We start from the raw sequence: 72,089 nt of genomic DNA, 5'->3' as shown, positions 1-72,089 counted from the left end.
CTTTGCCGCTGCATTCCTTCATTTCTCTGAATTCTTGTTTCATGGTCAATTTAAGAGAAATTTAAATAATGACAAACAACTGGTCTGTGCAGTCCCAGAGAGAGAACCAACAGACACTATTGATCTAGGAAACTGAACACAGCACAAAACCAGAAAACAAACACAATCACTAACTACACCAGCTGCAATCAAAAGGGTAAGCATGAGGTGCAGGTGCTCTAACTGCCTTAGCAGTGACACTTCCATCATTACCTTGGTTGGTTGGAGAGCTCATTTTAAAAATACTGCTTACCTCTTCAGATAAGTTTGGGATTTGAGTTAGTGACTATCCTCTTTTGAAGTACTTCCATAAGTTCAGGTTTCCTGCTTTGTGTTGCAAACCGCTGTTCAGTGAGTGTTGTTTCTGGTTATGGATTAAGACAGGCTGAATTCATGTAATCTACGCTGAAAATATTTTAAACCTACTTCAGGTGGTGACTTATGTTTTTTTTTGCCTAGCATGCAGTTGAAGTTACCATGTTCATATTCTATAGAAGGGCATAGTTCAATTTCCTTAAGCAAGACATTTCAAAGTTTATTGTAAACAAACAAATACACCAAGCTTCCAAAAATATTTTGGTATATTTTGCTCCAATATTAATAAAGCTTAGTTTTACAAAACTCTGCTGTTCTGCAGGCAGAATGCTTTACTATCAAGGCTTATGAGATGTTGAAATGTAAGAGAGGGATAACAAAGAACAAAACATGTTAAGGCATCACAAACTAAAACCTTAATGATATCTTGGTAACCTAATCTCCCTGCTTTTGGAAGCTCATAGCAGGTTGTGGCTGTGGTTTTGCATAAGATGCTTTTCAGAAGTGGAACATCAATTTTTTAGCTTCTCAAAAACAATTTCTTAATAGTCTTAAACAATTTATTTGAAGGGGTCAGATGAAGGATGCTGTTTAAAAAATTATTCTTCTAAAAGTATAATGATTTCAGATATTGTTAAAAAACATGAATAGGCTCTTGTGGAAATGAAGCTATGAACAAAGTAATCACAGATAGCTGGCAATCTGCTCTAGGTACAGTGCTTCCTTAAGAGCATATTCATATTTACCAGTTCCTTAGGGGGATACACCAGAAACAGCAAAAATAAATAATTTGTTATTTAGAGAGAAGTTATTTCCACAACTCTTTTTTTTTTTTTTTTTTTTTTTTACATCACTAAGAACTAGTCTGAGTAGGATCGTTAAATTTACATGTCCTAAACAGCAGCTGGCTTCAAGTTTGCAGTTACTGTTTTAAAACACTTTAATTACAAAATATATATATACAGTCTATATAAATTTTAAAAATTAGTAACTTATGTACATGAGAAGAAATCAGTTTTTCTTGCGTCTACTTCTTGTCAGCTCATACCTGCAAAACAGATAAAATAAACAAACAGTTTAAGGCTTTGACTTTTTTAAGTGGCAATGAGAGAATGTGGCTGCTTTATTGCTTGCACTTCAGGCAGCATGGTGAAGGAGGCTTCAGAGATGGCCTCAAACTTCAGCTCTTTACTGGGAATGTTGAATGAGTCAGTTTTCTCTTATTACCATATGCTTCTGTAAGATGCACACGAGCTGGGCATGGGGAACTTGGTTTTCCTATTCTGCTGCCCACACTAGTGGCAGGCTACTAGACTACACACACCACATTCCTTGGTCTCCTTCACTGATGGATAAAGGAGGAAATGTGACTGGTACTAACTAGAGACTTAGAAGGACGAAGCACTGGTTCTCAATCTTTGCCTCAGACCAATACTTAAGGTTGACGTCTGAACTACAATGACCATATAAGCAGAACTGCAAGTGGCTTATTAAAACAGCTTATATAAGTGCTTTGTAATTAACGTTTTATCATACATACATATTGCTGATCAGAGTGTTAATTTAGTTAAGATCTTTATCCAAGTTATTTGTTGCAGGTTTACTTTAATAAACATAATTCTTACGTGTCCCAGTGGCTTTTATGTAATTTAAAATATGCTGAAGACTGAGAATAATTGACATACAGACCTCTTATTAAAACCGTTTCACAGGGTAGGGATCACACTGCTAACCAGATTAACATAAACTTTAGATAAAACTATCAGATTAGTTCAAGTTAGTCCTGCGTTTGCAGGTAAGCTATAATTGTTGCTCACCAAAACACGCAGCCCTTCCACCACCACACCAACTCTGAGCAAAGCCATTAGCAAGGGTGTAAAGTGTGAAGTTGAACAAACTTACCATTGTGCAAACCCTTTGATTAAGTCCTCCTGTGACAAGTCAATCCGCACCTTTAAAAAACATTAAATTTTTAAAAATTTTATATATATATATATATATATATATATATATAATACAAGTTGGTTAGCTAATCTAGCACTCCAACTCAGTTCCACTTCGAAGGCCTAGGGCTGCAGCCCGGGCTCAAGGGAGACAAGCTTCCTGCATTCCCAAGACAGGCATCAGCCAGCCTCACCTCTAAAGCTCAGTTTCCTAATAGCATTTTTTGGAAACGTATCTATCACTGAAGAAAGGATTCATGTTTACTGTTCACAGAAGCAAAGCTGTTCACAGAGAACTTCAAGTGCTGTTGGCAACTTCTCTGTTTTAATCTCATCTTTCTCAGCTTCATGTTTGAACTCCTGGAGCTATTCCCCCAGCAGGCAGCAGGGGATCCCAGGAAACATGTATTTCAGGAACACTCCCAAAGGAAGCAGGGTGGCAGATCAATCACATGAAACCACGTCAGCTTCCAAAGGGATATGGCCTGATATCAGAGAAAAAATTGGCAGGAAGTTGTTTCCAGGTTGCTAGCTCTGTTATTCATAGTAAGTCACCAGAACTGCAGTTCAAGATTACACGAATGTCTCAAACTCTTGATCTCGTAAACAAGTCATGCCACTGGTTTAATCTTACCTTCCCCAGCTCCTTTTTTTCTTGTGAAATGAATGGCCTGCTGTTTTTCACTGCAACGTCTAGTGTCCTTTTCTTGACATCTTCCAAAGATTCAAAAAATTCAAACCTAAAAGAAAAAAATTGGAAAGGAATGTTTTAGTCAAAACTTGAAATCCTGTAAGCATCAGTGGCCAAAATACAATTCCAATGGAGAAGGACTGTAGCTTCAGACAATGACCTTTACAGGAAGCGAATCACACCTGAAGTTTAAGAAGTCATTACGGCCCAATTGTAAGCCTTGAGAACATTGTTGTCCAGCCACAGCATATTTTAGCACAATTTTGGAGGGCTGATTACAATCTACATGTGAACACAGGTTACTTTCCATGGAACAGAAAAGGTAATTCTATAGTTAGTTTTATCAATATTTAAAAAAAAAAATATATATATATATATATACACACAGATTTATATATATTTCTTCCAAGCCTTACAAAAGACTACGACACTCTGCTGGTCAGACTGTTCACCGTGCCAGTGGGATGAAGGAAAACGTGCATCCATAATGAAATGCCATGTCCAATCGGTTTTCCCCTTCATGGAAGATCAGCATATTTTCCATGCAACCTTTATTACTCAGAGGAAATAGCAGAGCCACCCCCCCCAAGTTTACAAAGTAGGTTTATACCACATTAAGAGAAGACAAAGAAAGAAACCTGTGGCAATTAAATTCTTAATGGGGCTGACTCACGGCTCTGGCACACACCATCAAATGCCAGGTCAGTTTTGTCCATGCTAAATCGTTTAGGTTCTGCCCACCCGAATAGTTTTTCCTCAAGTCAGAGTTGTAAAACAGGTAATGTGTTTTGGAGCTAAGTATTGCTCAACCTGTTATAAGTAATAGAGGATGTGCAGGACATGCCAACGGGGATGAGAAGGATGCTGCTCCCAACAGCTGCGCTGGCACTAAGTGGAGTACCTGCCAGGGGAGCTCATGAGGATAGGCTGAAGCAGACCCCACAACTGGAGAGACTGGTGTTTGGAGTGCTAATAGGAAATATTTAAAAGGTTTTTTTCTCCATTTCTGACCTACAGACATGCATAGAAAGGACCTAACAATGAAACAAGAAGTTAATTATCCAGGATCACCCAATATTTATGTATTTGCATGAATTATTTGTACCTTTAAATACTGGACTAGCACCGCTTCTCAGACCAGGTCTACTGTGCCTGGCTTTGTACAAAACACATTCCTTTACCAGGGCAGAGCTGCGGATGTGGCAACTGGCAAAGAGGTGGCAACGTTTTAAGTTGCTTCCACCAGCACTCAGAACTGTCTCTGCAGTGAGAGGGCATGGTTAGGGGAATGTCTGTGAGCAAAGAAGCAAGAGCAGCCTGCACCCGCTAGGATCAGGGAAGGGGGTGGGAGGATGTGACAATACTGTATGTGGAGCAAAGCCAGCCCTAAGGACTTGCAAATCACAGTTAAAATGCCATTTTTTTCGAGAAGACCTGAAAATATTCATGAGAAAATCATTCACGTGCAGCAGGTGCGTACGGTATGTGAGCCCTTCCTTTTTATACAGAGATAGTAACTATTTCAGCCACAATCACAATTAACATTTTCTTACTTTTCATCGTATTGGGGGTTCAGAGTTTTTTTCTTAACGGAAGTCTTCTTCCTGCTCGTCCATCTTCTATCTGGAAGCAGGTATATTCGGACATAGGGATCTACCCCACGATTGGAATTGGGTACTAAGTTTCTGTTAAAAGAAATACAGTGTTCAGCTTTGCTGAATGCCTGATGCAAGCTCAAGGAGCCCTTCCCCTTCCCTTTACAGATAGAGGCGAGCAATTGCTGGCATTACCTGCAGCCATTCACCAGCACAACGAGACTCTGCCGTATTGAAGCATAACGCACCGTGAGCTGAATCTCTCCCAGAGGCATTTCAGTCCCGCTGTAAGACAGTTGCACAGGAAAAGCTTTTAAACACAGCTATTTAACAGGCCACATGCACAGACCTAGCAGCACGAAACAGCACATGAGCTCCAGAAGCTGCTGATGCATTTTCCACTAGAAGCAGCTTTCAGGGCACTGTTCCTTTCTGACAACTTATGCTTTACTCTCTAGAAAGCAGCTGGACCCCAGAAACAACACTCGTTAGTGCCAGCACTGCCCAGCCCTACTTCTGCACAGGTACCTGCCCTAAGACCCAAAAGTGTAGACAGCCAAAAACCCACCTATTTGGCCTGTTGTAGATGGAGCAATAAAGTACAGATCAGCATGCGTTTTGTACGTTTTTGTACACAACTCCTTCAAGGATGCTTGTTTATGTAAAATGGGACCCTTTTTATATCTCAATCTGCATGTTACCAAAGTGGTTTCAAATCCAAGTCATTGTTTAAAAATGTTTTAACAATGGCTTATTCTCTAGCTCTGAACAGGACCTCACTTACATGCCAGTATATAAGTATTAAATTGAACAGCTGTAGCTGGGTTTGATGTTCAAGCTGATAACTGATGTTCTCCTAAATGAGACAGACCTTCCTTGCTGCTTCCATTCATTAAGAATTCTACTAGCTCCAGTCTGCACCCTCGGAGGGACAGACCCAGCTCTCCAACCCCCTTTGCAGAGCAGAATACCTGCAGCCTGATACCTAACGCTACAGGAAGGGTGCACACAAGCAAATCTATCTAGGAAAAGTTTGTTCACAGCATTGTGAGCCTCAAAACTTTAAGCATCCAAAACTTGAAGCAGCCAGATATGCTTATCATAAGTTTGTGTTTGTGCAGCAGTGGGACAATGCAGACTTCCAATCTCCTGTTGAAAGGCACCTTCGGTACTAAACTCATGAGTGTTATAGGACCTAGGATATTCGGTATGACAGCCTCTTAAACAAAACAAAACCAACACGTGCAGCACCCCTTAGGACAGCCAGAGGAGGACACACATTCACTTTACACTGAATCTGACAGCACCCCTGTAATTGTTTGCTGTTGACTTAGGCCAGTTCTTTGTAAAGTGATGTGAGACTCAAGACTCCAAATGACTTGAACTCAACTTATGCAACAGCAACCTATAAAAACGAAACCTTCTCAAGAGAAGAACAGTTCAGCTGGGAGAACCACCTACTTATGAAGGTCCAGATTGCTGCTACTTAGTTCAAAGCAAGAAGAAGGCAGAGAACCCAGGGAAGTAACGCTGGGTGCAAGCCTCAGTTCCTCTACAATCGGCAAGGTAGGCACTACCACAGCTCTGGTATGCAGTGCTGATGACAGGTGATGCTCAGGCTTTTTCTCGCTCTCCGTCTCATTAAGGCCAGCAATAGTTTCACTTGCTACAGGCACTGCTGAACTGTCATTTGTGTCCAGGTCTTCACTGCTGTCTTTTTTTGGCAGGGATTCAAGCACAGCAGTGTCTTTGCTCACAGGAGGTACTTTTGAGACTTCTGGTTTCGGTGGGGAGACAAACTTCTGCTGGTTTCCACCCTTCTCCGTGACATGCACCGGACCTTGCTTCGAGGCATTGCCACCAGCCTTGATGCTCTGTGGATCGGGTTCCTCAACATTCAAGGCCTAAAAATCATGAGGGAGAGAAATGAGCACTGCTCTCAAAACACTGGTGTTCACATCAGCATTACCAGCTAGGATGAAATTTCACCACAACATTACTGGTGTTAGAAAGCAGGAAATGCCAGTAGAGATGAAGGAGGCCTACAGGACTGGCTATGACACTGTGTTCCTTTTTCCTCCTGTGTATATATTTAAGTGTCTGAACACTGAACCAGAACACCGTGAGAAAACAATTCCTAAGCATTAGTGCTTCTCACTACCTTGCTGGTTTGATTTCCCAGCTTAGATTTTCTCAGTTCCACTCCTTAACATCATGAAAAGGCTTGTGGCAATGCCACTGCACTAAGTTTTAGGAAGCCTCAGGGGAGAGCTCTCAGCTCCAACCTGCACTTTTAACTGCAGTTAAGGATCTTGTCACACTTCTACCCATCTGTGAAGCAAGGCTGCATTTCTCCTCTCCCACGTTTTATCTCTTTTGCCTGGTTAGAATTGGAGACTTCCGCTGGGGAAGTCAGGTGAATACAGGAAAGAACAACTTACCCGCAACACAAGTTTCATCTTAATGAAGCTGTCTGAGCTGGAATGATCCAGCTGAAATCTCTGATCCAGAGTCATGTTTGGGTCCTTAAGCAAGTGGGAGAGACATACCACTGAAGTTCCCAGGGCACTATCCCGATCTTTGTCTTTTATCTAGGGAAAAAAAAAGAAAAGTTGTTTTTATTAGAAGACAAGCTGGAAAGCTGGGAACAGCAAAGAAGGTATTTCAGACAGACCAAAATAAGCTCATTTACTTCAGGACGTATTATCAAGAGTAGTTACTTCTGAATAGGTGACGCCAATATTTCAGAAGTATAACAAATTACTATGTTTGAAGTAAAAATTCCACCTCTAACTACACAGAGAAGAAACTCCCCTAGCAGAAAACATAGGCCCTAGAATTTACTTGACTTTCCTTACTTGCCCTGCAGAAAATGTTCTAGGCAGCTAGGATGACAACTGATCTACACCCTCACAAGTTGTTTTTCTGACAGTAATAGTTCAGCCTTTCTAGCCTCAATAAGCCTTCTAAGTTTAAATCCACTTCTGCAGCCCAGAGAACAGCCACAGAACTGGCTGTGACTTTAATGTAAGGCAGTGAGATACAGGACTTCATAAGGAGCCTAAATGCCTAGGTGCAGAGATACACTCTGGCTGAGAATTATGAGCACTCTGATTTCTGACAGCAAAATATTCAAGGCCTTACTGCATGCAGATCTGTCTAAAACCTCCTTTGCAATTTTCAGCCACAAATGTCCCATATTTTGTACCAAGATATTAAATATTATCTGATCCTAGAGTAAAGGTAGATAACAGCATCACCCAACGGAATTGCCTGTGCAAAACCAGCTGCTCCTTCCAATTTTTAAGTAGGAGGACGCCGGTATATGCAGACAGAAACAACCTGCAGTGAGATCACATCCACTCTGAAGGAGGTGTCTCCCTGTGAATGTACACTGGGTTTCCAAAGGAAAGGCTTTTCTCTTACCTCAACATGCAGTGACTGGGAATCAGCACTGTGGACAAAGAAGGTGAAAGCCTGGCCCCACGTGGGATCTTTGCTGAAATTGCAGGTCTGCAACAAGAAGATTGTGGCATTTGTATTAGCTTATTCTGTAAGCAGCAAAGAATACTGTCACACTGATCACACAGAGAGGGGCACAGTGACCTCCTTGTTTTATTCAGTGATGCTATACCCGAGCTGTAAAAAGAGAGTGAAATTTCCAGGTCAGAAGTGTGCAGAAGCCAAGTCTCTGGCAAAACCAGAACAAGCTCTGTGAGATGTGGAAACGCTGATGAACGAGTCAGGCGAGCTGCAGTTGGCCCCAACCGGTGTTGCCTGGACCAGCAGCCTGCCCCACCTGCAGCAAGGCACTGCTCCCTTCCTCCCACCTCTCCGCCCAGAGAGTCAGCTTCCAGCCCGCAGACACCCAGAGCCAGCTCCCAAAACTGCAGCAAGCTGGCAGGGAAGGGTAAGAAAGCTAGAGGGGCAGTTTGAGGGGTGCAGAGCTTGTGGGAAGAGTGGGAGGGGACAGCTTCAGTGCCATCCACTTAAAGGATGAAAGAGCACAGAAACCACCCAGGGGGCTCTGGCTGAGGCTGCTCCATGAAACAGTTCCTTCTTCTGCCAGGTGACAGGTACTGGCAGCAAGGGAAAAGGAAAGCTGAAGCGTGTGCTTCCACATGTGGGTTGTTTCCTGCCTCCTGGCCTCTGCAGTTATCACCACAACCTCGGCTGTTCACAGAGCTACAGTGGTCCTGTCCCCTTCTAGGGGCTACTTGGAGGTGGTCACCCATGAAATAGGTGGTATTTAAAGCAAGCAGAAGAGCCAAACAACCTCACCTTGCTTTTATGAGTCTTGCTTCCTACTGTGAGCAGGACAAAGGAGGAAGGTTCCCTTTCTGTCTTCTGTCGTATAATATAAGGGGAAAAAAAAAAAAAGAGGATTTATAGTTCACAGAAAGCAAAATCAAACTACTATTCTTACTTTAAATACATTGCTGGAAAGCTGGCAGTAGTTTTCAGATGAGAGACATCTGAAGAGTGCAGCATGCAGGGCAGACTCCAGCCGTAACACAACACAGCCTTACCCTCTAGCATCGAGAGTTCACACTTAAGCTAAAGCTCTACATGTTTAGGTCTCAATAAGTAAATATTTGTCAGAAGCTGTGAGAAAACGGATAGAGAAAAGTGTTGAAGACACTGTGGGGGACTCTTCATCATTCCCTGGTGAAATAGGACTCTCAGAATTGGTTTCCTAGGCTCAGAACATGCTGTAAAGCAGCTACAAGTGAACCTTTGGTACCAAGTAACAACTCCTTTTCAGAAGTAGTAATACGGAAGCCCTCGTACTGTGCTGCTTTGCACTAACGTTACAGATGTTAACACTGAGGAGTTGGTCTTGAGAAAACAAGTGCTTACAATGAAGTCCAGAATTAAGGATTATTGAATGCCATGTGTGTGGCGTAACAGTGCCGGTAACTCATCTGAATTGTAAAGATCACATTTAGGAGGGGAGCTACTCATTGAAGACAGGCAAGCTTTACCCACAGCTCAGAGCCATGACAGTGCGTAGCCTGTTCAAGAGAACAGGGTGAAAGACGTTCTTTCCTACATTCACAATTTGCATCATGGCAGTAAAATCCAGTATTTGAGGTGTAAAACGTAACCGTAAGCAAAGGGAGAGGAAGCATGAATGACAGAGTTGCTTCTGAATTAAAAATCAGGGGGAAAGAATCTGGTGGGTCAGGTCTCCAACGGACGGGAAGGGTACCACGAACAAGCACAGCCCTCTGCTCCCTCCTCTCCCATCTGGAAGAGCCCTGCAGCAGCAGGAAGGACACCATGACTTGCTCTGATGTTTGGAGCCTCTTACTCTCCAAAGCATAAAAAAAACACAACCCACACACACAATCAAATATTCCTGTGCTGCATCCCTCCTTGGTCCTCCTAGCCTTGCACTGGGGGCGGGGGCTTTCAATAACTATCTTGAACCAGCGGTCACAGATTTTTGACAGCGGAGAAAATATTTCTTTTTAACAACAGCTATTTTCAGTTGCTATGATACAGCATAAACCAGAAGGTGTTTTTGGAGGCATGGGGGAAGAATATGAAATTTTACCTTGAGGTACTTGTTATTTTTGATCTTCTTTGCTCCACATTCACCATTCGAATACTCAAAGTGGTTTTTCTGAATTAGTAAAAAAGAGTTTAAAACCAATTAATTTGTGGGCTTCAGAAAAAAAAGGGTTAAGAGTGAAGGCTGTCTGCGTGTTGTTCGTACTTACTGGAAGGTTGAAAGCACTGTCCAAGTAGACTATCAAAATTGCTGTAGACAGACCCTTCTTATCCTGTGAAGGCCAGGAAAATAAAACAAAACAAAAACAAGGTAGGCATGATCACTCATCAAGGACAACATACAGCACAAGACAAATTCAAAGTTTCCCTAAGCTAAGCAGCTCTTCACCTTTCTCCTTAAACTTGCAATTTAGAGGAGCCAATACCCTACAGCATGATGGTTTCAAGCAGACCAATAAGAAAAGGCACAAGTCTCTGCTATTTGCTCACTTTAATGCCCTTCAATTTATTTAGTGCAGAACTGGTCAAATTCCCAGGTGCTGGCAATTTGCCTAGACTAGTACAGGTATACAGATGCTTGGGGTCCTGCACAGATCCTAGATGAAGAGGAAAGAGAAAAAGGATCAAAGAAGGGAATGAGAGGCTACTTTGCAGTTGGCCAAACAAAGTTTTGCTGGTTTAAGTAAAAAGATCTGCCAGATTTTAGTGGCTCCTGTGTTACCAAGGCATGTGGGGCAAACAAACACCCTTCTTCTCTAGGAGAAACAGGAAAAAAAATACATCAAAACTTTGTCAAACAAAAATAAACTCCTGTGAGTTTGCCTGGGGATCCTAATTTTACATGCTCCTTTATTGATCACTGGCCAGGGATCAAAGCATCTGAATCCTTTAGGCAAATATACTCACCTCATGTAGCTTTTCTTGGTCATTTACTAGTGAAAGCCACTCCAGCTTTAAATGCAAGTGCCCACTTGTTGTCTTGCTCAAGGGAAACCACTAAATGGAGACAACAAAGCGTAACTTCAGAACTGTGAGGCAGAATAATTTGTACATGTTGCAGACTCTGGGACTTAAGTACAGTAGACAATACAAATTGTACCTTGAGCTTCTTAACTTCAATTTTTGAGACTTAGATTGCAGCATGGCCATCTACTTGGGAACACAACCCAGAAACACTGAAAGTAAGATACCCACACACACGCAGTGCAAATAGATATCTGCAACCAGCAGCAGCATCAGACAGGCACTCTGGCATAGTTTGCAGTGTTGGGTTGCAGGATGAACCATGATACAATCTGATTATTTCTTCCCTCAGCAATCAGACCGCTTCACCAAACTTTATCTGTACCCTCACAGAAATATTTGGTACACACAGGATACATGATATCAACCCACTGCTGGCTCAGCATAACCTCAGGGCTATCTGAGGTTGCCAGCCTGATTGTTAAAATTATTGTGATGGCTACTTCAAGTTTTCTGAGCAAAGAAAGCTTCACAAAAAGAAAATACCACAGTGCGAGTGTGCAAGGAAGCTTCAAGCACACAGAAACAATGTAGTAGCATATGGAGAACATGAATGAGTACACATAAGCATACACCACAACCACATTTAAAAATAAACTGCGATCTTTACCTCATCAACAGTTCTGTCATTCATTATATCCACAAGGCTTATAAGCAAGCTGGAAGACACAAAGCAAACATTTCAGCATATGTTTACACAGACGGTGTGTTGCTGATTAGTGGACAAAGGGAAGAGGAAAAAAAAAAAAAAAAAAACAGAAACCATGGCTACTGAGAAAAAAAGCCCACATGATGTTCCAAATAGCAACTTCTAGATATTACCTGTGTGCATGTGTGGTGGCGCACATAATTCCACACACAGTACCTTCTCCCTCTTGAAATGCTTCCAAAACTGAAATATATTCTAAATAAATCTTAAGTCATGTAGTGACCACCACCTCTAATGGTGGTTAAGATTCCCTGCAAGAGTCAGGGCCCATTCTCTAACTCATTCAAAGCTAGTTGCACTAGGAACTAATAACTTGATGACAATATTTGGACAAAGGGAATAGCTTCCTTCAACTTCAAACTTCCTGTATAAACAATCTGGGTGTTCCGTTTCAGAGATCACTGGATCTGAGCAAGGACTGGATTGTTTTGTTTCTTTCTTTGGGTTTTCATTTATTTTAAATCAAACAAGTATGAAGATAACTCGTCCTAAGAAGCAAGACCTGACATACTCTCTCTGGAGGTGATCATGACCATCTCTGCCTTTCCCTAAGTGCTGTTATTGAGAACATCAGAAATGTCCCACTTGAGAAATCCACAGCTTATTCATAAATGCCCCTCTCTTATCTGTCATCTGATATGAAGAGTGCTGTTTTCTGGCCACCAGTCATTTCAGGTCGTTTGCATTTTCTGCATTAAAAATGGATGCCAAATGTCACTATAAGGATATTTCTCCATGACAAAACAACAGCAAGACCTTATTCCAATTAGACTGCACTTGATTACGGCTAAAGATATGAAAGAGAAAGGACATAACCTCCAGAATTGTTTTCTCAAATCTATTGAGCAGACTTTTCAGAACACTAGATCCTTTTGAAGAGCAACAAAAAGGAAGTTTCATTGATTTACCTGCCCATGAAGTCATCTTTATCTGGATCTTCATCATATAATTCGACTTCTAAGTCCTGACCAGGCAATTCATGAACAACAAACTGGAGGAGAAAGATGTATTTATTAAAAATAAAAAGCACTCACACGGGTTCACTACTCAGGCTGTTGACAAGAACATGACGCTTTACAGCTGTATAATACATTAAGAACATTCCCTGCTGTTTTGTGGCTGATCTTGTTACAAGTACAACTGGTTATAGACAAAAATATTTTAAAAACAGTTTTCTTGGCTTTGAATTAAAACTTAAACCGGTCAAACTGATATCCCTAATAAGCACTGTTGACAAAAACAAAAAGAGCTCAATATACCCTATACAAAAAGAATACCAATGCTAGGGCAGAATACAGTTGCACAATCAGACTGCTGCACTGATTGATATTTAAAGAAATGCTTTGCATGTCCTCCAAAAACCCACATACGTAAATCAGATCAACCTGAATTCCATTTCAGGTTTGCAATTTAGATTTGATTTGTTTAAGAGACAGAAATGCCTCATCAATCAAGTAACAAGGAATTCCACTTGCTCCAGTGCAGTCAGCTAAGAGTAGGTCCCCCAAACACAAGGATGTAAACAGCTGTGCATCCTATAGATGGAAAGAACAAAAGATTCAGTACCTCAAATGTCTCATTCCAAACGGGATTAAGATCTCGGGAAACTGTCTTGCTTCGATATTGCACCACGCCAACTCGAAGAAGAGCATACGGGTCAGATTTCCCCCGGATGGCACCAAGAAAATTGTCCTTCTGGACAAGGTTTTCAGCTTCTAGCAGATGAACCCTTATTACTCCCTGGAAAAAAAAAAAGAAAGAAAAAAAAAAGAAAGAAAAAAAAAAGAGATGAAATTGGTTGTGAAAATGTGATCTTTGGATAATTATAATATGTTACCTCCTAAAACTAGTTATTTCAGGCAACAAGGGTAGTCAGCATGACAGGTTTTCAAAGACATGTATTTTGAGACATTTCAAATGACAGCTGTGATAAAACAATCACTTTTCTCATCATTTACCTAGAAAAAACCTTAAACAGATACACAATTCAATCTAGACAGTTGGGTAGGAAATAGCCTTCAACTTATTTTGAAACCAGAAACATACATATACACTCAGGATCATACACTGCAGTTAAATTGAGTGTAAAGTCAAGAGCAATTCATACTGACTGAAGATGGAACCAAGTATTCATTGGCAGATTCATATTTTATTGCAGAGAGGCCATTCAATTTCAATTCGGTGATGGAAGTCTTCAGTAGGAAGCAGCCCTTCGTCATTCATTTATCATTACTCTCATTCATGAATACATTAGGTATTTGACAGAAGGAGACCAGAGATCTGGATGCATCAAACATTTAGGAGGTTGGGGCTTGTTTGGGTTTGTTTGTCATTCAGAACTTTTTTTTCTTTCATGAAGAGATGTCATACTCTGAGCTTCCCATTTACACCCCTTCACTGCATTAGTAAAGACATTAAGTAGCCGGACGTTTAGTGCTCATGCATTTACTTTCTCTAATTGAAGACCTGTGGTATTCTCAAATGAGACTAACAGCTTAACCTGGTAAATATCTGTGTCTTAACGGACTTCTTATGCCATATACAGGGAGCTAAGTGCCTCCCTGCGCCCCCACCAAATTAAGAACTACCCAATATTTGCTTTTGTATTCCTGAAATATTGCCTACAGAAAGCCTACAGTCCAGGCTGAAACAGCTGATGAGAAATGGATGTGCAGGAACCCAACACTTTAAGTTTGCATGCGTCTGCATTGCAGCAAATGCACACTCAGGTAGATTAACATCCTCACTGAAGAAGAAACAAAACCAAAAAACCCTCACACGTGGGATAGGGAACCTCAGTTGGGCAATGTTCATGTTCTTCTTCAGAGGCACCGTGATCCTGTTTGGTAGAACCAGCCGTGAAGCAATGTAATCTTGAATCAGCGTGTCTGACATTACACTGCAGGTGAGGAAAACAAACAAACAACCTAAATCTCTACAATCAAATCACCATTTCAGTTAGAATGAAAGAACATGGCACAGCACAAGAAACAGGAGGCACTGCAAAATGAGCAATACAGACCAACTTCCCCCAAAGAGTAGGGGAAGAAACTCAGGTTTGTGACATTTAGCTTAGACCAAAAGGATGGGAGACAGCAGTTTAACACCAGAATTGATCACCAAGGATCGATACACATCACTGTGGAAAGCTCGGCCATCTCCTAACAATAATTCCAGTCCAACTGAGCTGCTGCAGAGCAGAAGATGAGCATGGACTTTCCAGTCCGATCTAACACTTACTCATTTTTAGCTTTCTAGTTTTAAATCTTTTATTTGGAATTGCCATGTTTGTTTGGCAGGGAAAACTAATTTGATCTGTTCTTCCTGTGCAAGAAGTGTATGGCTACCACAGACCTCCAACATTCTCTGGGTGATTAATGAGAGGAATTCAACATGCTACTACAACTCAGAATGAGCAGCAGATAATATTAAGAGGGAGACCTGAGCACACCAAACATCAGATTTTTTTTCATCCTCTTGGTAGATCTAGTGCTCATAAGGCATTTCTCAGGGAAGGCCATGCAATGAAATTGTCCCAGTTCATGGATGAAGACTGATTCACAAAGAAGGAATTTTTGTGAATCTCCTACTTCCACTGTCAAGCCAGGAGTCTGAAAACCCTTGTTCAAACTATTGGCTTTCCTGACAAATTCCTCTGCAGGAATATCACAAACTGTCCCTTCTCTTCAGTCTTATGATATACTCAGCTACACACAGCTTGCACATGAGGACAGATATCTGCATCCAGTATCTTTACTCTTAAGTAGGTGAATAAAGAAAAGGAGAGCTCTTACTCAACCTGTATTTCAGCCTGTTCACAGCACACATGATTTGCTCATGGCTTTCATGTGCTGTGTTGATGAGCAAGCAAAGGTTTCTATGTTCAAATCCCTGTGAGAGAACCAGAGAGTGAACATTTAGGACACCAAATTTGCACTTAATTATATGAGAGGCTGTAGGCTGGAACACCTACATACCTTCTCCCTGCGCGGATTAAGGAAAGCTGCATCAGAAAAGAACAGATTAATTTGCCTGATAAAAACTGGAGCTCTGAGGGCAAACTTCAGGTCTTGAATTAAGTAAAAAACAAAACAAAAAAAAAAGAAAGCTTCCTCTCACTTGACATCAAAGGTCTTCAGAGGCCCTTTGCTGCATAAACTGACACCTAAAGTAGCCAGCCATTTCCTATGTATCTGCAAAGCAAGAGCTGCAGTGGAAGGGAGGGAAGCATTGGTGTCTGTGTTCACTTCTAAAGGGAGAAAGGCAGTGGCTGAGTAACCAATGTATATTTTGTTCTTGTGTGACAGAATTTTCTCATTATACCGAGAAAAAAAGGAAAATGTCAATCTCCAGCCTGGAGGAGCAGATTGAAACTTACAGCAGTGAAAACCCATGAGATTTTCATCCTTGCTGTGCAAGTTTATGTACAAGATCAACCTAAGAGGCCCTGGGGAGCAGCTAGGTTTTCTGAAGAACCTAATGGATGAGCAGATTACTTAGAACGGGAGGAACATTTCTCCTTTTGAATATGTTGCAGTTTTCTTTATCACGGATTGGATTTCAGTTCATCAGAGGACTGCAACCCTGTGATACTTAAACTTTCTTTTCACTTCAAGGTAAGTAAACATAAGCACAGACTGCCAATTACCTAGATCTGCTCAACTACCTTTATAAGTAACCAGCACATGAGAAACAGAAGGGCTTGTTTTTCAGTTTATAGTAAATCCCCAAAACTACAATGGTCTAATTCCACCCTAAATCCCAAATGCAGTGAAGTGAAAAAGGAATTTTGACATAGTGTATGAGCACCCTACTCAAGTGTTTGTGAACTCCACAGCCAGATGTAATGGCACGAGTATCAGCATAACTCCTTCCACACATCACTCTTGAGAATAACTTTGAAGATTACTGGAGAAAGCCTTCCCAGTTCCCAAAGGTTTTTTAAAAAGGAATAAAGTGAAACACAACAGACACTTACTTAATTCCTGGGACATCCAGGAGGTTGCTCATGCCTGCCCAGTTGATTTCCAAGTGCTACAACAAGGACAGGGAGAGAAATGATACAGGACCATTAAAATTTATCTCAGGACAAATGAATTTAAAGAGGAAGCAAATGCTTCTGAAACAAAGCTGGCTGTTTAAAGAAAGCCAAACCTGCGCCAGCAAATGACTATATTTATATATTAAAATCAACAGCTGATAGCAATTCCCTTATCTATTTTACCTGCCATACCTGAAATTAAGGTATCACTGGGACTTATCCTGCAAGCACGGGAAAATACAGCACTCAGCCCCTAGCAATGCCTGTTGGCAGATGCCCCAGGGTCATGCGCAGTAAATCCGGCAGCTTTACCTAGACTGTGAAGTTGTTTCCTCACCTTTCACTTAGAGGTTGGCCTGTGCCCTGAGGCAGGGAAATTTACAAACACCACTGGAATCTGTATTTCTGTTCGCATAATAAACAAAGGAGTTTTTCATCTGTTTACATAATGCTGCTACATACAAACTCAAAACTACCTCATTCAATATCAAAAGCAGATGACAGCCAGGAACTCAAGCAGAGCATAACCCAGAATCAAGCAGAGTTGTGTGCTATAACTGTTTAATATTTTTTTTTATTATTATTTTTTAAGCAAGGCTAGGAGGTTTATCATATTTTATTTAACCACAATTCAACTACAAAGCACTTGTGACCTTAAACAGGCAAGCTTTCAAAGCATGGCCATGACCAAATGGTTCCCAAGATGGCTTCATTTAAAATCCATGTCTGGGAAGACTTTAATTTCATCTGCCAGGATCCTTCCAGCAAAGGCCTATGAAATGGCTGCTGTGCTGTCAACATCAGAAATTCCTCCCCTTCTTAGACCAAAGAATAGAAATAATTCTATAGGCACTACTACAAGAGAGTAGGGCAAATTCATTCCCATCCTCTAGGGGTTTAAGACGAGCATTTAGCAACCAGGAATCTGCTGTTCAAGTACCCACACTGCTGGGTATTCACAGGTATGCAGTTTGGCTTGCTAGCAATGGACAATTTGTGTCGCTCACTGAAGACCAAACCATGCACTAAGACAGCCCTCGAATCAAGAAGGCTGCAGAGTACAGTTCACTAGTGACTCACCGGTTTCTGCATAAAAAACAAGGTCACTGCTCCAATAAAAGGGGCATCGGTTAGAAGAGGTTCCAGTATCACTCGCAGTGTCCCGTACAGCTGCAAATGCAATAGACCAAGGAGAATCAAGTCTGAAGATACTCTCAGAATACAGTTTCAAAACTGAGCTTTTCAGTGATGGAAATAATTTTAAAAACCCTGCTTGAAATCATTTTACTTGGAATTTACTAACAATAACCTCCTTCTCTCTCAAATCATTGCTACTAATTGATACTGATAAATAGCTTTCAGTATTGCAAGGCCAGGTTGTTGGTCTAATCTAAAACAGGTTATGAACACCCTAACAGAATTGTTTCGTTTGAAGTTCTCTACCAACGTGCAATTTCCTTGAACTCCAATGGCAGAAGCTGGCCCTTGTGAGTTCAATGCTCTAGCAATGAACCTGTTTAAGAGTCACACTAAGAACCTATTTTTAAGAATTATTTTTAAGGCGTTTTCCAAGACACCATTTCCCCAGCCAAAACAGATAAAGCCTTTCATCCCATGTCTACTAGTCTTTGGTTTTCCAGTCAAGAGTCCTGCCCACTGGGACACGCCACCTCCTGCTGCACGTGGCCTTGAAAAGAGCATCAGCACGGCACGCACCTGTACGCCTTTCACTCCAAGATTAAATTTCGATATGTCCATGTGAATCTCACAGTCTCCTGCATAACTGAAAGAAAGTTCTCACGTTACTCCACAGTTTGCAATAGTTCGATGAGCAAATTTGGGCTGTACAGAGTGTAAAGGAAATGAGTTACATGATTGGCAACTTGACATCACAGGCAGGGATTAATTTTTAAGCATCTGAAAAGGGAAAGTTGAGCACGTTGAACAAGAGTAAGATCTTCACAACAGAAACCCTGCAGTCAGCTGGGACATTGATTATCTGCAAAATGTCAAAGCAACATTTTTCTAGGTTACCTTCCCATTCTTAAAACTGGCAGTTGGCTGGGGCAAGCTTGCTCTTGCTCCCTAGGAGGGGAACAACTGGTTCATTGGAAATTCAAAGTCAGGGCAATTGCCCTCTTGCTCCCCTCTCTGCCAAAGGCCTGATCCCAGCTGGGTTACAACCCGGTGACCCAACTCCTGAGCTGATGCAGAGCCACACTGTCATCACAGACGGGGCCCTGTACATTATAGCTCACCCCTGCCACAGCCAAAAAGCCCATTTGAAGGACAAACGCATCGCTAAAAATAACCTGGTTTCCTTGAAGCTGAATTAAAAGACAATGGTTTAAGATGAGATCTTGGTCAGTTGCCATGGAGAACATCAGACCTTAAATAAAATGAATGCCAAGTGTGGCACTGTAGCAATTTGGAAACCACCTTAGACTTTAATAAAAGTGCAAACATCACCTTATGCAAGAAAAAAAAACAAAACAATAGCCACTCCCCTAGGAGCAGAACCCAGCAGATTTGTTGACGCCTCTGGCAGAAAACAACTGAAGGGAGCTACCAAGTTCCTTTCCAGTCCTCTGAGAAATAGCTCTTTTTGGGTGCAAACACAAACACCCTGCAGGTAAAGAGGGGTGAAAAGTACCACAGCACAATGAATGTGCTGTGCTTGCTGCCTGGGTGAACACTTTCACCCCACAATCAAAGGAAAAGGCCTTTTTTTTTTTTTTTTTCTGCTCTGACCACAGGTATATGGGCAAATAGTGCAGTAGTTGCTGCTAATTCACACTGTAATTTGCACAGACAGATTCCCCCACCACCAAAAAAAAACCCTTGCCAAGAACATGCAGCTCTGTGAATTTGTCTCCATTTCTGCAAGCAAAGTTCCTGAATTTCTGTTTAGAGAGCCACTTAGCAGAACCTAAGAAGTTCAAAATGCTCAAATTAAAGCCTTTAATGTTGGAGCATTCTCATTTTTTTTCCCAGTAGCCAACCTCACAGGCTATGCCAACTTTAACACAATCTTCCTTATAAGCTAGTCAGATAATTAAACACACTTATTTTAACATTTACACAATTTTGATATTATCTTACAGTTCATTACACTGAGCGCTAATAGAGCTTTGTCACAATAAAACATCTAAATGAGAAGCCAAAACGAGTCCCTCAATTTGCATTAATTAAGCGAAGAGGATTAATTGCCAGTGTCCAACGCAACAAATAATGCGTGTGGTGTTTCAATTTACAATTTTTATGCTTCTCCACAGCCAAAAACTCTTCCCACCCAGCCCTAGACATCTTCCTTCCCTAGTAACACATCAATGCGTGCAATCAGGTTTGCAATCCTGGATGTCAGAGCAGCCTTCACCCCTTTTATCAGAGCCTGAGCCTTTAATCACCCTTAAGTCTGCTTCATACCAGCACCACTCCCACAACGGGGTGCCTGGAAGGATGCCTTCTGCTCTTCACTTTTACTCCTTATTTCCAGTCCACGTTGTTCCTGCTTTCCTTTGTCCCCTCTGCTTGGCATAACCTCGCTGGGCTCCCCCAGACAGAGCAGCCTGAGCTGTCCTGCTGGGCTTCAAGCCTTGGCACTCAGGCATGTAGGGCTGAGCCCTTGTGCTGGTATCCCCAGGAGCACGCTTTGCCTGCCTGTTGGGGGTTGGAAGATGAACCTGTTTCTCTCCTAAGTCCTGCATTGCGCACGGAGATGTAGATAAGCACACCTACGCCATGGATGAGGAGCGGGGAAGCTTGCAGAAGTGCCCTTATCTGCATTTCTTCTGCGCCCAGCTGGAAAAGCTGGGCCCATGGTGTTTGTGATACAAGGACAGCCCGCTGGCTGAAGGCACGGATGCTACAGGAGCGCATACTGACGAGTTTGTGGACCTAGGACAATGATGAAGCAGTAATGGGCAAATAAGAGACAAGAAAGTGTGACCAAGTACCACAAGATATGAGAAACAACAGCCCGTGTCTGCCTTTCCCCTTCTGTCTTTGAAGTCAGGCTCCTGGCAGCAAGCATTCCTTTTCTGCTCAAAACTGAGAGGTTTCCAAAATGCTTTGTTTCTCGAAAAATCCCACAAGCTCAGTTAGCCCAAACCCCACCAAAGCTCCAAGCGTTGTTGCGTGCTTCTTTTGACTACTTTATCCAGTCCTGCACCAGATGACAGAGACCATCTGGATAGAGTTGCAAACTTGCCAGTTACGAAATTCAGATACTCTTTTTGAAGAGTAAGCTTCAAGGCATATTTGTATTTATTTTATAAATAAATAGTCATTTTTCTATTACATCTCATGCACTGTAAAAGCCATGGAAGAGCAAGGAAGTGAACGTTCAAAACATCTGCAATAGAAGTTATGGTAAGAGTAGTAAATCAGATTAACAAAACACGTAGCAGTTGGATTGCAAGACACTCTTCTAATGGTGCCTTCAGATACTTCAAATCTCTGATGACTAGAGCCAAATGATTACATGGCTTCACAGTAGCTCGGGGAATTGCAGGATTAGTGGGAAGAATAACGATTGCAGGAGGTCAAGTGGCTGCACTTGAGAAGTCCCTATTTTGAACAAGGCACTTCTGGAGAACATTTCTGGAAAGCTTTGACACTGATTCATCTGGAGAACACAACTGTCAGCTCCCCATGCTCAGGAGAAAGATTCATGACTTCAATCTAGGGCAAATTATTTGGAGAACCAAGAGCACAGGAAAGTTTTTTTTCTACCTGGGATTTCAGATCCCAGTTTGTCTGGATCTTATATTGCATTTAACCACTGCAAGATCCCTGACATGCCATGTGAGAGCTGTAGATCAGCTCTGTTTGTGCAGCGAGTGGATACACAGACAGAACAGACAGACACCAGGACTTTCAGACAGATAAATGACAAATTTTATCCGTACAGAAGATCCCAGAGTAAGCAGCAATTATCTCAACATTTCTGCTCGGTCCCATGAGCCATGACAAAACGCAAACCACCTAATTTACACCAATTGGGATCATTACTTCAGAGAGCAAGCGAAAGATTTTGCAAGACAGCTTAAGTGCTCCTTCTGTGCTGCTCACAAGCACTCACCACTGAGCCTTGGTTTGCCTGTCAAAAACTCAGGTGCAGTCTTCTCATCTGGGGCAGCCAAGACTGTAATGACAAAACCATCCCCGGTGCTCTGATGCCAGAGATACGTAAGCTGTTATTAACAGATTTAATTAAAGCAGCTTCTTGAGTTCCTTTTGGTAACTCCATGTGATGTACTGCATCACTGGCTCTGCTGACGGGTCTTGCCCATACAAATCAGGGACCTCCTCCTGTTCTGCTGCGTTTACTGAGTGTGATGAGATCTCTGGAGGCAGGATGCTGCCTAACGCAGAGGGTTACTCAGTGCTGGAGCGGGGCAGAGCAGGAGCTTGGATAACAACATCCATGTGACACAGCAGCTCAGCCTTTCCCACTGCAGCAACAGCACAGGAGGAGTTTTTGAGCGGGGCTGCACACAGCGATGAGCCAGCCAACAGGCCAAGCTCACGTGGGCTCAGCAGAGGGGAAACTCCCACCAAATTATGCCTGCAAGCACCACGGAGTCACGTTAATAACATGCAGACGTGTCAGCTCTTTAATGTCCACTGCGCCACAGCTCCATTTCTCCAAAACCTAACCCAAGAGGGAAGTCAGTCCACGTGCCCTCAGCATCGCCAAGAGTGCTACACTGGCACCCACAGCACGTTACTCCAGCCTCCAGAGCTGGTACACTGGGGCTCAGCTCTCTGGATGAGCCCAGCCATTTAAATCTCACCTTTGTCCTTAGAGGGAACACGAGAAAGGATGAGGGGCCAGGTGAGAGTAGAAAGCTCTGCCATTAGTACTGCTCAGAAGGACTCTATACATAAAAATGAGGCAGCTGATGTGCAACAAATCCAGTGAGTTGGTCAGGCAGAGAGTCACATCCTGCACTCAGGCAGCAGAACAAGCTCGAGCTTGGCCAAGATTCTGGCTGCAGAAGAGCCAGATGGAGCCAGTCCCTCTCAGCATCATCAGCACAGGTCTGACTGAAAGGATCATCTTCCCTCTCTGCTAAGTGGGAAAAAAACAGAGGACTCACACTGGTGAGCAGACACCTAAACCTGACTCACTGGCACGTGATGGCAGAGGTTGTGCAAAGGGCTGCAGCCTCCCATTGGGGCAGCTCAAGTCCATCTCCCCTAACCAGCTCTTCCCCCAACACCAGCTGCGTTAACACAAACACTCACAACCATTCATGTAGCTAAGGGCGACTGCTTTGTGATAGGAGATTGCCTGGCTCCAGAAAAGTAGATGTTGCCAATTTCTTTGATTAAAGAAATAGGGGGAAATAGTTCCTTTGGCAACCTGGAAAAAAGCAGGTCAATAACCACCACTGCTCACAGATTTGCTTCTCACCATTCCTGCAAGTAGTACACGACCTTCTGCAGCAACTGTACAATGCACACTTGCAGAAACTGATGTTAATTTGTTAATGCAAGAGAAGCTGAGCCTTTAACACAGCCCAGAAGCTTTCCCTATCAGAGAGACAAGGTAGGCTGAAGACTCCTATGTGAATACAGAAAACACTTGGGTTATCTGATAATAAATCAGGTTAAGTTATTGTCAGGAGGAGGAAAAGAAGTGAGTGGCCAGTTTGGAGATGCTGCTGGGTCTGCCAAAAGGACAGGGATGAGGAGGTGGGGGAATCCCTCTGCAGATTACCGTTGTTAAAAGACAGTGAAAATGAGTATGTGGGAGAAGCAGCCTGCAGAAGTAGTTTAACAGAGAACAGCAGCAACCTCCCACAGAGCCTTAAAGGTATCGAAACCCTCGATCTCAATGTGGAAAACACAAATGATTTGCCACAGGCCCTAAAACTGGTCTGGCTATTACAAAGAGCACTTCACTGACTGTGCTGAAGCACAACATTGTTGAAAACCGAGCACATTGTCTTGCAGGGAGCACCAGTGCCCTGCCAGGGCCGGGGATGCTGCCACATGAAGCGGCAGGCACGGTCCTGAGCAGCTCTGTGCTGTTGCCAAGACAGCCCGTAGTTTCACGCTGCTTTTTCCTGGCACTACCATGAAGCAAAACCATTTCAACTAGGTGGCCCAAAAACCCACTGCAGAACTACAGCAGCACGCAAGTGGTAAATCCCCCAGTAATTCCATTCTCCAGGCAAAACCAGAAGAAAGTTTAGCTCTCTGGTGGCTTCAGTGTTAACAAAACACAAAAGTTCATTCAAAACAGACTGGAATGTATCAAATGTTTTATCTGGTTTTGTTGTTGTTATTGTTAATAGAGCTAGAGGCAGTTTTCTGCTAAAAGAACAGCTGTAATAAAAAATAAAATAAAATGCTGGGTGGCACAAGGAACACATAGCGAGTAAAATAAGAGGATTAATCTTAAGGAATTTAAAAAAAATAGTGCAAGTAGTTCCAGAAGAACTATAGATGTTGGACTGAAGAGGAACCACATGGGGACATCCAGCTGGGGGACAGATTATCTCATATCACTCTGGGCTGATACAAGATAAGCAGCTCCATCTCATGCTGACCTTAGTGGACCATGTGTCCAGTCCAGCATGACAACTCACGCGCAGGTAGGCAGTGAATTAAGAACCACTGACATAGGCAAGGACGGAATGTTACCATATCTGCAGGTCTAGGACAATCTGTCTTCTATCAATTTCTTTGGTGTAGGCTTTTATTCCATTGATTCTAGGGCACTGAAATAAAGACAGACAAGACAGGGCGTGGTTAATACCTCTTAAGTCTAAGAGAAGAGTCCTACAGTGTTGCAAAGCAGTCACACTACCTTCTCGCCGAAGTGGATCTTGGTAAAGGTGCATGTTTTCAGATGCACGCTCTTTGCTCTGATTTTGGGTTCAAGAACTTCTTTAAACGTTTTTTCCATGATTGTCCCAAAGTACGGCCAGGCCTGTATGAGGACCTAAAGTACAGCAAAAGCAAAAACACACTGAAGATTCTTTGTGTAAGATACTCTTAGTTGAGAAACAGGCAAAGAAAGAACACCTGGCTACCAATGTCTGCCCTTTTAAAATACCAAGTAACATCTGTGCTTCTTAAGTCATGGTTACGGAAAGATTCATCTCAGTTCCACAGAAAAGGAATATGTTTTAGGAACCGAAGGGTGAGTTTTCAACAGCACGGCGCTTGTTGACTGCTTCTAACCACAGTGGCTGAGCCAGCAAAGCCCAGGGTTAAAGTTTCTGAAGCGCAGTAGTCTCTAATTACTCGGAAGTGTCACAGAGTTCCCTGCAGATAGGTTTATTTAGAGAGGAAAGAGGTGAGCTTTCACATCCACAAGAAAGTTTGCTAAAGAAAAACAGGTGAGTTACTAGATACTGAGTTGCATGTTCAGCTGTCTTGCTTTTAAGTCCAGAGTCAGTTCCAGTGAGCTTGATTACTCCTGATAGGAGCACCTGGCACAGAGCCTTCTGGGAACCTCTCTAGCAAGAGGAAATACCACTACGTTTGCTAAAGTAATAATATATTCACATAGATATGCATATGTACACACATGCAATTTTGTTTTGTTTTTAAATCTCACAAGCGCTGTGGTTAAATTTATCAAACCTACATCAGCCAGGCACACGCTTGGCTTTCACCAAAGCCTGTGACAACTCTGTATGCTCCAAGACTTGAACACAGACACTGATATGGTTGTGATGTGTTGTGGTGATGTGATAATTTTGTCAGGCTTGGCCAGTGGAGTTTGTGCTGGGATTCAGCTCAGAGCAGAGGGCCTCAGAAACTGGAGTTCAGAGCTCCTCACCTTGTTCAGCCACTCCACTCGCTCAACATCAGGGAAATGGACCTGGAGGCGGAGAAAAATAAAGTGAGTGCCACATGCAATCCGTTTCAGTATACTGCATCGTATGCAAAGGATACCACAGAGCACAGAACAGGATTTAGAGTAAGCTGAGATCTCTCTGCCCTCATACACACATCGTTTATAATTTATTACGGCCTTGAAAAACTGCGAAAATAATAAAAGGTAAAAGAAGAGAGGTGTGCTGATGCAGCAGCCTGCCTCTGGGCGCATTTATGTGATTAAAGCAGGAGTCACATCCTGCTCCTGCTGAACAGCAGCGTTAGATTCCTAATCCCTCTTGGTCATGCAGTGGGAAGAACCTGCTTCCCTTCAAGACCACGAGGTGTACAGGACCTGTTTCCTGTGCTGGCTCACCCCATGTGCTGGCTCACCCCAACCAAGGGGCTGCTGAGCAAAGAGCCACGGTCTCCTGACTACAATCCCCCATTAAAATCTTCTGGGCATGGTATTTTCAGCCGGTGCTCCAGGCTGGCAGCAGGATATTGCACAAGGGAAGGACTTGTCGAGCTTCTCAGCTGCTCAGCTCTCCGAAAGCACTCGGATGCACAGGGACTCCTTATCCCAGCATCTAGCCTGATGCAGGAACAGGGTAGGACAATGCACTACCTCTGTACGTGAGAGCTGTGAATTGCACCCTTCAGGCAGAGGTTTGCTGCTTTATTTAGCAGCATTCGGAGAGGTGCTCAGAGACATTCGGATAATCCGACAGTAGCTTGCTTTTTTCCTCTAGCCTGATGTATGATTTCAGAGCCCATTCCCCTTGCTCAAACAATGCTTCAGATGATCTCCAATTACTACATTATAAACCAAAGGGATGTTACCACATTCTTTACAAGCAATTTCTTTTGATACTTTAGCTAGCAGCTTTTCCATTGAACGGGAAGATGCAGGTTCCCTGAAATGCCTTTCTACCTGGCTCTATCCACATGATAGAGCGGGAACACAGCACCAGAAGGGACGATCAACACCGCCACAATGCAGCTGATGTTTCACATGAAGGAGGGTTATGTGAATCGGGGGACCTCCAATTCACCTGCCAGCCTTTCATCTTTCCCCAAAGGGCCCTGGGTGCCCTGAAGGCAGCTGCTCCCCAGCTCCAATGTGACTGGCGAGCCCTGCAGCGCTCCACAGCACCCGCAGGATGGCTCTGCATCAGTCCCAGGCAGGGCAGAGCAGGGATGGAAGTGGTTCAGTGAAGGAGAGGTGCAGAGGTACAGGATATGGCCCAAGAGGACAGACCGGGACCCAGGGCACCACTCAAGCCACTGGATCCCAAAAACAAACTCACAGCCCACTTGTGAGACCCATCAACATTAAAAGGAGAAGTGTAGCACCATATAAACCCCTGAACTTTGCCAGGACTGTTCACTAGGGCCACAGCTGCTGGAGATGTAGCCACAAGAAGTATCCAAGAAGCAAAATCAGTGGATAGCAGCTGGAACATGAGGAAACAGGCAAAAACCGTGAGATGGAGGTGACAGCCAGACCCACCACAACAAAAAGAGAAATAAAACCCACTGCTTGAGCCACAGATGCCCAACTGGGCTGCCGAGGGCAACCCCCAAAGCAACCACAGTGAATCACAGATCGCTGTGGCACACCTCAGGTCACCCAGACACGAGCTCTGAGCACAGCCTGTCCACAGGGCGTTATAACAATGTGCACGTCCTGCTAGGGTCTACCAGAAGACGAGTTCTGCTCTAGGTCAGCTCGGTGGCACCACCAAGCTCTCCTCCTGACCCAGTTGCTTACTCAAGCAACTTAAATGTACTAATATTTTTTTTTGGAAAAAGCACAAAAGACAAAAACATAACCCAAACCATCTCCAGTTCCATTGGGAGTTCAGACTCAATGCCCACCCTTGTTACTAGCAGGAGCCCTGGCATCAGGGTTTTGCTCCCAAGCTTGCAATCGGTACAGCACAGACAGGAGAAGCACAAAATATTTCCTACTAAGCCCAGAACCAGCCACCAAGAGCTGCCAAAGTTTGCACTGTCCCAAAATAAGGCATACTCCGTGCCCTTGGGCAAATCTCACTATCAAAAATCATCTACAGAAGCAGGCATACGTCTTGCCAATATTTCAGGAATGCTGCAGAAATTACTTAGCATCTGAAAAGAGCTTTGAAGATCAAAAACCCCAGGTAAGGGGCAATTACTAACGAGTAAAGGAGAAGTGTAAGTTTCTGCAAGGCTCCACCCTGCCCCGGAGGAGGCCACACCAATGATCCCAGCAACAGCAAAAACCATGCGAGACATGACAGCGCCAATCCATTCAAATACAACATAGGAATGTATCCTTCAGCATCACTGTTTGTTTTTTTTTTGTTTTTTTTTTTTTTTTTTAAAAAAAAAGGAGATGGGTTTCTTAGCTCCCTGTGCAGGGACAAAAAAGTGTGTCTGAAGTCTAAAGAAGCCTGAGCAAGAAACTGGCAGCCCAAGTTTTAAAAGGACCGCTCTGTACCTCCAATACCAAATTCTCCTGGCATGAGGCGTTTGGCACCAGGAGGAAACCCAGCACACCGCGATGTTCTCACCTGCAAGCTGCTGCAGCTGCAGAAGCAGCACAGAGAAGCCACCGCCACCACCACCACCACCACGGAGCCAGAACGGAGGTGGAAGCAGCGCTGCCTCTGCTCCGGGCACCGAGTGGTTGTTACAAAACCCAAGGTAAATGCGGCCTGGGCTGAAGTCAGACAGCCTCACCTCTCCAAGACATAGATCTGACTCTGCCTGACCCCAGCGGATTTCCAGCCACCTAAGATGGCACAGGAATGCCTCTCCCCCAAACTCACTGGCAGGTTTTGGCCAAGAGGCTGCTGCTGGAGCACTGCCCTGCAGATTCCCTAAAGCAGCTGGGTGGGTAGACAAGGGAAACCCTCCTGGTGTCCCCACTGAAGGAAAGGCAGCGACACAAACGCATCTCCTTAGATCTGGTACCAGGACTGTGCAGAGCCTGAGCCACAGCTGAAGGAGCCCCTGTGCTGCTGCTCCTACGGGCACAGCGCTTAACCAAGCGGTGCAATCAGCCACTGGCCTTAACTCCTCGCTGAAGGGATCCTCCTCATTTCACTTCAGGGCACCTGAGGAGACAACAATTTACTGAGCCCCTAAGACAAAGCCATCGCTCCACACCTCCAGTGCCTTTCCTAGCGTTGCACTGCAGCTCCAACCCATGCTCCCACCTGAATTTTAATCCTACTCCCACCCCTGCATGTCAGGAGAGAAGAACAGAAGGGACTTTTTTAGAGATATTTCAATTGAAGGCTTGTGAACACTGAAGTCAAAAAAGAAAGATAAAAAATGATGACACCAAAGACAATAAACCGAACAGGCAGCAGGTGAGAAGCAGCCTCCAGGACTGGCACAGAGGGAAAAGAAACAGAAGATCAAGCTGATGAAGGGAATAAAAAGAAAATTAGAAAGGAAGTTAAAAAAAAAAAAAAAAGTCAAGTATACTGTGTAAGCAAATGCCAGCTGATGCTGAACAGAAGTTATCAGCATAGGAGAGGAGATGCAGCAGTACTGATAAAGGTCAGAACTAAAAGCACACGCACTGGTACGGGCATTTCCAACCACAACTAAAGGCTTGAGATTGTGTTTGTGTGTTGGGGCTGACCCCGGTTTTTTGGTGACAAGTAAGGGATCCAGTTTCTTGCTCCCAACACCCAGGGTGCTGGAGGATGTCACAGCACGGCTCCCACAGCACCTGCCCGAGAGCCGATAGCACCACGCTGCTCCTTGCTGCTCCGAGGGGTGTCAAACACGCTGTGAAAACAAACAAGCAGAAAAACTTCTGCGTTTGGCAGGGGGAAGAGGAGTGGGGAGCTGTGTGAGCTCTGCCGGGAGCTGCTGGGAGCGCTGCCTGCCTTTCACACCGTACCAAGGAGCACCAAGGGCTGCAGAGAACAACGCTGACTGTCCTTCGCTGCCTCACAAACAGAGCTCTTTGATGGTCTCTCCCTGCCAGGAAAAGCACTTCCCAACCAGTTCCTGGCACGTTTTTTAATGCTAAGCATACGGTGGTTAGAAACAAACCCAAGCCACTAATCCTTCCCCATTAGCCAACCGAGGGCACGGAGCAAATAGCCCCGGACCCAGAAGCAGCAGCACAGCTGGATTTACAAGTTTCCTCGCTTTAAAGCCGGGGATGGCTAGGAATAAACGCAAACAAGTGGAGGGTGGCTGTCCGCACCACCAAGAGATGTCTCTTCGAAGGTAAGCGCCTGTGGCTTTCAGCAAGAAGAGTATGTTATGTTATAGATTTATTACTATTATCGCTTTAGCAAGCAGAGTGCATCATGCTATAGATGCGTTTATTATTATTTATTTTGAATGACAGCAGGGAGAGGAGGAGGAAACTTTTCGGATGAGGTCTCAAATAAGCATCTCCCCAGACGGGAACAGCCACAAAGCAGCAGCACGCATTCAGAAGGTTTCTCTGAGGCACAGCAGCCCATTTTACAGACGCTCTCAGAACCACACACAGCTTTCCTGACCAAAACTAACTTTGATTTTGGTCCCTGCTCTGCCAGCCAAGACCCGAAAAGACAGGAGGATGCTGCAGGGTCCCAGGCACTCCCCTCAGCTACTCCCCACACGAGGCACCCCTGGCAGCCCCCGGCACCCACCACCACCCCCAAAACCACCACAAGAACCCCCACAACCCCCACAAGAACCCCCAGAAGCACCCCCAGGACCCCCACTCACCCATGCCGGCAGGTGCCTGGCCGCCAGCCCCCTGCACACCGCCTGCCTCTCATCCTCCAGCAGCGCCGCGGCTGCCTCCAGCCGCTGGCGCTTCCCCCGCCGGTTGTGGCCCCAGCAGAAGCAGAGGGCCAGCCCCAGCAGCACCCAGCTGCCGCTCAGCCCCAGGTACCCGGCCAGATAGACGGGACCGAGCCACAGCAGCGCCCGGCCGGCGGCCGACAGCAGCGCCCGCGGCGGGGAGGCGGCGGCTGAGGGCGCTGAGGCGGCTGAGGGAGCTGAGGCGGGCTCCATGGCGCGCCCCGGCTGCCAGGGGTCGCCCCGGCAGAGTGCGCTGCCTCCAGCCGGCGGCGAGAGGAGGGGAAGGGAAAAAAAGGGAAGAGAAGAGAAGGGAGGGAACCCCTCCGTCCCCGCCCCGCAGCTCGGTGCTCAGGGAGCCGGCTGCGGGCAGCCCGGAGCCCGCTGCGGGGGAGGGATGGGCGGCAGGAGCCGCCTGTCGGTGCGGGGCGCCTGCTGCTGCTCCCGAGTCGGGGTGCTCCTCGGTCCCGGTTCCTCTCGTTTTGAGGGGGGCACCCGGGGTGTTCACCCTTTGGAAGAAGGGGAATTATGCGTTAGGGGGTGCAGAGGTATTTGGGAATCATGAGGCGCGCTTAGAGATGCGTTTCCTCTCAGCAGATTAATCCCATACCACCCTATATATGCCTTAGGAGACACGCTGCGATCCTACAGACAGGTCCAGGCTGTGCTTTCCTCTGCAATTTCCCCTGCATTAGGCAGAGGCTACGCTTTGTGTGGTAGATGAGTCGAGAACATCCGTGAGTGGTGCCAGCTTTCACCCCGGCCCCTTTTCATAGCAAACAGTGGGCCTGGCTCCAAGAAAAGGAGGCCCTGTTGCTGGATAACAGGGTTTGGACCCCAATTTTGCCATGGAATTGGCGTTTAATAATGGGTCAGTCAAAAAAATCAAACAGTGCTGCAAGCGATCCTCGTTTGTACATTACTCATCACACATGACTGATCTCAGATAGAAATCAGTTCAGGCATCTGAAAACATTTGGACTCAAATGCCTCACATTAGGCAAACTCATGCGTGAGACATCTATTAACAGGTACTTTGGGAAACAAGCCCCAAATCTTCCCCTTCTGCAAAAGGAGGATGACTATGTTCATCTTCCTGGGGGTGTTGCAAATATAAATGTGCCTGGAGCATGCATAAGGACTTTGTGCAGTGGGCAGTAACTCTCCAGAAGCTGTAGGCTGCAAGGCAGACAGTATCAGCAGGTTCAAAATAGGATTAGACAAATTCTCAAACAACAAAGCCAACAAATGTACTCCCCACAGCTGTGGATGCGGGGGAGGCTTGAAGGAAAAGGACTTCTGAAAACGACCAGGCTCGTACTCTCTCCCAAAACAGCAATTTCTATTGCCACCAAGAGCAAGTGGACCAGTGGTCTGACCACAGAGGGCATTTCTCTTCATAAAACAGAAGAGACACCAAAAACCAACAGGTCTAACAGGTGAAGGAGTATCTGCCTTCTCTGATATCATACATTAATAAACATGCAGTGCTGAGTTTGCACAATTACATCTATCAGGAGGTATGTTCACATGCAAAAATACACCTGTTTTTGTTCTACCCCTGAGCAAAAACTGAGGCTGACTTGTCATTTACTTTTCCCCACTGCCATTTAGAGCATTGTAAAACATTTTCAGTGTGACATTTCAGTCATGGAGTGAGCCTTCTCACAGTTAACCCCGAGCCCCGAAGTCTGACCTTTCAGAAAAATAGAATCATCTAAATTAAATGGGGGCTTCGAAGACTTAAAAGTTGCTTTTGCTACCAGGAGAAGCTGTAATAAAAGGTAAATCCATCATTTTCCTCTTTCAAGTTACTACTCTTGTAGAGTTCGAGATATTTAGCTCAAACTCAGAGAACTACTTGCAGTTTAGAAGCACCGACAGGTGGCAGCTTTTTGAGTACTAAAACAGTGGGGCTGCAGTGAAATATGTAGTAGCCAATTTCATGAATAAATTACTTCTTTGTTGTTTTTCTTATTCTTCACTCAGCTGATCACAAAAAAATAGGTTCTAGTTAAAGCAGAATAAGAGAGCTCTCTGTAGAAATGAAAAGAGCACTTTCAGTCCTGCAAGACATCCAGCAGCTGCTGTTTAGTGAAGGAGATGCTTCCACGAAGGCAGAACTCCATGTTCCATCATGTGCTGTCCCCCAGGACCCCAAGCTCAAAAATAACCACGCTTTAGTGGGCACTGTGTGTTCCTTTGCTGCTGCCTCTTACCTTGTGAAGAGACAATTCCTTTCTATATCTAAAGAGGTTCTAGGAACTTTAACAAAAATTACACACACACAAAAAAAAAAAAAAAAAACAAAACACAATACTTCTTTAAACTCATACTACTAAAAATTTTAACTGAACAAAAGAAAAAGAGGAGTAAGAGAAGAAAAATTTCTTTTATCAAAACAGGTTTCACAGAAAACTCAGACTAAGTACTGTGCTCATGAGAATGAGATAAATCAATACTCTGAGACCTCTGTTAACTCTGTATATGATGGATAGTAGTTACCTTTTAAAGAATAATCGTTTCCTGCTGTTTTATTAAATGTCAAAGGAAATACTGAATCACCAATCAAGAGGACAACTTAAGACCTTTCCTGTTGGGGAAAAGTATGATCTTGACTGTGAGCAGACTGCTTTCAAGCATCAGATTTTTGAGCCACTTGAAGCTAGTCTCATTCTCTAGTACAAGGAAATTACACAATGTTTCTCCCCATGTACGCAGGCCAGTCATTAAGGTTGTCACCCAAACTTGTCTAGCTTGACCTCTGATTTAATCTGACTAGCTATCACCACCGTAGTTTATTAGCACTATGATAGATGCATATGTTGTAGCTGATTATGACACAGGGCTTTTACAGAAAATTGCAAGGCTTTAAAAATGTATTAGTACTAAATTTGCTGTCTCTCAAGCTGGCCATGGTAACTAAGGCAACCCATTTTAAAGGTGGGGAGTTATGAAAACCCACTGCCAACGCTTTTTCTTTTAACTAGAGAGAATATGCAAAGGAATTAATCTGAAAAATCCATACTGCATACTGGTTTGATATCAGAGGGTTTACTGACGATGACTTTCTAACTTTTTAACTTTCTTGTAGCTGCAAGGCTTGTGACCAGTGTGGAAATACCCACATTAATGCAACTGAATACTAAAGGTGCACTATGTCTTTTCTCTATGCATCCGCAGCAAAACAGAAAACACTTATGTAAGGATAAAACCTTATTCCTTGCATTAACAGAATGACTTCTGTACCAAGACCTGATTAAAGCAGTTACTCCCTTATTGTTTAGTTTCCCCTGCTTCATATTCTGTCCAGGCACTGTTCATCCTGTCAAGCAAAGCCATACCTGGACTCTACCCATCACAGGGCAAAACCCCTTGCGGCTGCTACTCCTGTCCACTCTTGAGCAAAGACTCCTACTGAGAACATCTTCCCAGGGACAGCTGTGGCTTCTCCATTCTGTTAGGTTCTGTCCAGAAATAAAATCTGAGCTATACAACTCAAGTGAACCTGTGCTACACTGTTTGGTCAGGTATGTTGTTCTGGCTGGAGACAGGGACTTCTCATGGGGGAAATAATCACATGCAGAAGGCTGGAAGACAACATCATTATTTGGGAATATGTGAAAAGTGGTGCTGGGATTAAATGATGCTTATTTTTAAAGATTGCTTCACTGTGCTGCCTCCCCCATACCGTGCTTTGTGTCTGCCTGGCTCATGGCTTCTCTCTCTGCTTCTGTATAAGGGGCAGTACAGAGAGGCACTGATCTGATGGCACTTTTGGCAATATAGTAGTGAAAGCAGTAAGAGCAATTTATTTCACACATCCACTTGCTGTTGCTACAGAGGGGTCACTAGCGTGAGGGCAGTGCAGTGGGATGCAGAGTACGTACCCCAGGAGGAAAAAAGTGGTGTGGCACAGCATCCTTTGTCCAGCCTCACTCCTCCTGCCAGCAGATCCCACACTGCTCTGACACTGGGATTTGCAGTCTGGGTTAGCAGAATGCTGAGAGAAGCTACATCCTTTATACACAAATTATATAACTGCAGATAAGGCACAAGAAAGTGAAAGAATATAAACCACGATCTACAACTGTAGGGTTGGAATGAAAAAATAAATTTCACTTAAAGCAAAGAGAGCATTTTCCACTGCTTCCAGAGATGTCCTGTGAGTTGGAGCTGTCACTTTCCTGGCTCTGGTGATGACTCGGATTTCCTCACAAGTGACATCAAAACACTTCTGTGTCATCTTGGAGCCTGCACTGACCCATAAGCAGTTGCTGCCACCTGCTGAACAGAAAAACTTTTACGTCAGGAAGAAAGGTTACAACAAATGGAGCTAGAGCAGAAATTATTTGAGAGTAGTTATGACCTCTCTGCCTATGACTTATCCCTGGATGTTATCACAAGGTAGCTTTGCATCCCATCATTAATGTTAGTATACAAACCCAATTTGGCAGGTAATTTACAATCTGAATTGAATAAAAATAATTTCTCAGCTGAAAAGTCAAATCTTGCTGAAATTTGACTGTATTTCCCATATAACAGAATCAGCAGAGAGCTGAAATAAGCCAGGGGAGCTTCAGTTTATTTTTAAAAGTCTTCACAGAAGTATGACTTCTATTATTGCACTATACACTTTAATCTCAGCACAGTCAGTTAAATACATTGTTTCTTTTCAAGTTTTCCCTTGTCATAACATAGATTTATTCCTTTTGTTGTTGTTGTTTGAACAATTGTATCTGCAACAGGATCCGTGAGCACAAGATACAATGTCTACAGCCTAAAATTAGTTCGACACATTTCTTGGAGGATAAAATATTTTATGGATTTTGTTATGTCAGTTGGTGAAAAGCAAGCAAAATACCCCTGGGAAAAATATGTCTCCACATCCTTAAATCCTTTTCTACTTTGCTGTGTTAAAGAGCATGCTAGCACAGGCTACTGACACTGTAAAAATTGCCTTTCAAGTGCATGACAAAGTTACAGAACAACCTTATTAATAATTTATAGTTTAGCCTGTAATCTCTACAGCTTATGTTTTGCTATATATTAAATGCTTAAAGACCTTGACTGAGCTCACAGAAACCTCTTCTTTAAGGAATTAGTGCTCAACCTTTGCAAAACACGTTAAAAGCATCAAGCAGCAGAGGAAGCAAATGTACAAACCACAGAACTGCTGTCCCAGTTGGTACCTCCCCGTCAACGGTGAAGCCAGGAAAGAGAAACTTCTTGGTTAAGTTTCTTGGAGGGCTTTTTTGTACAGCTGACACTTTCCACAAATCCATTTAAAGTGAAGATCTCCCAGAGCACTATTCATGCCTTTGGTCTGTATTTGACAGCACAGGACACTGATCAGATTGGGGCCTGCAGAGCAACAACAGGAGCAACACATGTGAAACCATGAGGAACGCCGTTTGCATTTTTGCCTGCCCAGCCATCCCTTCATCGTAATGAATCCTGACACAGGAGCACCTGCCCGTCGTCTCCCACTTGGAGTGTGGCTGCCAAAGCTGGCACAGGCAGAGTTTGCAGTGGCGCAGCCAGGCTGGCGCAGTGCTGGGAACTCAGTCGCTCAGAAGCCACTTTCCTAGAGCCAAGTTATTGCCGAGGAGCAACGACAACATCTTGCCTCCCAGCTCCTGCTGCGTTTCTGCTTAGCATGTTTAGCCTTTTCTGAGGAAGGGAAATGTGCACAGCCTGCCTGCCTCCCTCTGAAGAGCTCCTACCACCTGTTTTTGGGGCGTGCTTTCAGGAAAGAGACGATGCTCTAAGATGAAGGTCTGGATCTTGGGAGGTGCTGGCTTCAAAGCTCTAGAAAGGTCAGTGAAAAGCTTGTGCATAGCAGAACCAGTGCCGAATCCAAAAGCATCCTGAAACCTCCTCGTGCAGGCAGTTCTATTCTGTGCTAGGGTTTTGGACTTCAAGACATGCACTGGGTGAATCTTCAGATGAATTTTCTTAGCTCATCATGAGTATCCGCAGCACACAAACTTGAGACTTAAAGGAATTGCCTACTAGGGAAAATTGGATCTCTTTACCCAGCATATCTCTGTGTGCAGCAACACGTACCCTAAACCTGAAAGAGCTTAGGCACAGAATGATTATTTGTTTGGACTCAGGAACGGCACATGATAGTACTTACTGTGTTTTATAAATGCAAAGGGACTGAGAAAAAGTTGAGGAAAGATAACTTTGGAGTAAGCTAACACTGCAGCTCACAAACACAAAATCCTTACCAAAAGGACTCCAGATTGCCGTGAGCTTGGCAGATACGAAGCCCACCTCAACCACTTCACCTCATCCCTGCGACACAGACAGCTGGGTGCTGTGGGCTACATCTGGGCTTTTATTACTGTCCTTCCAAAAGGGATGGTAGGTGACATCTCCTCTTTACCCTGAAACCCTGACATAAGCATGCTGACAGGCTGTCTTCATCCAACTGTACTGAACTGCACGCTGTAGTTACAAAGCCCTCCCTAGCACTGTGCATACAGAGAAGGGTATCCCGGATCTCATTTTATAAATAGATTTCCCTGTGCATCTGCTCCAGCTCACTGCTTGCAAGTACCAGCCCACTCAGAGCACAGACCCATGGCTAAAGGAATATTCATCTTAAGATTACTTTCAAGATCTTGGAAAGTTCGAAAGTCTCTGCAAGATTCTTTCTTTTTAGCAAAACCCCCAGCCCAGATACTATTTCTCCAGCAAGGTGGAATGCTGAGTGAGGCCTCCAGGGTGTTTTACAACAGCTCTTCCTATAATCATTTAGTGGCCTCTGCTGGCCAGGACCGAGAGCCTGGCAACTGGTTAAATGTCAGCAGTCCTGCACCCAGCCAAGAGTTACGTAGGTAGGTTACTGGTTACAACAGCAGAGACACCACTACAGCTCTGCATCAATCCGTAAGCACCCCACCTCATGCTAAGCGTGTGGCTCATGTCAGTCGCTGACAGCAATAGAATAGTAGGGGCCTTGTAAAATAGCTCAGGTTCTCCGAGTCTTTTCTACCAGACTCCTACAAGTAGGTGCTTGTATCCTTGTTGGAGGCTGCTAAGCTATGTCCTAGATAAAACTCTTCCCAAAGACAATTTTCATCACCCAAATCTTCCATAAGTATTACTTCTTAAGGTGTGTAATGGGCATAAGGGGTATATCGAGATCAGTACTCCTGGGTAGACGAGAAGTAAATAGAAAAGTAAGTAAACGCTTAGCACTGAGGGATATCAGAGTAAGATCATCAGCTGTTGCAAATTATTTTGGCTCCATTGCATTTAGTGGAGACAAATTAATATGGTGGAGTTGATTGTCTGACCTGCAGTTCAAGATACACAGCACTAATGCTATTAAAGCCCATTTCCAAGAGCGGAAACTAGGGTAGAGAAGTTAAACGACTGGCTCACTAATACAATGAGGAATCCTAGCTGGTCTCTGGTTTCCAAGACAATGTTTGCAGTGTGTTTGTGGTCTCAGTCTTATTCAGGCAGCAGGAGAGAGTGTTATTCAATCAGGGAAGCTAGCACTACCTCTGGGGTTGCACTAACTGGAATTATCGTTTCCTGCTCTGGTGCCTACGCTTCAAATGTTAAACAAACAAACAAAAAAAAAACAACAAAAAATTACACTGTCAAATAAAAACAGTATTTTCTGCTTTAGGAAGAGGTAGCTGTTGATGTAATCTTGGTCTGTTATGAGTTTGATTTCAGATGGTCAACACTGTTCATTCTCAGAGTGCATTCAGTTGCTGCACATGAAATGCAAACAAATGGGTGTTTAGGGAGCAGCATTTGAATGTGACCGCTTGGAGGCCCGGAAATCAAATTCACGGGTTTTCACTGTGTACTTGCACTAGAGAAACCCTTTGTCTGGAAAATTACATCACATCAACTGCTAGCTTCTGCCACTCTGTTTCTAAAACTTCAGACTCGTGATATTCATTATAACCATTCTTTACCAGGTAGGTTAAATTTAACACACATGAAATTTAAGGAATAAAACTTTTTTTTTTTTTTTCTGAGGAAGTATTTGTCAGTGAGAGATTAAATTATCCCCCTGCAAGGAGAAGGCACAAGTGAGGAAGGAAGGAGGGGCAGTGTCACAGGCTGAAACAGTTTCCTTAAACCAGATGTTAAGGGAATATTAGGGAACATTATTAGTAGGAGGGCTGTACTAATTTTTGCACTTTTTACTTTTTGCACAGTGCAATTCTTTTGTGAATTTTAGTAGACTCTAGAAGGACTTGAGAAAGGGAAAAAAAAGTGAAGAAGTCACCCACCTGCTGTCTGTGAAGTGACAATTTGTATCTCTGTGTCACAGTACACTGTGTAAGAGTGGAACAATTTGGGGAAGGGACTTTGTGTCCTCAGTTCTGTGGCTTGGAGCTAGCTTTGTTCACCTCCCCCCCTTTATTTTTTTGGCACAACGAATAAGATGCCATTTTTTCACCTGGCTAATTTCCTCATTTCAGCAGGAGAGAGGACTCAGAACATCCTAAGGCTCCAACTCTAAGACACTGCTCAGTGAAGTGGACAACCAAGCCATGGAGGCTTGTACCACTGGTGGACTGTACGTGCAAGATGGCAATGTAAGTTAGGAATAAGCAGGAAAAGCATTATTGGTAAAGATAAAGGATGGAAAATCAGGCCTATAAAACCTTCAGCTTTACATGGAGCTGTAGGAATACCATAAAAGAAGGCACTGACTGGGAGTGTGCATAGCTGGGAGCAATCTGCTCTTCCAAGAACAGCAGTTTTATGACAAAGGTGTGAACAGAAGTGCGCCCAAGGAAATAGAAAATATCATTTTGATTACTCCGCACTTCAGCTGAAAGATCTTGCCAAAAAGATTGCAAAAAGCATATGCCCGCTATTTTCCAACCATCAGAAAAATAGGACTGCTTTCCTAGTGTTCTCCCTAACTTTGTGGGAAAAATTCAGCTTTCCAGCTTATCAGGTTTTTCTTCATACTCTCCCAATACTAGAGAGCATAAACTCTGTGCTGCTGGAAGAATCTTAAGTTACCCTGTCCTTATAAACTGATATTCTTCTGTTTGTTACTCTGTGGGCATTGGTGGTCTTCCACTGCAGGAATTCTGTTTGAGATACAGTTGCTCCATGTTCTTTTCCCTACCTTTCTATCAGTTCCCAGTCTTTTATGGCTTCCTGATTCCAGTAGTTGCTTACAGAAAAGCCTGCTGATACAAAAAAGAGAAAGATTGATTATTTTATTCTGTGAGAAAACAAAACAAAAATCCTACCTCCTCTTCCTCTCAAAAGAGTTCCTACAAAATTTGGGGTTCACGTATTATAAAGAAAAAAAAAAGATATCTAGATTGGCTAAAGTTATCTAAGCTATCTATTTACCTCATTTACCAACAAAATCTGGTGAGATGGGATGCCCCATTCATTACTGAGTGTGAAAAAGCCAACAGTTCTGTCTACTGAGAAAGTGTTCCTCTTCTGAGCTCCAAGTTCAATAAAGTCATGCAGATCTCAAGCTGGAAACACAGTAGTAACTCTGTCTATTCTGTCTGTCCAAACTCTCTTCCATTTGTTTTATTCCTGAAAATTATCTTATAGGTGAAAAACCTCTTTTGTTCAGGGAAGCAAAGTAAAGGCTCACAAGACTTAATTATTTCCTTTTTTTTTTTTTTTTTTTTTTTTAAAGTACTGCTTTTCCTTCTCATAGCAAACTAAAGTCAGATCAAAGTGTAGAATAATGCATCCACTGGAGGGCAGGCCTGAATCTGGCAGAAAATGCTGAAAATGCCTTGAAGGAAAGATTAAAATGTTATGGTCAGCTGCATGGAAGCTGTCATGAGTCATTCAAGACTCATTAGTTAAGAGCAGGTTTTTTTCTGAATGAGTAGTCCTATGTTTCAGACACAAAATCCAGAAATAGAGGTTCTCACTGTTCACGTCTAATAAGAGTCCTAAATGAATCTCTGAGCTTGGCTCTAATTAAAGTTGTGACATTGTTAGTTGAAGTCAGCAAGCCTCCAGAGGACTTTCAGCTGCTCTGACAATCACCAACTGAATTCTGAGGCGCTGAGACCCAGGACTGAACTTGGCCCACAGGATTTGTGTGTTCTCACTGCAGCACTGCCTTCCAGCATGGGCACGCAGGACTCATGCTCTGAGCTCCCTGGAGTGAGAGGTACCTCACAGAGGGCCCTTCCTGTGCCTGCAGTCCAGAGGCATATTTGATGTGCACAAGGAGAGGTGGCGTCTGGCTCCACCTCAGCCTCACAGCCAGACCAGACCCTAGGCACACGCAGGAAGGGATGGTTCTGGGTGTGCACCTGATGTCCCACTGCCTGCCCTTGCAATCTGTGCACACTCTACTGCCAGGTCCCCTACCACTGCAGAGATGGCTCTGCCCTAGAGTTAATTACATGCCACTTGATCAAATACTTCATACTACACTTATTTCTAGCAGGGACTGAGCTTTGCTAAGCAGTTTGAGATGCTAGACTTTAGACAATCTAGATATGTTTTGGATTAAATGCCACATATATCATAACAAAAGGAAGGAATTTATTTCACGTGGCAGCTGAAGATCCCATATTTAATATTACCAGATTTTTAAAACACCCAGTTTTCCTTCTGACAAACTGTAAACTCAATTTCTCCTCGCAGTTTTCATGAGTGCATATTTAATGAACTTCCTCCTTTCACCAGTGACTCACTCCTTGAAAGGCTATTTCACAAATAGTATCTCCATTCCAAAGGAAACAAGCTGTTCCCTCTTACGTTACTCAAGTAGCTGCAGAAAAATACATTAAGTCAAAAGATTTCAAAATGCTTAAGGTACATAACTCAAAAATAGTAAGTTTTTAATCAATTAGTTTTATGATACAACTTACTGCCTTTTAATTAAATGACACAAGCAATAATTCTAAAATTGACTAGAAATTCTGGGTGCTTGGCTGGAGGCACCTTACAATTGCACGGAATCTAAGTTCATGTCCTTCTCATATCAAACAAAACATCTGTAGCTTTTCTGAAAATCTTGCCTATAAGCAATGCAGCTATCAGGAGGTAGAAACTAGCACAGTTCTATAGGAATTCTCTCAGCAGCTGGTGTAAAATCAGAACCAGGATCTAAATTAGAATAGCCATTGGCCAAATAGCCAATGCTAGCACCCACTAAGACATCACCTACACTGCATCCATTAGGACAACTCTACAGCTGCAAACTTTTTAAATAAATTAGGATCTGTTTTCTGCCTTACCTTGACATGTGAGTAAGGTGATGACCCAGGTACTTACATTATTAATGGCTAGCAATGCATTTAGAGTTGAGCTGCTGGTGATAATCTCAAAGAAAAGATACTAAAAAGCCTCCAAATAAGCAGTTGGAAAACACATTATCTTGACAGAATGGGCCTGAGAAACGGTCATGCCTTTCTTCCTGAAGAAAACCAGAAGTGTAATCATATCTTTAAGGAAAGAGAAAAGAAAGAAAGAAATTTATAAGAAACAAAACATCCTCCTGGCAGTATCTACTATAAGATAAGAAAATGCAAAACTGTCATGTTATATGTCAGTCACAGAAAGAATGTATTTGAAAAAGACTTGTCAGGGGAGTATTTGTAAAAGCCAGCACTCCTTAACATATTCAGAGGTTCAAATGTTATGAAGGCACAAGGATCCTTCCAGCTGAAGGGAAGTCCATCAGAGCCACGTACATCTCTGAGATCTGGCTACCATGAGCGAAGACAAAGAACTAGTAACACCAATATTAAATTGAGTGATAAAATTAAAACATTATCAGGGTCTTCTCCACTCACATCTAGTCTCAGAATTTGCCTCAGGTACATTACCTGTAAACAGACCTTCCAAAACTGCTCCACGACAAGAAGGTGTTATCCCGTTGCTGTCAGTGGAAAGCTTTGTGCTGTTAGACTTCTGTTGGGTGTTTACAGACACTGCTTCTGTTAAACATATCAGTACAACGGTTACTAAATGGTATCAAGATAAAGACAGGCAAACATAGAAATTATGAAAAACAAATAAGAGTCCATACACAAGTAAGACTTTTCAGTATTAAACTGTATATAAATGACTTCAAACTGGTCTCATTCTCCCTGAAGGTTAAAAAAATAATTTGTTGTAAATAGTTATTTTTGTGTCTATTGAGACAAATATTGTGTCAAAATATTTGACACTATTTTATACTGTCTGGATTTCTTTATTTTCAGTGTCCTGAAATCAAGCTGTGAACATCACTTCCTCACATTTTTAAACTTTAACAGAGACAGAGTGGTATACTCACTTGTCTGAATGATAAGAGACTATCATGACCTCTCACATGGTCAATGTGTTCAGTTTCAACCAGTAACTTCTGTTTAAAGCCAAAAAAAGTCTGTGACCAAACACAGGCACATCTTTCTATCACAGGTGCACCCCTTGGTTTTCTTTATCAACACTTTATGAGAGTTGGATTGTTCTGATTTGATGCAGAGCCCATTTTGGAAAATATTTTTCAACTAGATTCTATAAGACAGATCCATCTAGTTTCAGTTCATCATTTTGGCACTTTCTTCCTTTATCTATTCCTTCTACCTGAATATTTTAATATTTTAATATATACAATCCACCTTAGCAGTCACATTCAATTGTACATCAATTTCCAATTTCTGGAAGAGTGTCCAGAAGTGTTCTAGACACTTACTTAAATAACAACCATAATCACAGTAATAATTCATCACATCTTTCCCCAAGGTACAGGAATTGCTCTATTTCTGTGTGAGATGTCATCACTATAAAGGGTGGGAAATTTCAATAATTTTGTAAGTGCAATGAAAGACATGTCGCCCTGTTTCATTAAAGAGGAGATTTTCATTGTGATCTGGCATGTTTGTGAGGTTAAGAGAACAGATAGAACAGTTGTGCTTTTCCATTGCCTCCTCCCAGATATTTTTTCCAGAGCTTTTTGGTTATTTTTAGAGTGATTATTATAAATTAATAATGTCACTCTCTCCCTTTGGCAGTCTAACACACTCCAGAGCAACAAGCATAAACAACCTGTGGGGCCTGGAAGACTGAAAGGAGGACTGTCCACAATCAGCGAGTTGCTGCAACGTCTGAGGTTAAAGATCCCTTTGTTTGCATTCTGGCAAAGCTTTCTGGCTCAAACCTATGAAGATATTTGGATGCTTCACTGCCCGTGGCACCAGAGGGAGTTAGGTACTTGAATGTCTTGCCATTTGGTCCCTCAGTGATTCCCAGCAGCATCTGATGCCATTATGAACGGCATTTAACAGAGAACATTTAACAGCATTTAACAGCTGAACAAAGTAAAGGCTCTTCAAGGAAAGCAGGCTACAGTCAGGCTCCTCCTGTGCAATCCCAGGCTAGGAGGATCAAGTGCCCTCCCAGGCACCAAGTTCCAAATTATCTATCACCTTAAATATACATGTCTTTGGAACAAATGTTGAATGTAGCACGGAAATGATTAGCCTAAAAGGGCTAATACTGATTTCAGTGACAAAATGCCTGTTGTTTTCAGCCAAGGCAAATCAGAGCTAAAATTCCAAACCTCTGAAGAAAATTCAGCATGCCATTTCTGCAAAAGTAACTTTCCTTTTATCTGCCTACTGGTATAAAAAGAGTCTACATAAATACATCAAGATAATGAACCCAACAACAGCTCTAGACATAGCCACAATCTGTACACTCAGTTTAGCTGTGAGCCTGAATTTCTTCTGACCAACAGTGTTTGAATCTTCAAAGGAAATACAATAAAAGTAGTTTAATGATAACACAGACTCTGCTGTTTACAGTTTCGTGCTTATAGATACACTGCTGAAGTTTTTTTGAGGCCCGCTACTCTTATTACAACTTCTTCAGACCACAAAGCACCAAGGATGGCAGCCAGCAACTTCAGACTACACCGACAGGCAGAAGAAATCAAATAACGTCAAAGGGGGATGACTTTTTCAGAGGCTTGATTATTCCCCTAAAAACAGGACTAGGCACGAAACCAGTGTTGAGGTGAAGCTGGTTGATCTTTACTGATACCAGGAAAGATTTAAGACACCTACAAACATTTCTGAGTCTCACAGCGTCCAGCACTGTTACAGATGACCCTTTTGCTGATAAATTAAGAACTGTGTCACTTAATCATTTTAAATTGTTTCAAGCTTTCGTAATTTCAGAAAAAGCTTGAACATGTACTCTGAGCATAAACTGCAGCTGAGAAACCAGAAACAAAAGAGAAAGAATAGCAAATTGATTTTAAAACATTTCAGACATTCTGGAGATCTGGCTCATGAGCTTTAAATGTCTGCATTTGGCATTACCGAGCACACTGGCTGAATATCTGGCCAGCAGTCTTGCCTTCTGGCACTCGTTTGTAACACTGAAGTCACATGAAGCTCTTCTCTCAGTTCCTAAATGCAGACTACTAACAAGACGTTTAAAATTCTGTGCATGTTCAAGAAAGCGCTGGATCAGTTTACATCAGCTGAAGTTTCACCCTGATACCTAGGGGTGCCCTTTCAGATCTCTATTCTGTTGTTTGTTGGTTTTTTTCTGCTGGTTAATCAGGTAATCAGGAACACTCATTACATATAATTGTCATTTTTATTCACTTGTAATTCTATTTTGCATAAATAAAGTTCTAAAATGCATGAGTCCTTATGCATGTCTCTGCAAAGGCAGGAGGTCTGCAACACAAAAAAAGCTGTGCATGCTTGTCTTAATCAAGGTCAGTTTGGATGTGGACACTGTGAGCCCACCTTCAACACAGACATCAGTGACGAGTCTGAACTGAAACCTGCCTTTTCTGCAGAATTTTAGCTAAACTTGAATCATGCTTCTCACCAAGAGCGTGCATAAATGCAGCATGAATACAAGTCTACAGCTTCTATACAACCTGCTTTTGGCAAGGCAAGAATGTGACTGTACTCACAGAAAGCGACTGACTGCAAAATGATGGGCGATGTGCTGGAATCAGCACCGAAATGCCCCTGGCTCCCTACACTGGTATTTCCAGTGGTGCAGATCAGCAGGGAGAGATGTGGAAGCAGAGCCTTGCTGGGCTGGGACCCCAGCTCTGTGTTTCTGGAAGGCAGGTTTGAAGGAGGACTTATAAACAGGGTCTTCAGTGCTTCCCAGGTGGAAGGACACATTGAGGAAGTGTATACAAACAGTTGGAGAGCTGACTGCAGAAAGGATAAATGAGTGACTAAGGTGGATGTTACTGTTCTTGCACTCATAGCTGCTTTGTTCCTTTCCAGCTGTTCCACAGTGCTTCCAGACAGCTAATACAAATTGCACTGTGTTCCAGCACTGGATGGAAGTATTCCTTGCGCTGACATGAGGGGTTATTAGCAGAAGGAACTAAACTTCACAAATTTGAGAGCCCCTGGTCTGTTAGCTACAAGGGAACTCAGGAACTTTTGGGCTACTACCCCTGGTGGTGGGCATTGTGTGTTCATCAACACTTCTCAGCATCCTGAGCTGCAGCTGGCCTTCCTGCTCAAATGCATTAAATGACTGCCTGGGGTTGCCGACGGTACCTGCATGGGGCCATCTGTGCCTGCTGCGTTACTCGGAGCAGCAAGTTTGCTGAAACAGGATGCTATTTGCAGGGAAGGGTGTTTCAGAGGCAGGGAAGCAAAGAAAAAAAAAAAAAGAAAGCAATTTTCTCTTGATACTTGATGTCCATTTCAGGGTAACACACAGAGAACTAATCATGCAAATCCAAACTCAAGGGAAATAAGCCTTCATTTCTTCATCTGCTGCTCTGAAACTCAGCCAACAATACATACAAGCAGTATCCCTGAGGTGACAAAGTGCATTGTTGATTTATAGGCAACGCATATTGGATTACTGGAGACTCCACACTGTGAAATGATTATAAACCAGTAATTAGCTGGTGAGAAAGGGATAATTTGCTTCAGAATTCTGAAGCCAGATAAAATCAGCCGATTAAAAATAAAGCACAGTTAACTCAGTCCCTTGTGCAATTAAAAACTCATAAAACCTGACTGAAGTAGTAGGAAAGGCCTTAAACAGCAGGAAAAAAAAAAAAAAAACACATCTAAGAAATATGCTCAACTAACAGTAGGGTTGGGTCCTGGAAGTTTTCTTTAAAGACAGAATAAAGTGCTATTGCTCTTCACCCCGGAGAGCCCTCACTCAGACACAGCTTAACCTTTGGATGGGAAAAATGAGTGTGCTGGAACTAAACACTGTCTGGCACAAGGAGAGCAGCTCATCAGAAGATGTTTTTTTTGATGTACCATTGCTTTGGAAAAATACTTCCTGCAGGTGTTCTGAAATCACCTGGAGTTTTTCAGGAGCTGCTTGATTTAATTTTCGAGTCCCTGCTGTGGTCACACAGACAAAATCTGGAGAGTACCTCACAAACAATTAGCTGCTGCAAGTGCTAGTGGCACAAAATAGCCCTATCAGATGTGTCTGGCTTTTTGAGAGGGCTTTCTTATCACTGTATTCTGCTAGCCTGAAGAATAAGACTCATTTGAGCAACAAGTGTGGGTAACTAGCGCAGAGGCTGACAGCAGGAGAAGCAGGGAATAGGAGTACAAAAAAACTTTTACAACAATTCTGCCTTAAACTCATCTCTACAAAGAGCCAAGGTGTATCAGCAACAGCTCCGATTTTCAGAGGTAACAGGAGCCCTCAGAACATCTGCTGTTTGAGGTCCCTACAAGAACTGTGTAAGTTACACACTTACTAACTGCTGGGCAGCACTTCACAATTACAACATTTACAAAGAAATTTACCCACAATAGTACAAAAACTCCTGGTTTTCTGCATTTGTCTGACTTCCTGAGGAAATGACTGTTTGTGTACATCTCACCTGATGACTTCTAAACCTGCTGGCTCTTTCCAACTAAACAGAAGGAGCAAGGGAACTCTTAGACAGAACCAAAATCCTCAGTGGTTATACAGCTGGAGAGAAGCCTTTGAAGTGTCTCTGTAAGGCAAAGGCTGTCCTGTGAGCATCGCTTTTATTAGACAAAAGAAACCCTGAGCAGGAGAAAGACCAAACAAATGCCCAAACCACAAGAAAACTTTAACTGGAGCTTGGAACAACTGAACCTTGTGTTACAAATCCAGAGGTAACAAGGTTTCTGTAGTTTGAGGTTTATGAAACTGTTCCTGTGCACTGAAAATATGATTTCACCCAGACAGACACTGCTGTTTTTCTCCCAGCCATTTTATAAAATATAATTAATCTACATTTTAAAGGCCTTGATGGGTTTTCTCTCATCATGGAACAGCGAGATTGATACCCAATTACTGAGCACTCAAGCTCACAGATCATTTCCATATAAAATCATTACTTTTTTTTTAATTTTTAAAATCCACCTTTTATTTGATTTAGATGTTAATGCTCATTGTTTATATAATAAAAGGAGAGGAGCTAAAGCATGAGTGAGTGTTTATTAACCTTGCTAATAAGACAGGCTTTTTGAGTCAAGATGGATAATATCTTAATTGGTAAAACAGATGCATCGTCATTTAGCCAAGTAATCCTTTCCAAACAAGGTTAGAAGCAGCAATTTTGTTTGTAGCGGATGGAAATAAACTTGTCATGTTCTGCACATCAATTTACACACTCTTACATTCCCACTTAAGTCAGTAAGAATGCAGCCCTTTGATTCCCCAAGTAAGGTGACCCATGATGAGAATATATGGGAGTATGGATGTATAAAGCATATTAACTGATCTTAATTTGCAATCTTTATCTGTATGTGAAGTACTGAACACAATCTGAACATTCTTGTAATTAATCTAGAATAGAATGATACATTTCCATCAAAAGTTATTTGCATCTTTAATATCAGGATAAGAAAGTGCATTAAAAGATGCCTCAGTGAAGAATTTTCCATAATGTTTAAAAGCATAGCCTTATGGCTGACATTTGTGCACATGCTGTTGTAAATGGCACTGATGATGAATGTTGACATTTCACACTATTGTGATTGAATCCTGCTAGCTCGTCCTCAAAAATGACCCTATTAAGCATCTGAGCATTTATTAACAGGTATGAGCAGTCCGTTACAGCCAACCATACACACACCTTTTATATGTAAAAATACACTCCAAAATTTGTGCTCTAGTTGAATCCATTAAAAATGATAATCTAGATAAAAAAACTGTCAAAATTATTCCAGTGCTCTAAGTAATGTTACACCAAAAGCACTTCTATTACTTCATTCCTCTTATGAATCCTTTTTCTTTCAATTTATTTTCTGTAATCTCTCAGTCCTTTTCACAAAGCACTGAATCAGCACTGAACTGTGAATACCCATCAGCTGGAGGTTATAATTCTTATAGTTTATTTTCCATTTCTGAAAGTGTTCTGTAGTCAACCAGAATGCCTAAGGAGCCTCCTGTATGCAAATCTAAGGCTTCTAAATGTCTAGCCGAATTTCATGTTCTTAGACACCATTGGATTTCCTCCAATTATCACCTCGAGTAGGAAAGTCATCCTCATGTTATGAAGTATCCTGGGAGGAAGCATGGACAGAGGTCTGTGCATTACTGGCAGTTAAAATAGTCCCTTGGGACTTTAGGAACAATTTAGATTAAATGTAAAGCTTTTTCTTAGCTTCTGTGTACACTGAAGCCTGGCCCATAAAAGCCTTAAAGCACAGAAAGGAGGATCACTTACCTAGAAAGGAAGTTCATTTATTCAAAGGGCTGGCATCTACCAGTGGAGAATGGAGAAGCGCGACTCATTTCCATTGGGATGACCATCAAACTCTGGAGGAGATACTCCTGTAAGAAACACAGATCAACTCCAGTCACTCACCATTGTTTCTGAACTCTTACTCTACCTTTATTAGGCATCAAAGTTTAGCTGATGCTTGACAGTTCCTAATCATCATCTATCATTGATTTTATATGGGAGTTGTGAACTGTGAATGCTTTGACTGTCAACTGTGAAAAAGGTTTTGTCATGGCCGTGTTAAGAAGCATGCTCAAGACTTAGTGGGTCTAAAAAGATCAACTGCTTTCCTCAGGATTTGCAGGAGAAAAAAATGCAGTGTATAAATATTTAAGCTGTTGTTTGTAGTCAGAGAAACTCCACAGATGTCTAACCTGCATTCTGGACGGTTTCTTGCAATTACACAGTTGGCAGAAACTTGTTTTCTATTCCTTTGAAGTGAGAAGAGATAGTATGTAGTTAGCACACGACAAGCTAATTTGTGCCTTTATTTTCACCCTTCTTTGCCATTTTCTATTTCCTTCAGCTTTTTAGTCTAAGTCTGATGTCCAGCTTGCCCACAAGAAAGTAGGACACATCTAAGTTGAAAGGTGACATGCTGAGAAATCCGCTTTCCTAAGGAATATATCCTGAGCATCACAGGTCTCTCATGAGGCCCTGGAGTTCACCACCCCAATCCATGCCCCAATTCCCAAGAAACATGTGCATTGAATTAAACACCTAACAGATAATTAAACCTGCTTGGACATTATCTTTGTGGACAGAAACAGTGTTCAGGTCCTCCCTTTCATTAAAGATTTCGATTGTATGATTTACAGTCAAGACTGAAATGTAATGACTTACCTGCAAAAATTCAAGGACAAGCCACAACAAACAAACAAAGCAAAACAACAACAACAAAAAAGAAAACACCAACCAACCAAAAAAAAGCTGAAGAATTTGGTCATCGGGACTTCTCACTTTTTATTTGAAAGTGATGGACTGTAAATTAATTACCAAACTATTTACAAAGTAGTACTGGGGTTTTTTGATCTTTCACACCAGCACAAAGGTAGCAGGCACATGGCTGAGGATTCTCATTGGAGCAATGACTGTGTTTCGGGTAATGGGCACTCGCAGAGTCCTTGACAGAGGTGACATTGCTGGTGGCTCTCTTCTCTTTGCATAAGCAGCAGGTGACCTCACTGAACACGCAGTGTAGCACACAGTACACGCAGTAGCTGTGATACAAGAGGCCTCATTCGTTAACAGGATAAGCAGTACCAAACCACGACCTTTATAAAATTATTCTTAATCCAGAATAAGGGTTTTATTATGTGCTTTCATCCTCATCTTCTCCACGTGTTTTTGAACCTTCTCTCTGAGCCTGTTGTTTTGAGGTTGAAAATGCTCATCTGGATGGTGTTGTGCGTCTCTGCAAGAAGTTTAAAAGATCATTTGTACTTAAAATAGCCAGGGAAGCTACTTAGTGCTGACAAAAACAAAGGAAGAGACACAATTTTTCTTTTATAGTGACCACAGAAGATATTCCATTATTTATGCAGAACTGGAAAGCAAGTGAAACTGAAAAGAACATTCACTTTTGGCTTGGTCATTTAGGAAAGTTAACTGTCTGATAGGTAAACACATACTAGGCTGAGTTTCTACATTTTATCTGTGAAGAAACATATGCTGTAATGGCTAGAACAAGAGAATCCACGTGAAAAACTGATTTGTCAAGGATAAAATGCAGAAACTGCTGTGGAGGAGCAGTAAGATGTCATCCAATTAAACAGTAAAAAAGAAGAACCTTCAGTGACAAAAGAAAAGATTTGGACTTCACTGTTTGCTAATAGATTTTTGTTTCTCACTTTAAAAGGCCAAACAAATAGTGAAGCTTTCAACAAATTTAGTTAGCAGCAGAAACTGAAAGTAGACCAACCCAAACCTGCTAAAAGTTTTTCTTCTTCCTCATGTCCTCAGTCCTATTGGGAATCAGGGCTTGGAGGCTGATTCCATATAAATATCCCATCTGTCCCTTCCCAGGGCCACCTTCTGTTCTCTAGTGGCCATTCTCAGACACCAGTACAGCCAACTTTTATTAGGCTGGAGTTTATTTTAACCTTTGAGCTATTTCCAGAGTCCCATCCTTAAGCAGAATTGCACTTTTCTTACAAATTCTTTTATTTTTGCTATCAGATCATAACTTTGTTTTCTAAAAGTAGAACATGGACACTATTTACATACACGGAGGTGTAATCATGCTAGTAGAAAACAGTAACAATGACACCAGAAAGCACATGAGGTGGTGCACATATGTCCTATTAGATGTAACATATGCTCCATAACTCGAGTTATTAAGAACATCAACTAAAGTAGATGATTTAAAGTTAGGTAAAATGGACTGCAACAAACACTTGAAATATAGATACCTACAAGTGTTTAATATAGAAAAATATTTTAAACTTTGAAGAAAACATCAAAAGAATTAAACTTATGGTTATAAAGTTAATTACCTAGAAAAAGCACCATCCAACACTGTACGACTGTGGAGAAAAGTGACTTTAGTTACATGAGCTACTCCAAATCCTCAAATTTTGAGGAGCAGGGTGTCATAAAATGACAAGAGCAGTGCTGAGTCAGACACATACGTGTTTGTACAGCAAATTATTTTCAATCAATGCTGTAATAATCACAATACTGCAATCAATGTTTTGTCAGAGACCTCATAATACTCAGCACTGTTTTAAAGTTTAATGAATGATAGAGTTGCAGAAAATTTGAACATCAGTCATTTCCCTCTAAAATTAAATAAAAAGACGTACAAGTCTCTTGGTGGCTCTGAGAATTTCAGGCTATTATACACAACCTGACTAGCTAAGTGTCTAATCATCATCATTATCACTTTAAAGAGATGGCAACTGTTGAACAGAAAGGTTAATTCATGTGTTCAAAGCCACACGAGATATCTGGGAAAACACTGGGTTAGAACTCAGCGCGTTCTCCTGTGTTCTTCTGCAATCACTTATGTCACCCATATTGCCTACTGCTCAAGTCCATTGTCCTCAGTGTCCCACCTACCAGCTGATACCTCCGTGCATCCTTCCTGTGACATCACGTAATTCCAAGCTTCACACAGAGCACCTACTTCTACTTCCAGCCCCACAGAACTGCTGGGCAGCCTTGCACGCTCTTCTAAAACCATGGTGGTAATCATCAGCCAACGCTGATTTTATTCACCACTACCAGCATCACTAAAAATCTAACCAAAAGGGTCACTGGAAAGCCACTGTTTCCAGAACATTGAATAGCTCTGAAGTCAAGGGGACTGCCTCTGATGCGAGATGATACCGATAAAACTGAAGTCAGAGACATCCGGGCTAACATTCACAGCTGTTTTAAGTCCAATCCAGAGATCATATCTGCAGCACAAAATATAATACGTGAGACTTCTGCTTTGCTTGAAGTGCCAGATCTGCATCTGATGCAATGATGGAGCATCTCCATATGACTTTCTACATAATTCTGAAGGAGATGCTTCTCTTCAGATTCCTTCCCATTCCTCTCCCCTAATTTCATATTACACTTACCTTTCTTCTTTTAATGATTTCATTTTGCCTTCTGTGAACGCTTGCCCAATTTGTGGAAATTCAGCTCTCAACATTTCTGGAGTAAGAATCACTTTGAACTCAGTTTCATCTGTCTCACTAAAATCAGTAAGATTAAGAACAATCAGGTTTTATCCTTTTAAAATTATTTTTTAAGTCAACAAATCCAGAAATATATCTTATGCAAGCGCGACTTTGTGCTCTTGCCTTGGAGAATCTCTCAGATGTTCAGACACATCCATACAAGCATTTAAGATTTAATCAAATCACACTGAACACAAAAGAGAAGAAACTTACTGGTCAATTATGTTCTCTCTGTCTCTTTCAGGCAAGTCATACAGCATTGGTGGTACATCTGTTGGAAGCATATCTGAACTGTAAGGATCCCTGTAATGGAAATGGAATTTAAATCGGGCAGGGAGTAACTGCAGTCGATAGTTACATTATGAAGCTTCACACTAGTAGCTATTGTTACAGAGAAGATCATGTAATTTTAAATATTCCGTGAAAAAAGATTGGAAACTACTGTGGTATGGAGGAACACGAGCCTGAGAGATGCTGGCTACCACTGGTGCAGGTGTCCACATATTAAACATTTCGCTATTCATACGTCTGCTGGACAGAGTTTGTACCTCCCAGAGTCTTCTGGCACTGAAGCAAAATGCATTCAGGGCAGATGTCACTAGAAGTCTAGAGTAAAACTTCCTTTCCAGGACTAGGTATTTCCTCTAGCAATATTGTACTTAACTCACCCTCCAAGGAGAGTGATTTTGGATTGGTGAGAAGTAAATAATTCCACCCATATGCCCAGAATTACCTGTAGGACTAATTATTGGTCATGTAGTTAAAGACAGCAGAAAGGTGCACAGGTTAGAGGCACTGTCTATTCAATTTCTTACCTACATATTGTATTTGCCAACGTGGGAGTGTTTGAAAAGATGGAATACACCACTGGTAAGAATTCTCTCCACTCCATCACTCCACAGATCACTTCCTGAAATTATAAGTGCTACAACTTTCAGACATCTAACACATAATGCAGTGGGGAGAGAAACTTGCAGGACAGAGCATCTGATTTCTTGGTTAAGAATTGAATCTGGAGAGCTGCAGTTCTCTATGTTTAAATGATGCTTCCTCCACTGCAAGGTCATGAAAATACAACAGACATTTAAAATGGAAAGAGCAGAGAAATACTTCAGAGATCAAAAAAAAGATACAGACAAAGCCTAATAACAGGTTATTCTGACCCATAATAACGTACTGGTTATTTAGGTGCCTACATAATTTTTATTTGAAAGTGTTTCTATCTAGGATGACTCTTCATTTTCCCTCATAAATCCTTGGAGCAAACTCTCAGCAAGAACACACCCAAGGCAGGTACTCATACAATAAACCCAAAAGGCCATACCTTGTGATGCAGAAATTTCTTTTGTGTGACTGGAATACTGGATCCTTTGGGGCATTCCTTGGTAAAGATGTATTTTGGAAGAGGACAGAGATGATATTCAATATTTGTTTCAGAATAAGCTAAAGGAGGTAAAACTGGAAATAATCCTGGAGTGGGGTTCTAAAAACAAAAGAGATTATTTTAGAAAATCATTCTGAGCACCACAAAGAATTGATGAAAATTCAGGCCTTACAGTTAACATATTCTCCCCAAACTCACACATTTGTCTCATTATGACTCTTGTTCAGCGTAACCCTTCGTCTCCTGACTCTCCCCACATTGCAGCCCCATAATCTGCCTAGCTTATCCATGCTCTCTGCTGTCCAAAATACTGTAATTTAATTGTTGTTTGCAAGTATAGAAGAAAAAAACTTTTGCCTGATCCCTCCAAAATCCAATGGTGTTTCTCTGAACAGTTCAGAAACCAAGAAAGTGAACTGGCCTTGCTGCGGTGGAAGTCTGTGAGCATTTTATCATCTATTTCACTGTGCTAGCACTTGTTTTTGCCTTCAGTTTAGTGCTGTGTAGCATGGAATCAGGTTGTCAGGTTGTGCCTGCCTCTTACACTGACACGACAGAGGGATGAAAGAGATGCACAGAGGATCTCATCAGTAAATCCACCAGAGTCCTAGCCCCGTGCAGTGGGGACAAGTCTATACTGTGTACGTTGTGCCAAGACCACCAGCGTGGCACACTGGGCTCTGGGCCATTTCAGCTAACTAATGCTGAAAGCCTGAGCCACCCAACTCAGGCCCTGTGCCATGCTGGCATGGAGACACTGCCTGTGCCCACACACAGCACTTCATTGAGCTAAAAGCTGTCTCTGCGGGCTCAGAGTCACCAATGGACCCCCAGGCTGTGCTGCACTGTGTGGGAAATACCTTCTATAGTTGGTGCCAAGTAGCACAATCTACATGAAAATTAAATAACTGAAAGTCTTCCAATGCACCTGGTTGTGATTTTTTGAATCCCTGTGCCTAGTAACTAGGAAATGAGGCTTGGGATGTAATGAGAACTACTAGAAACTCTAAGCCAGCAGGATGCAATGTGAGCAAAGAGCTTGACTTCACTTTCCTCACTTGACTTAAGGATTAGGCAGAAGCACAGTTCTTCAGCTGAAGAAGACTGTACCTGTCCTACTTACCTGGGTAAGAGCATGAGGTTATAGAAGGACTGAGATGCCAAGTCTGTGGCTTTTTTTTTTTCCTACCATGCAACCAGGGAAACAAATCAAGAAGGGAGGGTCCCCAAGGTGTTTCAGGAAATCCTGGAATCAGTGAGAATTTCTGGAGCATGGGACTGAAAGGGAAGACTCCAGTTCTCTGCCATCACTGGCAACTTTGCCTTATCATCCCTCTGCTAAACTGATCCAAATTCCACCTTAAAGTGGAACAGAGTCCCTCTCCGTGGGATGAGCTCTGTGGCTCCTACCTACCAAGGCTTGCAACTTGAAGGATTATTCACACTCTGGAAGATAGTTTTGTATACCAATCTGAGTAACAGAACTGCCCACCAATAAACGTCCTTTCCCTTCCTTTCTTAGGTTCTTTGTTCAAGCTGACTTCTACTTACAAAAATGCGAAGTGGGTTGCTCTCTGTAGGGTAGACTAAAGCTTGGGGAGGAACCAGGTTTAGGAGGCTGACATTTCTTTCTGCCACTTCTTCTGGGGGTGGTTTGTCAAAATCCATCCTGTGGGAGACCAGGTTAAGTTGCTCCTCAGGAGAAGGAACTACTTGAACCAACTCATCCTTGAAAAACACAGACAAAGGTTTTCAGAGTGTAGCAATCCTTTTGTTATAAATTGTTGGGAAAGAATTAATCAAATAATTGCAGAAATGTAGGGGTGGGAGTGACTTCAGCAAAGGGAGTTTGTATTTGAGATTATTTGTTACCTGGGCTCCCTGCCTCAGCGGCCGGCAAAGTTTTCGAGGTTTGTAACTCGTGGCTGCATGGTGTGTACAAAATGGCTGATAACCCATAATCCTGAAATGCTGAGGAACCTAAGTGCAAAGGAAAAAGACACACTGCAGGAGACGACAATAATCACAGACATATCACATCTCATTGGTAAAGGATACTTTGATTGCTATTCTGGAATGTAGTATATGATCAAAACTTTGAGAAGTTTACAAGGACAAGCTGAATGAGTGTATAAAGAAAGTTCATTCTTGCTGTTCTGTGAAAGATCATGGATTTAAAAGTTTTTTTGTTTTTTTTTTTTTTTTAAATCAAGTATAATAAACTTAATGGGGTTGAGAAAGGTTTTATTAAGTATTAAAATTAACACTGGCAGATGAAGCAAAGACACTAACAAAAAGATTGTTATACCACCTGGAAAAAAAAAAAAAAAAAAAAAGGAAGAGGAAATAATTGAGCCAAAATCTGCATTGATTTGAACCTGAGGAAATATTTTTGCTTTGATAGAGTGCTGAATGTGATCTTTTGCTATTCAAAAATTTGAGAGGAATGTCTTCGGAGGTCAGGAGAAGAAAAAGATCTGTACAGATAAGTTGAAAAAATAGCACTATGTATTTCAAGGAGGAGATGTTTCCATTTCCTAAGCAGGAATGCAGGAACTAAGTATACAAAACTAGACCCCAAATACAAAGAAAATTCAAATTACTTTCTAAAAAGGACACTAATAGGTGATGGTATTTTTGCTCTCTAAAATCAAAGGAAAGGCTGTGTGTCACACAGGGCTTGCAGTATCCTCATTCATAGATGCACCTTGTTGCTTGAGACATAATATTTGCAGCTGAGACAATTCATCTGTGTCTGAAGAGAGGAGAACTGCTGACTACAGGCTTGCTACTTACAGAAACCGGTGAGATTTGTTTTTAATAAAAGCATGCTAATCACACAGCCTTATTAAAACAACGTTTCTAGTGGGCTGCACACTGGGGCCACTGAATAAGGCACAAAATGTTTAACTGGACTGTGGAAAGAAACATGATATATCTGAGGGAGCTGTACTGACTCACCTTCAAGTCATAGAAGGGAATAACGTGTCTGATTTTCACATCTACAGGTTTGATAGGAACGAGGCCAAGAGCATCAGGTTCCTGAAAGAATACACTATTTAAAACCCAGTAATATGGTGGGCATTTTGTTTTGCATTGGCAGCAATCCATTAGCATGGCTACTTGAAAAGATATGGAAATAATTACGCAAACATTTTAATATTTTTCCAGTCTTTTCTAGGACTTTAGCATTTCAGTCACTTTTTTATTTATTTTCCTGTGCAAAATCATGGATTTTAACTAACTTTGGTCATTAATGTATTACACATAATTTTAGAATGTAATCAAGAGAATGCAAACTTTTAACTGCTTTTTAAGTGCTTAGCAGCACTCTCAATAAACCTGAAGTCCTGAATTAATTTGTTGGAACTCCAGAACACCGGTCACATTGTAAAGTATAAAAAAAAACAATATGGGTTCCGGGGCCAATGCCTTCAACAAAATTTTATCTTTACTGTTGGCCACCATTTTAATTACTATACCTACCAAATCACGGCACAGTTCAAGGGAACTGTAGAAGGGGAATTCAAAAGGTAATATGCGATCTTCAGATATGCTGGAAGAAATGCCCTTATGTTCTTCACTCTCTGTTTTGCTGAAACACCTGTTTCCTGTCAAGAATGGAAAGCAAATACTAAGATTTTGTAATGTAACTTGATTCACTGCTTCAAAAAATAGAATCAAGACACAAAACATATTTAACATCTTCCTTACACAGGATGTGTCAGTTCATTTTAATATGGAAAGTAAGGTACTGTTGTCTAAATTTTTTAAACTACCCCATCTACAAGACAGCATACTGGGAAATAAAGAGCGGCCACTTGCACAGGCAGAAGGCCTGATATGGAAAGTTGTCAAACTGCATGTGTATGAGGTGGTATGAAATAAGAAACACGAATCCTCTTCTGTCTGTAGGATAGCCAACTGTGACACACATCCAAGGCTAGTTATGTTCCATAATTGTTAAAGAACAAGTGACTTTTCCAGGCCAGCACTGTCATTACAACATAAAGAAAAGTGGTTGCTTGAAAGCACTTGTGTGAGAAAATGAGGAGGGACACTCAACCCAGTGCTGGCCACTTGGCTGTGTATCTCACAGTTCTTTCTGTCTCATTTCACTGAGTTCAGATATCTTGACTTTTTCACACTTTATCTAACTGCTTGGGTTCCATCTGATCTGATTACCTACTCGTCTGTTTCTCATATAATCCCACCTGCCCTTTCCTTGTTGTTTCTCAGCCCTGTAAGTAGCTGCCCTATGATTAAGTCACTAAGTTGCACGGCTCCTAAGAAGAGAATCACATTTTTAAAATATGGTAGATAATGTCTGAAAAATAGATGTATTTTGACTACAGCCAGGTCCACCTCGTCACACTTCCTTTTTGCTTGTAGACTCCTTTGTAGGGACTCTTTCTTTATGTAACTATCATATATAGGCACACACCTGACAAGCCACAGTACAACCTGAATTATCAATAATTCATTGCCAGACTATCAACTTGTTCTTCTGCTCCTTACCAGATGCAGAGCCTTCCTCCACTACTCTGGCTTCTCTTGTTAGCCCACGGAACAGATGCAGTAAACGATTTAGTCGACTCTGAATCACAATCTGAATGAATGATTTTAAATTTTTAAAGTTTAATAGTAAGTTTAACATTCTAACATTTAGAGTCATAGAAATAGACATACAACAGTATTTATTCTACAAATCTCACTCAGACATCTATTTCAGGAATTTTGCTATAGTTTTCTGTTCAGAAGGGATAAAATCGGGAAGGAAAGATTTTGAATGGATTTCAACTCCGGTGACACTACACATAGAAAACAGATCAGCCGTTTGTTTAGCCTTACAGTTTAATTAGACTTTTTCACTAGATCTTAATCCTTCAGCTGTGTCTACTGGCATATATGGATTTAACAACAGGTAAACAGTCAGCTGACCATGGCCATATGAATACTTATGGCTCTGTGAAAGAGAATATGTAGTAACACTCACTGTGAGATCTGCCTAATGCTATTTATCACAGGGTAATAATGAGGAGTCCTAGGTTCAAATACCAGAAGGAAGCATTTAGCCGCCACCTTATTTGTGCAATACACATTTCATCTCAAAGCATTTGTATGGAGCCTAATACTGGGGGCTGTGGTAAAGAATAGATTTGAGAAGAATACCTGAAGTGGGCACTGGGAAAGAAGGAAGGTTATGTATTGCTTACTGCATTTATATTTACTTAGAGATGAACAGTAGAAATGCAAGTTAATACTTAAACTCAATGGAACAAGTGATTTTATAGATTTAGTCTTTAACTTCCAGGCTGAGAAGGATCTTAGGAGACCTCCAGTTCAATCTCCTGCTCCAGGCAAGGTCAGCTGTGAGATCAGACCAGGTTGCTCAGGGCTTTATTCAGTCTGGTCTCGAAATCATTAAGGGATGTAGACTGCACAAACTCTGGGCAATCTACTCCAACAATTGTCCTCATAGTGAAAAAGGCTTTCCTTACACACAGACTATAGCTCTCTTACTGGAATTTGTGTCCATTGTTTCCCGTGTTCCCCTCATCTTTCTTGTACTAGGGTCCCAAAATTGAACATCATATTCTATATGCATTTTGAAATCTTTTCATTCAAAAGTATTTTGTGCATTAAAAAAAACACTAAATTCTTCTACATTTGCTTAGTATTGATTGTTTAAATAAATTTACTCCAGATCCTTAATTCCTGGTGAAGCAGGGACACATTTATCAAACTGTCAAATCCCTGGCTAGCTGTGAAGACTGTTACGTGCTAGTTTGCATGTTCTTTTGTGCTGTTTCCAAGGTGACATACCATCACACTGCATTCTAGTTGTTCACGTTACCTTGTATGCTGCTTGTTGGAATTTCCTCAACATCCTGTTTCTGTTGTCCCAGGGGTCGTTACGGAGCACGTTGAATGTGGGATGGACATTTGGATGCTGCATGGTATTAAAAAAAGAGGTACTGCTTTTAAAACTAGTCAATGGTGGAACTTTCTCCAGCCCAAGCTATTCCTTGGTCAGAATCCCTGTGTTATTTCCCAACACTAAAATTAAATCAAGTAAAAACGTTGAAGTTGAATTATTTCATTCCATGTCCATGTCTCCCTACTGGCATTTAAACAGAAGTCTTCTCTGTAGGGCTTAATGGGAGGTCATCACCAAAAATCTGCAGATGCAATATGGGAAATGGAGAGGTGATGTTGCATGGTCTGCATCCATAAGTAAATGGCAGCCACATACTATGGCAGAAGTCCAATATGTGGGCAGTCAGTGGGGAGAATGGACCAGGTCTCTGCTGAGTGCACACTTCAGCTTGCACAGATGTGAAGTTGGAATAACTGTAAGGGCTCAAACCAGAGACAGAAAATTCAGTACCCTCTCTCCAATAACAGCCGACAGCATAGACCTACAGCAGGGTGAAAGACCAGGGTAAATTTGCAGTGATAATTCCCCAAAATAAACTCCCAACATCTAATGATCTCTGGCTTTGGACATACTTGAGAGGGGGGCGATATTTAATGACTTGAATTGTCTGAATGCTCTTTGAACACAAGTAAATCTTTCTTGATGCATTGATCTCTCCAGTTTTAAACTGATGTGATAGAAAAATGTAGCACTAGAAGGGACTCCAGCTGCACCATGGTACCAATCTTCACAGGAGGGCAGCCGCTCAACTAAAATGTAGGTTAGGAAGGTCCTCAGAACCAGCTCCACACAGCCCCATGCCACACTCACCATATGATATTCAACACTTCAGAACAGGCACAAAAGTACAGGAAAAGACCAACTACCACAGCTATGATGTTCAAGAAGAAAGCAGCAAGGATCCTTTGTGTTGCTAACAGCCAATGTTCCTTCAGTAGCAGATTATTTATTAAACAAAGCTTCCAATAATCCTAGGAAACTGATCCTGGGAATTACCTCACACCACAGAGAAAGACAAAAACCCTAATTACCAGAAAGGTTCCTGTCAATCAGACCTGCAAGGTAAAGTTTGCAAGCCTTGTGATTTACTTAATCTAACATTTAGACATGAGAAAGCTTCTCCTGAGAGAGCTTTCAGGAACAAGCAATATGAATCTCAGGTTAGGCCTGTACATTTCCACTTGTCTTTCATATTAGAAGGTCAGAACATCAGACGATGAGTTGTGCATGCGGCTCATTGCTGGTCCTAGTGTAGTAAAACAAGAAGTATGACACTGATACAGAAATGGCCACATTAGGAGGAAAAACATTGAGTGACAAATAGTTATGTTTCATTGTTAGCTTAGTGGGTGATAACAACATATAAACAAACCTGCTCAACAGTCCGGATAACACGTCTGGAAGAAGTTTCCACTTTGTTCCTTTGAAACTCCTTTTCTATGATAGGTTCTCCTCTTTGAATCTAATTTGTCACCAGGAAGAACAATCTCATTAGTTCAAAGCATTCAGTGATTTTTTTTTCCTTATTTATGATTAGCAGAAATTCACTTACAATGTACCTATTCTGGAGGTATGTTACAAAACAGACTTCACCCCCTTCTAGGGAGTGATTATTGCAACCCTTTAGGAAGTCACAAAGTAAAATAGTGTTCTTTTAGGTCTGAGTTTCAATCTGATCCCTGCCCTAATGAAACACAGATTGCTTTGCATAGGCAGAACCAGTAAGAGATTACAAAACCAACCACATAAGTCAGCACCTGAACAGCTCTATGCAGGTGACAGCATTACAAAAATTTCCTGCAGTTTTCCTAAATTTTGTGAACATCTTCTCCATCATGGTTTCCAGTGATGCCTGCTCTTTAATCTGTTCGTGTGTGCAATAGTTTAGTACTGTTTTCACTTCACTTTTCTGAGACTCTCTCAAAGCGTTCAGGCATACTGGATGAATACCAGTGCTTCTTCCACCACACTCCTCCTTACCTATTGTTTCATTCCCAGGGTACAACTATGTCTTTAACCTTGGCTTCATTATGGGGAGTGAAATTCACATGATTTTGATGGACTGAAGTTTTGGTTAAGACAATGAAAGACAGACCAATTAAAGGTCTCCAGGACACCCAGTGCCAGGCTGTATAACGCAGTGGCCAGTTGAACAAGCGATGGAGGAATAATAAATACTTTGTGAGGCTTAAAGGCACCCAAGGTGAACAAGCAACAAGGACAGCACAAGCAAAGGTACACCTCTGCCAGAAAGTCATGGGGACAACTGTGAAATCACCCCAAAACCTCCACAGACAAAAGGTGGCCAACAGGTAACTAGGTAAATATTTCTAGACAAGATGAATATGCATCTAATTTAATGATACACCAATCTCACATTTTAGATCATTGTTTTTGTTACTTATTTCCTCTTTTGTTAGTATTAAAAATAATGTTTTAATTAATTCATGCTTAAGTTAGTGTATAAATTAAGCCTTGACCTATTTATAAATAACGTGACTCCCATAAACAATGCCTGAGAAGTCAGTAGGATGTCAGAATCTACTTGAATATCCAGGAGGCAGGAAAATAGGGACAAGCCCATCCTATCTTGGGGGTAGATATTTTATGCCACTGCCTATTGCAGCTCTCACCTCTACAAAAGACCACCTGCAGTCTGGGGTGACTGGAGGAAGCCAAAAAGAGTGAGGGTGACAGTAGAAGAACCTGCTGAATTATCTCCCCGTGGCTCTGCAGGAGAGGACTGACTGGGTTTAGCCCTTTGATTGTGAGCTGTTTGAGAGGTACAGAATAAACAGAACATTGGATGTAGGCACAATGTTGACAGGATTGCTGCAATGCTGCACTGTGTAGCTAGGTGGAAATCTACCAGGTTGAGCAATACCTATTGTAACAGGTATCTGTTTACATTTCCATTAATAACTTAGCTTTCTGTCTACCTCCCAGATAAAATCACCTCAAAAAATTGATGCAGAGAAATAATAAAGATATAACTGTAGAAACAAAGATGTAACTGTAGAAACAAGTACAGCTAGTACAGGTTTATATCAATGCATTAAGAAAAACTGAAGACATAAAGAGCTTGATACAGTCCTCTACTTTACTCTACTTTATTTTACTGCATGTAAAATAAAAGTATAAGTTTGACTTTAAATTTATAGAAAAAAATGAGCAAAGGCTTACCTTGTACCACTCCTCTTCCCTCTGCCGGTTTTCAATAACCTCTTTTTTAAATTCCACAGAGACTGGATCTTTGCCTTTATGAACTTGCCTGGATTTACAGTAGAGGCAAGAAAATGCTTTACTTAATATACAATTTGTTATATTTAGAGGTTGATAGACTGATTCTCCTCTTACTAAGGTGTCTAGGAGCCCATAATATTCAGCATAAGAGCAGTTCAGACAAATGCAAGTGAAACCACAGTATGCTTACACATTATGTGCTCTGCTTTACACCATTTGATGTTTAAATGCAATTCTGTTCATTCCATTATACATTTTAGCCTTGATTTATTGACAACTGTGACAAAAACTCCCTTTACCTTTAGGTGGGATGGAATGCATGTGGTTGGATGAACAAAGTTTTCAGCAGGTTTCTTTCTAAACGCAAGTATCATACAATCAATAACCTCACTGGGTACACTCACATTGCTCTCAAGCAGAAGGGAAAAAAAGTGAAAGCAAAACAAAAGTATCTTAACTGTAAAAGTTAAGATCAGGACATGCCCATCAGGAAATGAAATAGCAGCTTTATGCACCAGTGAATTTGCATACATCATTCACAGAGGCCTCAGCTAAGCAAAACTCCATGTCGTTAATATGGTTAATTAACACTCACTTCAGATGATTTGCTTCCTCTTCCTGAATATTTTGTTTGACTTTATTTTCAAATATGGCTTCCTTCATCTGTCTTGTTTTTATCTCTGCATCGCCTTGGCAAAGGACTGCAAGAATATCAGAAAGACATATCATACCATATCATTCCCATTTTTAGTTGGGAAATAAGACCCACAGTGATAACTAAACTCAATCTGTAAAGCTAAGGTGAATTTCTTACAGAAACCACGACTGTGTTACATCAGCAATTCTGAAGTTGAGTTTCTCAAGAGAAACCTACAAATATTGATAAGATTGTGTTTACACTGCTTAATTACGTTACCCTCTTTCAAGTTCCTAATCTTCATTTTGCCTGGTTCCTGATTCAAAACAGTGGCTACAGCATACGGATTTGACAGATCTGTGGGGAATCTGAGGTTCTGGTATTCAATTTCCTAAGAGATAGGAAGAAACAGAAGTGAAAAAGATTTTCAGCCCAGAAAAGTACTTGTGATTATTCTCTCTTCACACCCTTACCTTTTGAATAGGCTGGGATCGTGGCTGGCTGAACTGGAGTTTTCTCCACTGCACTGACTTTCCCGCAGACACTGCTTTTCTCCGTGGACGACTTTGTTGTTTTTCAAATAGTTCATTTCTAGATGTCAGAAGGAAAGATTGTTCTTTTAAGTACTCTGTATATAATTGTAGCACAGGTATATATATCCCTTCTAGATATAAAAGAAGATCAGAAATTCTTTTCACAATTTTAAGAGTGGAACCAAACTTTCTAAACTTGCTAACTTCAGTTCACAAAAATAGGTACAGCCCAAAAGACTAATGCTCAAAAAAAAGTATCTGGCAAGGCCTTAAAAATAAGAATAAGGTAGATCAGACAAACTGAGGATGTTCAATATCTCTTTAAGATTATTTAGTATCATTATTTTATTTTTATTTTGGTACAGTGAGTGTTAGGTCATACAGAAGACGTGCACTCTGAACAGAAGATGTAAGAGAGCAGGTACGTGTATTAACACTTGAATGACATTAGTGCATTTTATGTCACCATAGATAGAAATGCTTAAAATGATTACAGCAAAATTGCATAAAATCCTATTACACATGTACTTTTTAGAACTGGACAAAAATATCCAAAGATCAGTCAGCCACACATACATTAAACCCAAATGGGGTGTTGATGTTCCTGTGAATACACATACATAGGGCTTTGAGCGGAACTGTGAAATCCACAACTGCATTTTCATTTGTGCTGTTCCATACTCGAGTGGGGAATATTTCACAGTTACTTCCACTTTCCCATTGCCTGGAATGATTCCTGTGATTAGAGAAGAGAAACAGTAAGAATCCATCTAACGTGAGCCCACTTAAGCATGCTGAAATGGATTCTGGACTGCATTTTTTAAACAATATTACTGTTTGAATGGATGGCAGTAAGCCTCAAAAAAAAAAAAAATCAGGTTTCAAAGTGTCTTTCCAGAATGAAAAGTTACCAAATAGTGGGAGATATTTTGCAATAGGAAAGATTTGACAGTAAGAATATTTCGTACTGTTGTGAAAACAACTGTTTTTTTTATGCAATAGTCCTTCACTTACATCTGCTGGTCTCAATTCTCTGGCAAATCCTGCTCTCTCAAACAAAGCATTATAGACATATTTCTCTGCATTCTCCCAAGTTTGGGAAATTGCCTGGACTTGGTGCATTAGTTGTTTCTACTTGGTCTTATTTCCTTATTACCTGTTTCATGGTTTTATCAAATAATAATCCCTAAATGTCCCTGAAAATCATATGAAAATTATATAAATTCCCTTCATGTCCCTAAAAATCAGTGCAATCCCAGGACACAGATCCTGATACTCCTTGGCTTTTCTGCACAGGTAGTAACAAAATTGAAGAGTTTGTTCTGGGGGGGAAAGAAAAAAAAAAACAACAACTCATCTGGGGAAGTAGGACCCCACCTTTTCTGAAAGTCCAACCTAAACCATTTTTACCTTTATTACAGAAGAAGGGGAACAATTCTTAAGGGAAGTTTGACACATCAGGCCAAATTCATGTCATTCTACATAGAAGAATAATAGCAACTTTTATTACAATGTGTAAGTAACCAAAATTCAAATTCCAGTGTCACAAATGCCAGTGACAGATTTATGAAGGTTTTTACTTATTTAAATCTTTATGTATCTGTGTGGAATTGACCAGAGTGCTTAAGTGAATTGCACAGCCAGGTCTCACTCACCTACACATTTTTGTCAGCACAGCTGGGCTCTGACATGCTTCTGCTGGCACCTGGCAAATATCACAATGATAGCAACTGACCTGCAAATAGTTGTCTGTCTCAAGACAGAGCCTTCAACAACATTAGGCATGAAAATAGCTTATCGTGTAGCCAAAAGTCCCTGTCTCTTGTAAAGCCTGTACACAGAAGTCTAGACAGAATCTAATATCCACTGCTGTAACTCATTAATGAGACAGGAGCTAGGTAGCCCTTGGGGAAAGGTGTGATAAAGGGGTGAATGCTGGGCTATACCTTACTGCCTCTCTCCTTTCCAAAGGCTGCACCAGCAGAGAGCAAAGACTGGAAAGACTGCTTGGGAAATCCCATATTTTGGGGAGATCTACAGATGGGCATTGAGAGGAGAAACCCACCAGTCATGGAGGGCTATTTGCCACGAGACTGCATATAAATAAGATTTGTCAGCTTGTGTTTACCTAGAAGCACTCTGAGGCAAAGTCTTTATCTTTCTACACACACTTTTGTACAGCACTGAGCGCACTGTCACGAGTAAGTACACTCAATAAATACAGATTTATTATCTAGAATGTTAAATAAATGCAATTTACCAGATGTTGGCTGGACGGCGAAGGCTCTGTGAGACTGAATAAAATCAATGTGGAATTCAAAATCTATTGGGCAGCTGCACTGCAGTGGGATGACATACTCCTTACTGAAAAGGGAGAAACAAAGAAAAAAAGTAATGAAACTACAGGCAGTCACCAATTACAGGCTGGAAAATTGTATTAGATACAACATGCCCTGAATATATCTGTCCCAGAGAGATGGCTTATGTATTAATGTGAAAATAGTCATTTCCCATTGCTCCAAAGCAGCAGAATACTTCAGACCTTTCACTCAATAGGGAAATGAGACCTACATCTTGATATGACTGCTGGGTATTTTATGTCTTGACTTACTTTCTCCAACCCCTACAAAATCTGATTACAGAAAAAAAAATCAAATTTCCTTTTCAGAAGTTATTTATGCGTATACTTACATTCTTGTAAACTTCAGTATCTAGTAAGCACAAACAATCCAAAACCAGAGCACCATAAGTACAGAACCAGAAATCCACCTCATCCCACAGCTCTCCTTGTGGAAGAGGATGAAAGAAGACTCTGTGCACTCTTCAAAAGCGTTGAATACTCCAGCACATCAGAATGACTGGACTTTATCCACCGCAGAAGTCATCACACTACAGCCTGATTTTCATAAAAGCCTTTTGTGTCTCACACTGGTTGTGTGATGGTACTCAGCACACACCTTTTCAAGATGCCTTGGAAACTTCTCTCATCGTTTAAAATGGTGTTCTCCACTCTGCTTAATCTTTTGTTTTCTGAGAAAATATTGTACACTTTCACAATTGTTAAAAAATGGAACAAAAAAATCACTTTGGATTTACTGATGCTAAAAAGACATAGTACTTGGGAGTGGACAGATTACAAACAGCAAGCTAGCATACAGCCATATTTCTTCGCCATATAAGTGAAGTGAATCAGCACCAATTTAGACCAGCTGAAACCTTTCCCATCTATGTATATGTTTAGTTTGTACAGCACCCATTTTCCTGTGAAGGTGTGTCTGGAACTGTTTTGCAGTCCAGATGGTAGCTGACTTCCTTAAAGTTACCAGGACTTTATGATGTACAAATAGAGGAAAATGAGATTTTCAGGTTTTATGCATGTACACAAAAACGGGCAAATGTACGTCTTTAACTCACCTCTGACCAACTGATACATCAGACATACTTATAAATGACGGAAATTCCACAACATTCACAGCAGGGTAAGCATGCACAGGAACAAGCAATGTATCTTCTCCCTGCGGAAAAAAGAAGAGGGTAAATATTTATTTATTGTAATGAATAAATGTTATGCAAAGTAAAAGCTTTTGTAGTGGTTGGTCAGTAAGTGGGCATGAGATGCATCCAATATCATCCTTGTGGCTCCTTATGGCATTGACATTCTGCTTGCTTGTAGTATTCATCTGTCTTTCCATACTTTCAGTAGCTACGTAGAGCACCTCCAAGACATTACATCAGTGTGGCACGAAGATTGATATATCAGCAAAGTATAACAGAAAAAAAAAAAATTAGTCTACCCACAGCTCTGGGATATTACGGAGAATAAAAATAGATGCTTAAACCCAAATACTCAAATCCAGGCTTAATAGGAGAAAACATGGGGCCTTTACTTTATCGTTATCGTCATGTCCTAACAGTTGTTCCATTCCATTACAAATTTAAGAATATTTTCTTACAATACTCACCTGACAATGAATTCGGATGCAGTCATAGTAATACCGCCACTCATCAGGACAGAAATCAACGGTAACAATGTATGACAAGCCAGGGACAAGCCGATGCTAGAAAATGACACAAAATAAAATAGAAGACATGTAAAAGCTGCCTGTGTGCACACAGAAACAGTGCTGCATGCAAACAGTGGTGCGAAGGCTTTCTGACACTTACAGTTTTGTTGTATTTGATCTGAAAATACTTTGTCTGGGGTGGTATAATGTGAAGGTTTATTACATCACTGGAAATATTTATCAGCTTCTGCAGAACAAAAGAAAACCAAAAACATGTTACAATATAAGAGGGCAATTGGAAACACATAGCCAAGAAGGTGTATTAAACGTGGAAGTAATCATTTCAACTTCAGTGGAAAAAAATCTGAGTATGCTCTGAATTTAAAAAGAAAACTATTTAAACCTTGCATCCTGTGTTTTTATGCTTTGGAACCAAGTCACAAGTCCTTAGTTAGAAAGAAATGCATCTTATTTTTTGACATGAAACCCCCTGAAATCAGCGAGACTAATTACTAAAGAAGATGCTACTGTTGAATCAAATTCTCATGCTGCTTTGCTTAGGAACAAAAAAGCAAAAAAGCATTTTTTTTGTTCCTTTGCAACAATAGATTGTTGCAATCTATTGACTTCTCTTTTGCAGGGGTCTGAAACAACAGAAATGATTTAATATAAGGTTTTGTTCTAGATCACAAAGTAACAAGCCTTTGGACTGTGACCATCAACCCTGCCAAGTCTCCCGCATCATGGAATCATTTAGGTTGGAGAAGACCTTTAAGATCATCATGTCCAATCACTCACCTAACACTACAAAGTCAACTCTACCTTTAGCCGGGGCAACCCCTTCCAATGCCTGACCAGCCTCTCTGGGAAAAAATTCTTCCTAAAAATCTAATCTAAACTTCCCCGGCACAACTTGAGGCCATTTCCTCAAGTCTTATCTCTTGTCACCTGAGAACAGAGACCGACACGCACCTTGCTGCAGCCTCCTTTCAGATAATTGTGAGGAGGTGCCCAAGAAGCTGGGAGGGGACAGAGTGAGGACAGCTGATTCAGACTGACCAACGGGATATTTCATACCATGTGGCATTCTGCTCAGCAAGAAAAACTGGGGTAAAGAAGGAGCAAAGGGGGGACATACAGCTGAAGGACCAGGGTGCTTCTGCCCTTGGGTGGGCCAGCAACAGCACCTGGGATGCATTAGGCAAAGTGTTGCCAGCAGGTCAAAGGAGGTGATCCTTATTTATTTTCATTACACCTGGTGGACCTTGTCCATCCATCACCCAACTTCTTCCTCAAAACACCACATCAACAAGGGGGTACTCAGACTAGACTAGACAAGGAAACCAAACCCATGTCCTGACTTTCTTTCCTTAGGTTATGTTGCTCCTGGAAGGCCAGAGGTGCTGTCAAAGTCCTTGCAGCAGTGAACCCAGTTACAGCCACAGAAATGGGGCAAGTACACTTTGATAACAGTCCCTCATGGAGTTAAAGCATGAGTCCTTCATCTGTGACTTGCAAGTCACACGTCACTCTTACACTGCTCACAGACACAGGAAAAAGAAAGACAAAAGAGACCGTAAAGGGCAGCGATGTGAACAGCATGGCACTTGTCTGTTTTGTTACCACAGGGACACTGATTTTAAGTGCTGCTCTTTACAGCACTCACAGAGCAAATGGCCTCATGACCACAAGCAGTCTACTCGGCTTCTGTTATCCTTTTACAAGCCCCAAGAGGATCCCTGCCCTGACACTTACCAGCGTCTGTTGGTGATGTTTTCCAACTTCATACCCTCCACAGTGTAGCACAGCAGGCTCGGCCTGTACAACATTGCTCCTGTAACGTTCTGAATAAATCTCTACGAAGAAAGATGGTGAGACAGGGAGATTAGGAAGGAGACCAGGTGAAACATACACGATGAGTGTTACTCACATTTAGCAAGTATGTTCATGTAGCACCTAATGTATTACAGAGAGAAAAAGGAAACAGATTGTTGTTAGGCAGGCATGACTCTTAAGTGGAGAGTTAAGGTGGCATCTATGACCCAAGCAGATCCACGATCCTTTCACCACTATCTCTTGGCATCTCTCTCTTCATGGCTTCCACAAACCACCACAAAACTTTAGGGTCAGTCATTTAGGAACAGTCAGAGAGCACAAACGTACTTGATTCCAGCAAGTGATGGGGGACAGCACGTCTTCTTTTAGGTTCCTCCACTAGGCTGTCCAGAAGGACGCTGGGTATCTTCTTGAGGGGTTTCTCAGCAATCGTGTTTTCCGTGGAGGCTGATTCAATCACATCCATGTTAGTACACAAATGGAGTCTGAAGGCTACTAAAATTCATCAGCACCTGGGGTCAAATAAAAACAACATAATGACAGAAGTGCCTTCCCTTACACTGCTAACATCTGTTGGCTAAAACTGCTTAAAACCATTTAGTAGAGTTTTTGTTGTTCCCTCCCAAAGTAGATTACAGAATAAACCAAATCCCAAGACCAGTTAAAATTCTTCCCCCCTACCTGAACAATGGATTTACTGTCTCACACTCCGGACTGTAACTGGCAGGTGTAAGTACCAAACAGCTAAGTGCCAAACATGCCTCAAGGAGGACAAAAATAGAAAGTAAACTTCCGATCACTTAACAGAGCCAAGTGTCAAGCCATCAGGCAGACTGGCATCATTATTCCTACTGATATCCACTCTAGATCCACCTGGAACAGAGCCAACAGCCAGTTCCTCAGGACACCACGTTCTGTGCTACTGCTGATGTTACATGGCCACTGAACCCCGGGGAATCCACGCTCAGCCATGGAGCACATCCACAGAGCTCCAGAAGTCAAGCCAGTACACGAGGTAATAGTTTCAGCCAGCAATAACTTCCAAAGAAAGCTGATAGCTACGGTATCCATCCCACTGCTGGAGAGGGCATGGCTGAACCAGGAAAGAAGCAAGCTGTGGAAGGAATGGCATACACCAGAACTCCACCACCTCAACCCAGGTCAAGCTTGTGACCAGAAGTCTTCATGTAACACAGCCCATTTTGCACAAGTGTGCTCCAAACACTAGACATCTGCTTGTTATTTACCTCACTGATGTGCGCAATTGCTTAAGACCCTTCCACAGGATTTTCAGATGCCATACCCCGTCCCTGCAGACAGTGATCTTCAGCTGTGCCGTTAGCAGCACAGGCCTGGCACTCCAACAGGGCAGGACACGTGTGAGCAGATAAGCTGGGCCCAATGAAACGTGGCTCACCCCAGCTTTCCACAGCAAACCCCAAGGGGTCTGCTGCAGAGACAGCACGCTAACACATCTGCGGGACGGGGTGATTCCAGGAAACCTCACTCACATGGCAAGCCCTAGCACTTAGGGCATCTTCAACTATTCCAGGGGTTACTGGGGATGTTTGGCTTTCAGGACATCTCCCTCCTCCTTCATGTCCCCCAGCATAG

At 42.0% G+C, this 72,089-nt stretch overlaps 3 protein-coding genes across 4 annotated transcripts in view; 1 reads left to right on the top strand and 2 right to left on the bottom strand.

The window, feature by feature from the left end:
* The window catches only part of CEP70 (centrosomal protein 70), an 11,751-nt gene extending 11,744 nt beyond the window's left edge, over positions 1 to 7 (top strand). For both annotated transcript variants that reach the window (XM_082763180.1, XM_082763181.1), the window contains exon 16: positions 1 to 7. This exon is cut by the window's left edge and continues 195 nt beyond it. The gene's annotated coding sequence lies outside the window, so the exon portion shown is untranslated.
* Positions 8 to 1,365: 1,358 nt separating this feature from the next.
* On the bottom strand, positions 1,366 to 30,736 carry ESYT3 (extended synaptotagmin 3; the record flags this gene model as incomplete). The annotated part of the gene is made up of 23 exons (XM_082763233.1): positions 1,366 to 1,402; positions 2,257 to 2,306; positions 2,932 to 3,037; positions 4,542 to 4,673; positions 4,779 to 4,868; positions 6,045 to 6,487; positions 7,025 to 7,174; positions 8,010 to 8,096; positions 8,865 to 8,930; positions 10,144 to 10,212; positions 10,310 to 10,372; positions 11,007 to 11,096; positions 11,734 to 11,782; positions 12,741 to 12,823; positions 13,399 to 13,572; positions 14,611 to 14,731; positions 16,811 to 16,866; positions 17,954 to 18,043; positions 18,590 to 18,656; positions 24,530 to 24,606; positions 24,696 to 24,830; positions 25,677 to 25,718; positions 30,446 to 30,736. The coding sequence occupies 23 exons, from the start codon at positions 30,734 to 30,736 to the stop codon at positions 1,366 to 1,368; spliced, it is 2,568 nt and encodes an 855-aa protein (XP_082619359.1).
* Positions 30,737 to 50,406: 19,670 nt separating this feature from the next.
* Positions 50,407 to 70,941, bottom strand: CFAP221 (cilia and flagella associated protein 221; the record flags this gene model as incomplete). Its single annotated transcript, XM_082763564.1, has 24 exons — positions 50,407 to 50,640; positions 51,722 to 51,751; positions 52,796 to 52,912; positions 53,111 to 53,200; positions 53,713 to 53,807; positions 54,222 to 54,380; positions 55,833 to 56,009; positions 56,154 to 56,261; positions 57,243 to 57,323; positions 57,768 to 57,892; positions 58,800 to 58,890; positions 60,139 to 60,234; positions 61,595 to 61,684; positions 63,406 to 63,493; positions 64,061 to 64,166; positions 64,382 to 64,493; positions 64,570 to 64,693; positions 65,212 to 65,371; positions 66,896 to 66,999; positions 68,050 to 68,150; positions 68,598 to 68,693; positions 68,800 to 68,886; positions 70,395 to 70,495; positions 70,803 to 70,941. 24 exons carry the CDS (start codon positions 70,939 to 70,941, stop codon positions 50,517 to 50,519), a joined length of 2,601 nt encoding a protein of 866 aa, XP_082619690.1. The 3' UTR covers positions 50,407 to 50,516.
* Positions 70,942 to 72,089: the final 1,148 nt, after the last annotated feature.

The sequence above is a fragment of the Aythya marila genome, assembly GCF_965140915.1.
Source record: "Aythya marila genome assembly, chromosome: 6".
NCBI classification, from domain to species: Eukaryota; Metazoa; Chordata; class Aves; order Anseriformes; family Anatidae; genus Aythya; species Aythya marila.
This window is presented reverse-complemented; position numbering and strand designations above follow the sequence as displayed.